Raw genomic sequence first — 72,089 nt, 5'->3', positions numbered from 1 at the left:
CAAATACATGACCAGGCATGCTTTGTGTCATGGTCAACCATGCCCTTCGATACCATAAAGTCAATGCCTGCTCATCAGAAAATGTGGTTCACACTACCGATGGCTAATAAAAGGTTGGCTTACATTTTGGTTGTTTAATACATAATATCGGTAAATCAGTATAAATATACAATTTGCTAATGCTTCTATGGTGTTTTAACAGTCACTGTCTTTCATTCATTGTTAATGTTTAGATTTTGTATAATTAACCTCGTGTTAAGCTGTGTTGTATGTCCAGTATTAGTATCAGTTGCAGTCACCTATACTGACAGCAAAAGAAACGCAACTGTGGCGTTTATGTCAAGTTTTTAAATCGAAGACATAAACATGAACGCTTACTTTTATGAAATCTTATTTTTCGAAACTTGCTTTTCTTTTACTGTTCAGTATATGATTGTAAAAGTAACTGATCAGACAGACAGATTTGTTACAGCATAAGGCCTCAAGCCCAAAATACAGTATTGCAATCGATTGATAGTGTACATCGCAAGTCACAATGTTACACGACGTAGGTTGAACACTTTGTACAGGAACATAGCTGTAGCTTGGATTGTTTTTACGTCACTGGATTGCACGAGATGAGAAAATTTATGCAAAGTTGGATTTCGCAAAGAAATATTGGTTGCTTTATGTTTTTGGTAGACGATAGTACTTGGGACAACACAGGACAACATGGTATTCATATTCGGTGGACTTTGCATTATTAGTTGTGCACATTTCACATAATCTTTGACTGCTGGGTACATTTTTATGACGACCAGATTCTATCAATAGGCCGAAGTTGTTGCAACGGAATTCAGCTATATACTTGATAAGGTAAGGTTGGATGTCACTTATAAGGTACTTTTCAACATCGAGGAGAGATTTAAACAACTTGTAGTTGCAACATTTTGAGGGGTGAATGCCAATCCTGAATCAGATTATCTCTCAGTCGTTGCTAAAATTCCATTTCTTCGTATGAGATGCATAACAACGTAGTGCTTTAGTCCATGAAAGTTTAGACGTGAATACAATTCGAAGATATCTATAATGCTTTATAACTTTTACTTCTTTCCCTTTAAATGACATTTTCAAAGTTCACCACTTACTCCTCCATTTCGAAACACTACTATTCTTGTTTTGTCTAGTTTTCATTCCAGTTTTGTAACAAATTCTTCAAGAACATCGATTTTCTTTTATAGTTGCAGAGTAGTATCTGCTGTCACTAATACGTCGTCGGCGAATAGTAGTGCATATACATTTGGAATTTCAGTTGATATAACAGTACCACGACCGCCATTTACTTCCAGCATGGTGAACAGCTGATTGATAGTGAACAATTTTGGACTTAGTATACATCCTTGACGAGTTCCCATGGTACATTTGAAATATTCCGAGAGTCCTGTTCCAGTTTTCACAGAAGCTGATAATGTACCGCACATGTCACGAAGTATCTTGAGGATTGTACCACCTATACCCACAGATTTCAGTTGATTTAGTAAAACATGATGAACGCAATCAAACGCTTTCGAAAAATCGATGAATAAACAATAGAACCTTCCATTTCTTCTGATAGATACTTTTGAGTGATTGACTGTAAAACAAACATCTGGCCCACCGTAGAATATCCTGGTCGAAAAACAGCTTGAGTTTCGTGTTATTATCGTCACACCAGATCTGGGGTCGTGAGTTCAGCACGGAGGTGAACACCTTACACACGGAGTTGATGAGTGAGAAGCCTCGGTAATTTCCGGGAATGTGTCTTTCACTTACTTTATGAAGCGGACATATAATGCTTTTCCCCTACTAAGAAGGAACCATTCCCGTATCAAAGAGTTTATTAATTTAAACAATGTTGTTAAAAGAGGGGTTAGATAATGTGTAGTTGATTGTAGAAATTCACAGGATACGTGTTTCTCTTCAGCTTACTTCAACTATTAAAAACTTCTGTAAATGTTTTGTTTACGTTTTCTAATAAAGGGAGATCATCGGTGCTTAAAGACACGACGGTACCAGCGATAGATATACAAACTTTGAAAGAGCACTGAAATGAGCGAACCATTGGTTTGCAGGAATATGGTTGCTGTTAGAAGATGTGTCCCTGAATCCTTTTATAGTTTTCCAGAAGGGTTTCGGACTGTTTCTACATTCTATGAGTTGACGTTGTTTTTATTTGAAATAGTGATGTTTCTTTTCATTAAATGTCTTTTTGATTATAGACAGTGTAAAGTTCGGAATCCAGAATATCCTCTCCAAAATCCCTATGTCGCCGAAGAGCTCTGTATTTGTCTTTCTTAATCCTCTCGAGACCCGAATCATGTCAGTTATAATTAGTTACGGATTTGATAATGTTGACATGTGAGTGAGAGCCTGGTTAATGTAGGACTTGACTGACAGATTGAGCCGTTACAAGCATTTACTTTACGTATCATACATTATAATCTGATGTACAATGAAATATGTAAAAGTACACTCATGGTGTATCAGGATTATTTTGCTAACGGAAACAATGTAAATATTTGGGGAAGTATTTGGAAACATTGTGTATGTGTTGTCCAAACAGCGGACACATGTTTTACAGTATTGTGCATAGGATATCATGACTGTTGAATCGATTGAGTGGTACACCTGTTAAAAGCACAATCCAAAATGTCAAAATTAACAGAAAACGAAAACGAGAAGCTGAAATGCTGCATACTGGGACTTCGGGCATCTATAATGTCAGAACGTTCGGAACAAAACCACCATCATGCTGATGAGACACGTCAGCCAGTCTGGTCTGATGACAGCCAGTAAAGAACAGGAAGATAATGTTTGAGAATTTGTTTTAAAAAATAAAAAAAAACCCCAAAACAAAACAAAGAAACAAAGAAACAAACAAATAAAAAACTCAAACCAACCAAACAAACAACAAACAAACCACAAAAAAACTTAAAATAACTATCTGCTGAAAGCAGAGTCTATTGCACAATTTAAAAACCCAAACACTTACAAATATTACAGATATTTCGAGCTAATTCTGTGAAACATTTAATGCTTCGAGTTTATTAGGGACAGATGAACATATACTGCAAAAATCTGCGACCAATTGCCATTCCTGCTATTGGACACCAGGTGTCACAAAACATGATAAGGCGCGTTGTTATTTGAGTCGTTGTACACTTAAATAACCAGTCGGGATAATGGGTTGCAGTGTCCCCATTCGTAACTACTCGTGCCACTGTATGTCACGGAAAGAGACGAGTAGTTACGAATGGATTGTCACTTATGTGGCACAGACTGATCCTGTCCAGAAATGTCGGCTAGGGCATATCCACTGCCCACGCATTTGTTACTGTGCCTGGCGTTTAATAATTTGTTTTTAAGTTGTTGTGTTTAATAAGTTGTTGTGTAAACATTATTCAACAATATCCCTGCTATATTGCGGTAGTCTGAATGTTATCGAGTCAGGACCAGAAAACCCAGTGCTCAGCAGCATGAGCATCGATCTGCGCAGTTGTACGTATGCACTACAGGAACCCGATATCGCACTGTTGGTTAGACATAAACCATAGATATATTAATTGAGTAAAGGAGCAGCAGCTGCCATATTGGATTGTCGTGCAGACATCGACTCGTTCCGATTTCAAGCTGAAATGTACGCTAAGAATTCGGTGACATTCGAAACTATGCACACGTACCTCTCAATTATACATGTCCCCACACATCCTGCCTGATTTCCGCGACATAACACCCATTTTGTTAACTTTAATACGTCCTCAAACTCGAAAATCAAACCAAAACACCTCTGGGGTGAACGTTATCCAGCACCCGCAGCCTCTCGCTTGATCGCTGAACCGAAGTATTTATAGTATCGGTAAACAAGACCACATGGTTTGAGAGCGAAAAGTTTTGGATGAGCTTTGAATTTGACACCCGATCAGGTTGCAACAAAAAAAACGATTTTTAAATTTCGCGCGAACGTAATGAACTTGTACTGGAAAAATTACTTACGTTCAGCGGACCAACGGGATCGCTCGAAAGGCTGCGAGTGCGGGATAACGTTCACCCCAGAGGTGTTTTGGTTTGATTTTCGAGTTTGAGAACGTATTAAAGTTAATAAAAGGGTGTTATGTCGTGGAAATCAGGCAGGATGTGTGGGGACGTGTATAATTGAGAGGTATAATTAAGAGGCATCGGTAATGATGAGATGACACACGCGTCTCGCGTCTGGTTTGAAATGTCATATCAAGATCTTGAGGCAAACCGGCACGTTAAAATTATACGTAAATATAACAAAAGGGGTTAGGGTGCGATATGGCGTGGGAACGGATAGATGGGGAGCGGATGGAGTGAAGTCCCGTGATTCATACACAACACAAACCAGATATCAGATCTGGAGTAGGTCAAAGGACGTAAGATAATAGCAAGCCGAGAAGAAATCTAACCTAGACACACAAGAGTAAGGTAAGGGATCGGTTTAGCTCTGAGTCTGGTCGAGCGACCTTCGACAGACACTGTGCTGTGTGTATCTGTGCTATGCAATCATTCATAATGTAACGAGATATGTGGTCCGATGAAGAGCCACCACCTTCGTGTAGTTCTACACCTCTCCATTTTTAAATAGGCAGTCTTGAATAGCTGCAAGATGAAGAGTTCATCTTCGTCACTGAATCGACTGTCACTATGAGTGGATTTAGTTTAACGTCCCTTTGAGGGGCGGATCCAGTGGGGTAGTGTGTGTGTGTGCGTGAGAGAGAGAGAGAGAGAGAGAGAGAGAGAGAGTGTGTGTGTATGTGTGCGAGCGAGTGAGTGAGAGAGTGTGTGAGCGCGCGGGGACAAATGTCCCTGAGGATCAGTTCCCCCTAATCTGTACACTTCATGATTTATGTGCTTCCTTCCTTCTCCAATATTCCGGGTCCGCCCTGGCTTTGACCTGTATTTGCACATGTGGGAGGACAACATAAAGCAATTCAGGTCTCTCTCGTTCACACTTTGGCGAAACCCACGAGCACAAACCAGAAAAAAATCGGAGCAAACCGAGATTCGAACCCAGGATTCATTCACTGATTTTAATGAGGTACATGAGTACACACCCCATTCTTCAGACCTCAATAACGGGGTTTCCGGGTGTGCAATAGACCCCTAGCAACATACCTGTACATAGACTTGTCAGACGTGACCACGTGGATCGGATGGTCAGGGTCAATGTATCATTTTACCATTTTTACGGAGATCGATGCTCCTGCTATTGACCACAGGATTGATTGTCTGGTCCAAACTCGATTGTTTACAGATCGCCGCCATATAAATATTGCTGAGTGCGGCGTTAAACAACAACCAATGTCTTTCCAGACTGGTTCAGACCGACGTGTGATAAAATGTAATTTGGGGCGTCAAACACACTAGCAAGCTATCATATGTCTTTGTTCATATAAAGAATGCAAGCCTAAACATGCAAACCAGATTATTCTCTGTTCACGTGGTTCCACAGATGTCCGTTGTTGAAATCCCCGACGAAGGAGGAGATGTTATCGCGGCTGTTGACTACAACGGCGTCATCTTTCCCAACTTCGACCCTGACGTCATCCGCAACATCAGTTCCATCGACATTCGTGATGGCGACATCATCCTGTGTGCTTACCCCAAGTCAGGTACCTCATGTGTGTGATGAACTTTAAAGCGGAGTATGTTATCTCCGGTTATAACATGGATGTTAAGGAAGTTTATAACAAGTGTCAGTGTCAATTAGCGTTTGACTTCAGCCACCAGTGCTTGCCGTAAGAGGCGACTAACGGGATCAGATGGTCAGACTCGCCGACTTGGTTGACACATGTCATCGTATCCCAACTGCGTAGTCAGTTGTATCACAGCCATATCACCCTGGTCTATAACACGTGTAGTCAGACATCTTTATCAGAAGCTCATCACCCTGGTCTGTAACATGTGTAGTCAGACATCTGTATCACAACCATATCAGCCTGGTCTGTGGCACGTGTAGCCAGACATCTGTACCACAGCCATATCACCCTGGTCTATAACACGTGTAGCCAGACATCTGTACCACAACCATATCACCCTGGTCTGTAGAATGTGTAGTCAGACATCTGTACCACAACCATATCACCCTGATCTGTAGCATGTGTAGCCAGACATCTGTACCACAACCATATCACCCTGATCTGTAACATGTGTAGTCGGTCATCTGTATCACAACCATATCACCCTGATCTGTAACATGTGTAGTCAGACATCTGTATCACAACCATATCAGCATGGTCTGTGGCACGTGTAGCCAGACATCTGTACCACAACCATATCACACTGATCTGTAACATGTGTAGTCAGACATCTGTATCACAACCATATCACCCTGATCTGTAGCATGTGTAGCCAGACATCTGTACCACAACCATATCACTCTGGTCTGTAACATGTGTAGTCGGTCATCTGTATCACAACCATATCACCCTGATCTGTAACATGTGTAGTCAGACATCTGTATCACAACCATATCAGCCTGGTCTATAGAATGTATAGAAAGACATCTGTACCAGAACCATATCACCCTGGTCTATAGCACGTGTAGCCAGACATCTGTATCACAACCTTATCACCCTGGTCTGTAACATGTGTAGTCAGACATCTGTATCACAACCATATCACCCTGGTCTATAGCACGTGTAGCCAGACATCTGTATCACAACCATATCACTCTGGTCTGTACCATGTGTAGTCAGACATCTGTATCACAACCATATCACTCTGGTCTGTAACATGTGTAGTCGGTCATCTGTATCACAACCATATCACCCTGGTCTGTAGAATGTGTACTCAAACATCTGTATCACAACCATATCAGCCTGGTCTATAGAATGTGTACTCAAACATCTGTATCACAACCATATCACCCTGGTCTGTAGAATGTGTACTCAAACATCTGTATCACAACCATATCACTCTGGTATATAACGAGTAGCCAGACATCTGTATCACAACCATATCACCCCGGTCGGTAAAATGTATAGTCAGACATCTGTACCACAACCGTATCACCCTGATCTGTAACATGTGTAGTCAGACATCTGTATCACAACCATATCACTCTGGTCTGCACCATGTGTAGTCAGACATCTGTATCACAACCATATCACCCTGGTCGGTAAAATGTATAGTCAGACATCTGTACCACAACCGTATCACTCTGATCTGTAACATGTGTAGTTGGTCATCTGTATCACAACCATATCACTCTGGTCTGCACCATGAGTAGCCAGACATCTGTATCACAACCATATCACCCCGGTCGGTAAAATGTATAGTCAGACATCTGTACCACAACCGTATCACCCTGATCTGTAACATGTGTAGTCGGTCATCTGTATCACAACCATATCACTCTGGTCTGCACCATGTGTAGTCAGACATCTGTATCACAACCATATCACCCTGGTCGGTAAAATGTATAGTCAGACATCTGTACCACAACCGTATCACTCTGATCTGTAACATGTGTAGTCGGTCATCTGTATCACAACCATATCACTCTGGTCTGCACCATGTGTAGTCAGACATCTGTATCACAACCATATCACCCCGGTCGGTAAAATGTATAGTCAGACATCTGTACCACAACCGTATCACTCTGATCTGTAACATGTGTAGTCGGTCATCTGTATCACAACCATATCACTCTGGTCTGCAGCATGAGTAGCCAGACATCTGTATCACAACCATATCACCCCGGTCGGTAAAATGTATAGTCAGACATCTGTACCACAACCGTATCACTCTGATCTGTAACATGTGTAGTCGGTCATCTGTATCACAACCATATCACTCTGGTCTGCACCATGAGTAGCCAGACATCTGTATCACAACCATATCACCCCGGTCTGTAAAATGTATAGTCAGACATCTGTACCACAACCGTATCACCCTGATCTGTAACATGTGTAGTCGGTCATCTGTATCACAACCATATCACTCTGGTCTGCACCATGTGTAGTCAGACATCTGTATCACAACCATATCACTCTGGTCTGCACCATGTGTAGTCAGACATCTGTATCACAACCGTATCACCCTGATCTGTAACATGTGTAGTCGGTCATCTGTATCACAACCATATCACTCTGGTCGGTAAAATGTATAGTCAGACATCTGTATCACAACCATATCACCCCGGTCGGTAAAATGTATAGTCAGACATCTGTACCACAACCGTATCACCCTGATCTGTAACATGTGTAGTCGGTCATCTGTATCACAACCATATCACTCTGGTCTGCACCATGTGTAGTCAGACATCTGTGTCACAACCATATCACTCTGGTCTGCACCATGTGTAGTCAGACATCTGTATCACAACCGTATCACCCTGATCTGTAACATGTGTAGTCGGTCATCTGTATCACAACCATATCACTCTGGTCGGTAAAATGTATAGTCAGACATCTGTATCACAACCATATCACCCCGGTCGGTAAAATGTATAGTCAGACATCTGTACCACAACCGTATCACTCTGATCTGTAACATGTGTAGTCGGTCATCTGTATCACAACCATATCACTCTGGTCTGCACCATGAGTAGCCAGACATCTGTATCACAACCATATCACCCCGGTCGGTAAAATGTATAGTCAGACATCTGTACCACAACCGTATCACCCTGATCTGTAACATGTGTAGTCGGTCATCTGTATCACAACCATATCACTCTGGTCTGCACCATGTGTAGTCAGACATCTGTATCACAACCATATCACTCTGGTCTGCACCATGTGTAGTCAGACATCTGTATCACAACCATATCACCATATCACTAAGTTTGTTACAAGACATAGTCTGATCATGAAGTTATCTCCCTTTGTATATCTGTCAATGTGACCAAAGTATCTTCAGTTGCGGTTCCGGACTAACTCGATGTCACTGTACACTATTTTCCTGTTCTGACAGGTAGCCATTGGATGTGGGAGGTCACTCGACTTGTACTGGCCGGTAGACTGGACGATGAGGACCGAGACAAGATGCTCACAATGCTGGAAAGGTCGCCAGAATCCGGGTATATCAACCTTCCATCTCCTCGACTCTTGAACACTCATGTGGGAATCAAACATTTACCGTCTGGTGTCTTCAACAAAAAGGTCAAGATCGTCTATATACTAAGGAACCCGAAGGACGTCGCAGTTTCGTATTATAATTTTAACAAGTCAGCGCGAGTGCCTTACAAAGGGGATTGGGTGAACTACATCCGTCCATTTGCTGAGGGCAAATGTGAGTACTCATGACTTGTCTTTAGACAAGGAGGTACCAAATCAGGGATTCTTAGAATAAATACAATCACAAAAGAACTGCGAACGATTTTTGGGACGTTTGGTTTGAGTTAACATGCATACATAAGTAAAGAGACTATTATATATACTCGGCGTATGCGTGTGTAATTAGACAAGAACTAGGTACTCCCATGGGCACCGATTGTGCTCATCCCCTTGGGCATTTGTTTCTTTGTGAAAATGAAAATCCAAATATATTTTTTGGCCAAGAACTTTAACTCCAGGGATTAATAACAATCAAATAGCTAGTTCCTTTCCTCTAATTTTATTACACAACCTTGAAAAATAGGAGACTGCTTTCTGTGTGATGAATTGAAGGTGCGGTGAACCTTCCCTTAATGTCAAGCACTATTGCAACAGCTCAAGATATCATTTATGACAGTAGCGTCTATCATTGTCTCGCCAGGATGATGTACATGTACGTAGTATTTCACATGCAATCTAACTTTTCAGTCCAGTATGGGTCATGGTTCGATTCTGTCCTGGAATGGGAGGAGGTGAAAACGAGGTACCCAGACCTTCAGATACACACCCTGTTTTATGAAGACGTCAAAGAGGTAACGTGGTCATACACTGGCTGGCCTAAATCATCCCAGTAGTGTCCCTTTTTGTGTAGCAGGATCTGGTGTCATCGCTTGTGCCTGCTTTTATCATCACAGGATTCTAAAGAAATAAATGGCGTCCATTAGCCCTTTTCCCTACTTTATGATGCCAGGCTTTGGGGAATCAGAGAAAAAATGTTTAAAGGAGCGTCAAACCAAGAATCTAAACCCCTTTCCCACAAAGCACACTTCGTAGGCCTAGATATTCAACAGCAGTCAGGAATTGATGTGTCATTGATTTACTCACAGAGGTACATGTATATTGAATTACCGATGAGGTGACGGTCGTGTCGGAATGGGACTGGGCGCACACAAAATGAGGAAAGTAATACAAATTCTTTGTCGACAGTTTATGCTTCAGATAGCACGTTTTGCTACGTTTCGCAATGCTAGTTTCATTTCACGCATGTCAGATTCGAACAGGACAGAATCGTAGTGAATGAGGGTTTCCTCCTGAGTACTTCTATCCACTTGTCTATGTTCACAGGGGACCCGTGAAGGTCCCGGGGTAGAATAGGCCTTCAGCAACCCATGCTTGCCATAAAAGGCGACTGTGCTTGTCGTAAGAGGCGACAAACGGGATCGGGTGGTTAGGCTTGCTGACTTGGTTGACACCTGTCATCGGTTCCCAATTGCGCCGATCGATGCTCATGTTGTTGATCACTGGATTGTTTGGTCCAGACTCGATTATTTACAGACCACCGCCATATAGCTGGAATATTGCTGAGTACAACGTAAAACTAAACTCACTCATGGGGCGTGTCTCGTTTAGAAACAAGGCATATATATACACTTATATGCATTTCCAACGCTGTTTCTAAGCGAGACACGCCCCTTTAAAAAATAGATAGTGGCAATATTGTGTGAAGGGTCATAAAATCCCTGCATTATCTGCAGAACGCTGAAAAAAAAGAATGAACCGTAGTTGGACATAGTGAAACGAACATAAATGCCACGAAGATGCTGTCTTATAATGAAAACTAAAATATCAGACAATGTCGTACGAATAAATGTATATAGTTGACTTTACCCAGAATCCAGTGCGGGAGGCGAAAAGGCTGGCAGAGTTCCTTGGCGTGGAAAGGAGCGAGGAGTTCCTGGAGCAGGTGTGTCGCACGTGCAGCTTTGACAATATGAAGGCCAACGCTGCATCCACACATGCTGCCAAATCCTACAGGAAAGGTATATTTTCACTTTAATTAATCAAGAATAAAGTAACTTGTGATCGTGAGGCGTTCCATGGAACTGATAGAATATGTTGGTCATTGAAATGTACTGGTTCCCGACTATCGAGACGGTGGTCTGGCTGTTTTGTAGTGATGATTGGTCATAGCATGACATCTACGTCGATCGATGCTCACGATGTCAACCACTAGTTTGTGTGGTTAAGGCTCGATTATTTACAGACCGCTGTCATATATCTGGAATGTTGCTGAGTGCAGTATTAAACAAATATACAAATCAGATCACTTTGCGGGCAAAAAGCCTTGTAAGTCACACAGTCAGTTTACTTTAGGTGTAGATCTGGCTTAGGATTTCTAATTTTCGTCAGGGTACATTATATGTTTTTACAAAAATAACTGGTTCCAGAAAAAGCTAGAAACTATACCATATCCTCAACTTTAACCCCTAAACGTGTTTCGTGAAATCATTGTCTTGCTCCTTCTCACAGAAAGCCACTCCTCTTGCATCTGTGTTGCACATTGCAGGCGAAGTTGGTGACTGGAAGAACTGGTTCACTGTGGCCCAGAACGAGTGGTTTGATCAGCTGTACCAGGAGAAGATGGCCGACTGCAAGCTGCACTTCCGTTATTCGTTGGACACATCCGAATGAGGACGAGCAAATTTACCCCCATTCGTAAACCATGATCATAAATTCATCTTACTACTGATATTTGTGTAACGACATAAGAAAGTTACTTAAAATGATTTTCGAGTTGTATTTTAAATTAACTGGCGTTTTCTGGCAGTAACAATGTTTGGAAATAAGAGTTATCTTTCCTTGTCAGTTTTAGCTTAGACAAGGCCCAGTCATGAACATAGCCATGAGATCGGTACAAGTTGCCATCCGGCTTACTGGAATGACACGAGCAGTCGAGAATCGTGGCAATCAATCAAATCGCGCGATTATCGATTTTCATTATTATTTCCTTAATAATAAAATCAATTTTGAACAGATATTTGTTAAAGCCATAAGAAAGTGACTTTCTTGTATTATGAATTAATTGGCGTTTGTTTGGAAATTCAGAATTATCTTTCCTTCCCATCTCCTTGTTCGTTTTAACTTAGACAGTTAGTGAGTGAGTTTTACGCCGCACTCAGTCAGTATTCCAGCTATATGGTGGCGGTCTGTAAATAATCGAGTCTGGACCAAACAATCCAGTTACAATCCAATGGAGGCTGTTAGCGAGTCTGCAAGTGAGTCAATCTGTCCGTGGGTGGGTGGCGCAGTTTTCCAGTAACAGAGACAGGTAGTCAGAAGTATATACAGAATACCTGATTTCCTTCATTTCTATCGGTTGCGAAATCAATCTACGTGGTAGCTTAATACAATCTTAAGTATAAAACCTGTCGAAATTTTCCAGAGCAATGGAATGACTGTGAATTCGTGTCCGTGCAGTCCAGTGCAGACATTGGCATACAACTTACGACACGATACATCACGATTCTAATATTTTGTCACAACGACATTTCCGAAGTATTGTGCCGTGAAGCTACGATACGACACGAACCCTTATACGAGAGTGTCAATACGCTAATTATCGCGATACAAGGGTTGGAGATACGATACCAGATACAAGGGTGGAGGTGCGATACTTAAGATTGCTAAACACTAACTATAAAACACCTTAAGATGAAATCAAAATCATTTCAAAGTATTTTTGAAAGTTTTTCAGTGTTTATTCGGAAATGAGACGTCGGGCCAAAAATGAATGCTATCTGGGATTACGTTTATACACTTCGTGAATGGTAATACAATGTGTGTTTGACACAGTTCCTGACGTAAGCATTTCCAAGAAACTTATGAAGGGAAACTATATGCATATATTTTACTCAAACAAAATGTTTTTCTTGGCAGATATAGCGATTCGGAAATATTCAAAGTAAAACATGCGTCATGGCCCATCAGGCTTACAGGGTGTTCAGCTCACAGGCAAACTGTAGAGCAAGTGCGGTTGCGTAGCGTAGGCGAGCGAAGCGAGCAAAGGTTGGCAACACACTTCCCTCGCTTCGGATCAAACAGTATTTTTCGTGTCAAAATAAAACATCGCCACCACTCACTAGGTTGTGCTCTCCGATTTCCAACCCCATATTTAATAATTACTCACGTGAAATATATCTTATTCAACATTTTAAGCGCAACTCGTGGTATTCATTCGTTCTTCGCCTCCATTACCCCTGCCAGCTTCCGGCTCAACGGAGTGAAAGATCAAGAAAAAGCAGATGTTATAAAGATATACCATATTGCCTAATTTTATCATGATTCTGTTGGAATGTATTTGTCTTAAGTATCGGCGTTGTTGTTAGATCTTTTGTAACATTTATTCTACAATAAATACTTCTGGCGTAGTGGACGTATGAAGCATGGGAGGTAACTCTTTATGTATTCCATACGGAATAATAACTTCACTGCTTTGAACCGGAAGCTGGCAGGGGTAATGGAGGCGAAGAACGGTCTGATGCACCACGAGTGGCGCTTAAAATGTTGACTAAAACATATTTCACGTGAGTAATTGTTAAATATGGCGTTGGGAATCTGAGATCACAACCTAGTCTGGAATTTGGAGTGTACCTTTGATGGTGGCGATATTTTATTTTGACTCGTAAAATACTTTTTGTTCCGAAGCGAGGGAAGTGTGTTGCCAACCTTTGCTCGCTTCGCTCGCATTATGAAGACTGGTCATATTCTCTACGCTACGCAACCGCACTTGCGCTACAGTTTGCCTGTGTTCAGCTTGACCTGAGCTACTCTACATATGCAAGACCCCGGTGGTCAAATGGTTCAAACTTCATTAAATACGGGAGCTCTGTGCCTAAAAGCCCAACTAGGAAACTACCATCTGTAGTTTCTTGTTTAAAGAAAGTTAGGACACTGCTGACTATTTCTTGACACTGAGATGTCAAACGCTGACCGTGTCTCGGCTGTTCGGACATGTTGACATCAGTTAAGGCGCAACCCTTCACAATATTAAAACCAAGTAGTTGTGACACTTTCAAAGCACAAGTATTCTGTTGATCAGGTCAAGCTAAACAACTTGCACGTATCGTTTCGGGATATACGACAATGTAAAACTTTGCATCGATTCACTGTATCGGCGGCCCATTGGTTGATGCGTATCGATGAATCGTCACACCACCATAAAAAGCCGAATGGACAAAAGTTATTGTTGTCAAATCCTGTACTAGGGCATCCTATGTGCCTGTACATCATCCTGGAGTATAATGTTAGACGCTAATGTCTTATTGGACTGAAACTTTAGACTGCTTGTGAAATACTATACTGGACAACATTAGTTAAGGACATTTGTAAATTTTGAAATTATGAATAATGATGTATTTATTGACATACTGGGAAAGTATCAGTCATACAAATACCAATATCCCTAACTTATTTTGTCCAGTATACGTACGTGTACATCATACTGTCAATACAATGTTAGACGCTAATGTTTTAAAGGGTATCTGGAGGTGTTGCAATATGTCTTGACATTAAGTGAAGGTTCATCGTACTTTGATGAATTTGCAATTCATCACTCAAAAAGAGGTGTCCTATGTTTCAATATGTTTGGATTTTGCCACGCCTGGTTGAAATTCCAACTCATATTTACAAAGAAACAGATGCCCAAGGATGTGGGCACAGTCAGTGCCCCTGGAAGTGCCTAGCTCTTGGCTGAACGCATGCGCATGAGCCGAGAATATAGAAATATTCTGTTTCCACTTGTATGTATGTTACTTCACAACAAACGTCCCCAAATCGTTCACCGTTCTTTCATGAGCGTATGTATTGTTTGAGAACTTTCTTTGGTACTCCCCTATCTAATGAGTGAGTCAGTGGGTGAGTTTGGTTTTACCCCGCACCCAGCAATATTCCACCTATATGGCGGTGGTCTGTAAATAATCGAGTCTGGACCACACTATCCAGTAATCAACAACAGGAGCATCGATCTGCGCAATTGGGAACCGATGACATGTGTCAACCAAGTCAGCGAGCCTGACCACCCGATCCCGTTAGTCGCCTCTTACGACAAGCACAGTCATCTTTCATGGCAAGCATGGGTTGCTGAAGGCCTATTCTACCCTGGGACCTTCACGGGAAACACTCCCCTATCAAGAGACAAGCAATGTGGACTCACATTTGCCCTCAGCAAATGGACGGATGTAGTTCACCCAATCTCCTTTGTAAGGCATTCTCGTTGACTTGTTAAAATTATAATACGAAACTGCGGCATCTTTCGGGCTCCTCAGTATATAGACGATCTTGACCTTTTTGTTGAAGAGACCAGGCGAGAGACCAACGTGAGTGTTCAGGGTCGAGGAGATGGAAGGTTAATGTACCACGATTCCGGCGACCTCTCGAACATTGTGAGCATCTTGCCTCGGTCCTGAACATTCAATCTACCGGCCAATACAAGTCGAGTAACTTCCCACATCCCGTGGGTACCTAAAGGGACAGTGACAAACATGCAAGGGAAGATAACTCCATGATCAGAATACGTCTCCTAACAAACGTGTTTTACCAGAAACGCTACAGTCCTATCTGGTCTGAGGCTTCTCTCTACAAAGGTTCTACGTCATATGTTGAGGGATTAAATCATTCAACGTTTCTGGTGTTAATTTGAAAGGGTAATTTGAGTACATTTGGTTTGTCTTGCTCAAAGGTTGTACTGACTAAGTCCATATAATGTAATGCTATCCTTATGACAATCAAGTCTGCAAAACCGGATGATCTCTTGAGGGCGGTCTGTAAATAATCGTGTCTGGACCAGACAATCCAGTGATGTGGCTGTAGTACAGCTGAGTGTACATGCTACGTGAAATGGCTGTGATACAGATGTCTGACTACACATGCTACAGGCCAGGGTGATATGGTTGTGATACAAATGTCTGACTACACATACTGCAGGCCAGGGTGATACGGTTGTGATACAAATGTCTGACTACTCGTTATATACCAGGGTGATATGGTTGTGATACAGATGTTTGACTACACATTCTACAGACCAGGGTGATATGGTTGTCATACAGATGCCTGACTACACGTGTTATAGACCAGGCTGATACGGTTGCGGTACAGATGTCTGACTACAGATGTTACAGACCAGAGTGGTATGGCTGTGATACGCAGTTGGGATACGATGACATATGTCAACCAAATCGGCGAGTCTGACCATCTGATCCCGTTAGTCGCCTCTATCGACAAACATTGGTGGCTGAAGTCCAACTCTAACCTCAGAGGAAACAAGCATGGTTTGCTGAAGATTCAAGAGCCAACAACAGCATCAACCCCGCAACACCCAACAAGAGCAGGACCCCAAGTCTAGTTCTCTTCAACGACCGACTGTGTCACACCCCAACAAGACCAGGCAAGAGACAACTCAAGATCAATGTGCTAGAACTATTTTCCTGTGAACTATTCAGATATTCTGTTCCACATCCCTTGGGGTAAGCATTTTTGTCACTGCTTACTTTATCAGTGTTACATATGTTATATAAGACCAGTCTATTTGTTAAAATGTCATTGTTATATATTCAACGTTTCGTGCACGAGGGAATCCTACTTACACCTCAGTCAAATACATGTTAACTGCCCGAAACCCACCACCATCAGATTATCTTTAGAAACAACTACAAACCTACCACATTCTTCTATACTGCCGACAAATTAAGACCAGGTTGACAACAGTGGCATGTAGTTAGAAAGAGGGGTGATTTAGGAGTTAACAGAAAGAAACGGCCTGATAATAATAATTCCAGAGTGACTTTGAAAATCTGAGATTGATTTGCTGTTAAGCTTGCCAATTTATACATGGATTTCGAAGCCTGATTCTACGACGTTTACAAAGATTTTGCGAATTCATTATTATTCTGAAAATGCATCGCAAGATAGGTATCAGTCATTGCAGTTGAAAGTAATATTTGTAGTTTTTTATGCATTACTGCCAAATTATCGCTTAGTCCTACCAGTACTTAGGACAAGTATCCATCTGGTGCAATATAACAAAGTACTTCAGACATATTTTTAATATAAAATCCTGTTTTGGAAAGCAATAGAAGAACTAACCGCAGCCACTTTAGGATTGATTTACTCCAAATCTCAGTAATATCTGCTATCCATACTGTAATGAAATGCACGTAATCATGTTATCATACCTGCCACACAGTCGATAAATTATCCGCTCTGTTATGTCAAGTCTTTGCCCAAACGACGATACGGTCAGTCGTAACCACCAGTGCCCCATCAAATATCGACCCCCACTCATAAACCTCGTGAACCTGTCCTGTCGTCATCACACCATGGTTTAGACACGTCACCATGCACGGGTGTTTCCAAACGAATAATTGTAAGGGTTGTAGGTATTTTCCCTCCTTCACCAACATCCTTGTCATTACTGTTGCTCACAAATGAGTTCTCTTTATCGTCTTTAATTCACGGGTACCCTCCCTATTCCCGGTTGTTTGGCAAGGAACCCCCAATTAATGGTCAAGCCGTCACTGTCACTCAGGTTAGTATGGAGAGGCTAAATGATAATAAATGACTAAGAAAACAAACGGAAGCCCCCCACCATGTGAGTGACTAACGCCCAAATGTACGTAATGAAACACACTGCTGTATATATATTGGATATCAAGTATTATGTGCCATATACATATTGAGTGGTTAGTCATGGGACAGACTTTTGTTCATATGTTTGTTACATACCCAAATGCGTACTACACATTTCACCGTGCTATAGCTGTCATTCTATATCATTTCAGTAATGTTACTCAGTGTAATTATGCATGCATTCTATCTTCATATCTAAAGTGTCAAAAAGAAATCCACAGGACACAAGTTAAAAAATAATCCCATAAAGGTGAGTGAGTGAGTGAGTGAGTTTAGTTTTACGCCACACCTAGCAATATTCCAGCCATATGGCGGCGGTCTGTAAATAATCGAGTCTGGACCACACAATCCAGTGATCAACAACATGAGCATCGATCTGCGCAGTTGGGAACCGATGACATGTGTCAACCACGTCAGCGAGCCTGACCACCCGATCCCGTTAGTCGCCTCTTGCGACAAGCATAGTCACCGTTTATTGCAAGCATGGGCTGCTGAAGGCCTATTCTTCTATTCTAAGAGACAATCCCTATCCCAATCCGTTTTGAACAGAGTCATGAGTAAACCGACAGTGGCCAATACGACTTCGTCATAAAATGACCTCATTAAAGTCTTAACTTGAAGTCAACCCAAGGAGGTATAACCACTGTATACTTCAGTTCATAAAGATTATTTCCTCCTACCTGGCTATCGCACCTTATTTATTTATTTATTTATGTTTTTCATTGATGATGGATTTGGAATCAGTGTTTGGGATCAGAGGTGAAGACATGGACTTGTCAAGAGCTGCATTTTTTTTTGCTGTACCATCGGCCTTTGTGTTATCTCCTATGCCAACGTAGCCTGGCAACCAGCAGAGAGCGATGTCACACTGACCAATAGAAAGATAGTTGCATAGTTCTAAAATGTCCAGGATGACAGGGTGATTAGAAGGCACATTTTGAAGTGCCTCAATCTGACAGTGAATCTGGAAAATCGATGAAGTTTTTGGAATGCTTCTGTTGTTTGAAAGCCGCAAATACAGCTGTATTTGTTTAAACTGAATCATTGTCGGCAATTCTAGATGACGTCTTGGACCAAATGGTCGTGGCACTGGCAACTCTGTCATCATCCTTGGATCGGTCTGTGAATGGATCATTGGGTGTCGGGCTAGAGAAACAAACGATGAAGGTGGTGGCTTTATCGGACAAAATGTCTTGTTACAATATGAATGATCGCACAGAACATATACACTTGCCACTAAAATCTCGGACGATTAGGGTGTGACAGTCTAAGTTCTCTCGACCAGATTCAGGGCTAAACTGACTTCCTACTTTACGCACATTTCCTCTTCGCGTGCTGTTATCTTTTACCTATCCAAAATCTGACACCTGGTTTGTTTATGCGGTGTATGAATCACGGAACTTCATTTCATTTCACTCCGTCTCAACCGCTTCCGTGCAACATCTCCAGGCCATTTCGCGACTTAATCCACGACAAAGCCCCTTTCTTGGATTTAGGTGTAATTTTAATGTGTCGGTTTGTCTCTAAATTTTCTCGCCGACTTATCCAGTCAGTGCCGAGATTATGCTGAGCAGTGATTGCTGCCAGGGGTGGCCATACAAAGTATTGACTCTGACGCCACCTTGTGGACAAGTAACGGAAACACAAGAAAAAAGGTTGTTGTGTTTCCTAACTTCTTTGTCTACAGACGTGTAAATTCACACTTTTTACCATGAAATTACATGAAATAAATTCACTTAAAGTAATGAAATACATTATTGAAAAAAATAACATATGCGTTTCTTTTTATGAAGAGTGTATATTGTTTTCTCCCATTCTGATACTAAAGAGTGCATAACTCCATACCTTAACTACATGTGAAACCAACCAACAACCAAGAATGTGTTTTTATAACTTTTTTTTCTCTAAGAATGTCTAAGTTCCAAAATACTATGGCAGTACGAAATCACGTGCACAAATGCAAAGGTAATATAAAACAACAGCAGTGGCTATAGCCATAAAGACGTGTTATTGTTCATGGCAATCATGGGAAACCCACTTGCAGACAGGACTAGGCAAGGTATGACCACGTGAGCTGTAATTTGAGAGGCAACATCCACCTCCCTATATACATGTATACACAAGAATAACATACCAGAAAACGCTCAAGCATTCTTTCTAAAAGGTCAGAACACAGTGGAAGCCTCTAGAACTATATGTCCTATTCGGACATTTACAGGCTTGAATAGGCTGAATACAGCTTTAAATACCATTCACCCACTCATTCTGAGAGTAGACAGATTTATCTCGTAGAGTGACCATGAGGTCAAAAGTACAGTGACATTTTTACATAATTTTCTTTACAGCGCTGGCATGAAAACACATTGGTTTGTCTCAACTTCATAAAATGTTGTGGATTTTGTTCACAAACATGGCTAGGCATAAAACGACATTTATAACATCATAAAATGTTATATATCTCCTAAGTAAATCAGAGTAAACAGAACACAACTGGCAAAACTGACATCATCTTTGGATCCTCTGTAGGTTTGAACATTCAAACAAAGAATATGCATACAAATACTTGGAGCTTGCAGAATCGAGTGATCATTCTTGGAAATATACAGTGGAGGCTGTCAAAACCGGCATCTGTCCATTCCGATAAGCTGTCAACACCGGCATAAAATCTCAGTCCCATTTCTGGCTTTTACATTTATTTACAGCGTAGTTGGAATAGCTCTAAGAACATTAGAATCTTCAAGTGTTTGGTGGATCCATACATATGCAAAACCGTATTGAAATAACAATGTTCTAACTGAAGAGATCCAATTTGTATTTCCATTGTCATCACGACTTTTCATCATATTGCAGCAACGTTTAGAATGTCTCGCGAGTGGCTCATTGAATAGTCGTAATCAGTATGAAATAACTGTAATAATATACTTGATACGAAGTGAACGTCGTTCCACAATGCCAGTTGACTTTCAATGTTATGACGATACATCGCTCTCCAAATTTCTGAGCCACAGAGCAGGATTGGCTGAATGTTGCCATAAAAAATCTTAAGGAATGCATCTGGGGAAAGATATTTAGATCGGCATATAATTTTTGATAGGACATGACGCTTTCTTGGCTTGTGTACATAGAACCTCACAAACTCTTGGGTCCGGCATGAAAACATTATTCCGAGATATTCGGAATTGGAATCACATTCCAGTCTTTGAGCGCTAACATACAATTTTTCATCTTTTTTTTCAAGACAACAACCGTTTTAAACACAACAATCTTACTCTTCTTGGTATTAATCGACAATCCCAACATTTGGAAATGTATCAAGAACATCTACATTCTTCTGCAAGTTTATGACACTGTCTCCCAAAATGACGACGTCGTCGGCAGATAATAAGACAGATAATGCATATACTGATTTATCAATGAACGCACATCTATATTCGCTATTCGTAATAACGTTCCTCCATATGTAAAATAAATATAACGGGAGACATTATATATCCATGGTGATTTAGATACAGCGGAAGCTGTCAACACCGGCATCTGTCCAATCCAGCAAGTTGTCAACACCGCCGTAAAATCTCAGTCCCGTCCGTGGCTTGTACATTTATCTTCAGCTCTACAATCCGGCATGTTGTCTAAAGTGGATTATTTCTACAATCCTGATGAGTGCCGGTTAAGACTGCTTCCACTGTAAATCAGTCATAGTCCACTTACTGGTTCTCACAGCTGCTCTTACAAGTTCTGCTTTACACGTAGATGAGTCACGACCTGACAAATGACCTCAATTTGCATATATGGGAACGCCCTCCAGAACATTCCATTTGAAACAAGAGGGAAACATGTTGTCGTCTAAATATTGAAAAGTTCCATTTCCTCGTGCAAATCGTGATTTGATTGTGATATCATACCAATGGACACGTGTTAAACACAAGCGGCTTTGAGTTCACGCCACGGTCAGCGTGTATTGCACGTGTTTAATTCCCGATCTACCTTATGTACCTGTAGATACCAAGTGTATTCGTCTACATTCCCTGCCCAGCCTTCTTGTCACAAACGTGTTTACTGCACAGGCTCATCTAGTACGCGTCAAGCAGTAACACATGTTGCGAAGCGTAGAGGTTATTTAGTGAGACTTGTATTAGTCTTTTAGTATATATTCAAATGATGAATATTATTTGGGATTGGGGAACGCGAGGAACTCTTACCATCAGGGGGTATATTACAACTACGTTTCGATTCGCCGTGTTTCTTAGTGGATCTCCTTAAGTCTTTACTACTGCTCTTTGCTGCATCTAAAGTTTCATTTTCAATATCTTTATCAAACAGCGCTTTTTGTGGTCGCATAGTTTCTTAAAATTTCTTTTTCCATCGATATACTCGGTACAAAGCATCGGATTGTTTGTCACTCTGAATCTATCGTGGAGTGAGTTTTGAAATTTCGCATTCTTTGTCAAACCAGTTGGGTTGTGTTTGTTCATGCTTTGGTCTGTGTGCGTCACGTGTATGGGAGTGCCGAGTATCAGTCAGAGAAAACAGAGTCCGAACAGGTCAGGCAACAGGTTATGGTTTTATTAATGCCATTATGAATATTGTCATCCAAATTTTGTGTGAAAGTGTCAACAGAACTGGATATAATATCAACAAACTCATCGCGCTGCTCCGGTCTGCACGCGTACCTATCGAACGCATGTGACTCTGTCTGCACGTGCGGGGTCTGCAGGAGGGTCACGTGACAACAGCAAACGTACTGTAATCGGTAGGTGGACAAACTCTGTTCTCTTGATTATTTCAAAATCTTTGTAATAGTCATATAAATCCGTTGACACAATACAATACGTTGTTGAAGAGGGGGTTGCTTGGGATGAAGGCGGAAGTGCTTGAAACTGCATGTGTTTTATCTGAATGGGATGAACTTTTGTTTACGAGGTGGAAATGGAGATCGTATAGTTAAGGCAGGTGCTTCTTCAAACTTCTTGGTTCACAAAAGAAACAACTCATAACAGTTAGTATACTCGGGAGAGTTTCCATAACAATATTCGGTTTGCTGAAACAACATTCTGTTCAGGTCGTTTCAGTGGATGACAATGATGAGAACTCTCCCCGTTGCCCAGTGAGACTGCCAAACGTGACTGAGTGAGAATGATTTTACACCGCTTCTTTATGGCATTATATAATGCAGGATTACCAGAAATGGACATGATACATTGTGCCACCGTGTGTTTTAGGCCTACGCGTAACGAGCACACGCTTTAACCATTAGACAACCCCCTTTACCAAAAGTGCATTGAAGTGTAATTGTGTAAGTACTCTCACTGTAATTGCTTAAAATCATGACGACTGAATTTGAAATTGATAACTTCAGCAACTGCTACATCACCCCAACTTCACGTCTCCCACACAGCTGACCTTTAGACAGCCAGTGTTCAGATGCTGCATCTGTGCACATCACTGTCGACAGCGACGGTGTGAGAGTGATACTTCACATGCAATAATTGGATAAAAACTTTGTGGTTTTTTTCACTGTATTTCTGAGTGAGTGAGTAAGTGAGTTTAGGTTTACTCCGCACTCAGCAATATTCCACCTATATGGCAGTGGTCTGTAAATAATCGCGTCTGGACCAGACAATCCAGTGGTCAACAACATGAGCATCAATCTGCGCAATTGGGAACTGATGACATGTGTCAACCAAGTCAGCGAGCCTGACCACCCGATCCCGTTAGTCACCTCTTACGACAAGCACAGTCGCCTGTCAAGGCAAGCATGGGTTGCTGAAGGCCTATTCTACCCCGGGATCTCCACGGGTCTCACTGTATTTCAGTGATAGGGGTATTACTGTTTGGATTCAGAGTTAGGACCTGGCTGGCTGTTCTCGAAGACATCGTAGCCATGCGAAATTCATTAGCCCATATTGGCTTCGATCAAAGTTAAGAATTGTTATGGTTAAGAACGTTTGAAAAACAGGCCCAGTGGTCTCTTTCAGAGCGCCATATTCGCCAAGTAGTAGTACACGATACGAGCCTGCCAGCAGTGGAAAGTAGGTCTCCAATAAACTGAAAAAACGTGTTGTCTGTTCAAACGGATTGGAAGGGTATGCTCAGCCTGGTTCCCTGGGTCTGTTGAGCGTTTCTACAAAAAAAAAAAAAAGCTTCTCATCACACATTGGTTTCCAATATCGATAATTAGTTTGTTTGTTCAGTTTCCAGTGGACCCCGGAAATTATTTATGTTCTAAATGGGGGGCCATTTTAGGACTAAGGGTGAAATTATTATTCTGCCGATGAGTTATTGGATAATTTCAACTGAACCGCTTGGAATCAGCCAGTTTCGAAAAAGCAAGTTTGTGGAAAGTAGTTTATTGTAAGACCAGCTGTTGTTATTTACCAACGTAACATCTCATTAGTCTGTTTTAAAAGGTAATAGACAAACCTTTACGGCAGCTCATTATATCAAAGTCATAACCAATGACCGACATTTATGCAGGCAAACGTACAACTCATTTACATAGGTATTTTTGTAACTCATCCTGCATGTCTCTGCATTTCCTTAAATCGGCTTACACAAAAGCGGTAGGTTAGTGCTATCCTTAACTTTTCGTTTTTCGAATAGTAAGAATAAAAAGAAACTTATTTGCTGTAACGTTTAACCTAAAGTACAGGTAATTCGGTTTTCCCACATGGTTCAGATTTGTGATTTAACAACATTGTGCTGAGTGGCTTTCTTGGCCCGGTTCATTGGTGCTATAGAAAGTATATACTTTGATATTGTTTCATAATATGCATTCCTTTAATATGGGATCATTTATCAATTTTACGAATATCTATACATCCATGTAAATTAAAACATTCAGAAAATAAACTTTAAAACTCAACTTGAAAAATAATGATGCGATTGTAATACAGTTACGAGGTAACGATATATACAGTGAAAGCTCGTTAAACCGGATGGTCGTGTTTTTCAGCAAATTCGTCCGGATTGAGCACACAGTTAGAAAACACTTCCGTGTTCCCAATGACTATGACGCTGTTACGGTTTGTGAACATGATTTACAGTGTCTGGACTGTTAAGCAATTTACTGTTTGTTTTACTGATTGGTTACAGCTGTTTAGCGTCCGGTTCCGGAAACCGAATTTCCGGATTATCGAGATAAATTAGGCATTGATTGGTAGCAAGCTGTAATCGTCCGGGAGCCGAGACATCCGGATTATCGGCGTCCAGACTAACGAGGTTTCTATGTACTGAGCAAAAATGAAAAGTTGACACTGGTAAATTTATGAAGTTTTATGTTTCTGTTCATTGGAATATTTCAAACTGTATCACTAGTAAAAGTAAACATTGTGAATCCTTTAATCTCATGAAATTGTCTCGTGCATTCCTTGACTTTGTAGCCTAGGAGAATGAAAAAAACCTGGGAATGCACGTGCAAACACAAAATCATTACGTCAAGTGGTGCATGTCTGCCTAAACTACATAAGCACAGTGAAGTTGAAGTAGAAAAACAAACTGAATTTTTCATCTTGATGCCTTTTTGGAAATGCCGCGTCTTACAAATGAAGAACGCCAAGGTGCTATTGGGAGGCTCAATGCTGGTGAGTCTGTGGTCGCTGTTGAAAGAGCGCGCATTTTCGTAGGTATAGAGTTCTTGTTCTATTTCACAAAAAATCCAGTTGAAACAAATGTCAATTCCTCTAATTTATTCTTCATAAATTCTGAAGTCTGAAGATTGACATTTTGTTTGACCTCCACATCCATCCAATCTAGTGTGAGACACTCTCACAGCCCAACTCTCTCAACCATGTGCCTCCAAGTCACCCATGTGCTTCCCAGACCTCATCAAGAGTTACCCGACTTATCTTAGCCAAGGTAACTGAATCACCTCATAAATCCCTCTCTCTATCACCTCATAAATCAATCAATTAATCAATCTCTCTGTGATATTGTCACATGGCTATAACCAAACATTCTCATTCTTACTTTATAACTCCTATGCACATTTTTGTACATACATTAACTCACACTTTAATAATTTGATACTAACACTCAAAAACCTACACACTTCGCATACAAACTTAGTACACATATCATTTGCACTCAATACACTCCCTCATGCTACCTAAATGCAACCACTCTAGACATTCATACCAACTTAAATACAAACAAAATTAACCTGTTACCTGCACACTACAGTAGGTCTGAAAAGTGAACGTGAACGTTGTGAGGGAATTGCGCTCGCATGGTTCTGGACCTGTGTAGTGCTATAAAATTACACAGAAATGTAGAATATTAAATTTCCTATCTGTTGGTATAAATATAACTGCAGCTACCTCGGGCGGTTGAGAAATAGACACTGCTAAATGTTGTCCAAAACTTTCGTGTGCGTTAAAAAACAGAAAATTCGTTACACTCCACAAATGAGTCTAACAAACCCCAGTCGAAGGTCGCGTCACTTAGCGTTAAAGCGACCTGTGACCGTCCAATCAAACGCGAGACGGTTAAATAGATTTAACCAATCAGACAACGGCTACTACTTAGGGATCGGAGGGACTTACAAAATATTCAGGTCACTCACACAGATCTCTCCACAAACAAAATGCGCATATAACACAGTTAATTGACCTGCAGTATATACGCTTTGGGGTGTCTGTTCACATGGTTACCATTAGCTAATATGTCCGCAAGATGACATTCTTGAATATTGCCCAATACACTATTTTCAGCGACTGTTTACTCACCGTTGTCATGGTTGTAACGTGTGCCGCGTGCATCACCCGGGAGCGAGCGTATGCTGAACAGCATTCGGAATCGTTCGGGTTCGAACCTTTTCGAGATAAAAAGTTCAAAGGGTTATGTGAGAATGTACCCTTTCGCGATTTGGTAAGCTGTGTTCTGATTGATCAATCTCAAAGGTTACCTGACGCGACCTCCCATAAGGTTTTGTGAGACTCAGTAGTGGAGTGTAACGAAAAGAACTGAGGATAAGTTTACTTAGACTGGGGCCACAAGACACATAAGTTTTACTCAAAGACAGTGGAATTCGATTGTCTTCAGAGACGAATCTCGATTCAACTTGAGATTTGCCAACGGCAGGGCCCGTGTGTACCGCAGACGAGGTGAACGTCACACTCAAGTCTGCGTCCGTGAAGCTGATCGATTTGGTGGCGAAAGCGTCATGGTTTGGGAATTGTTTTGCGCAAACGAACGTTCTTGTTGTTCAATTCAAGGGACTTAACTGCTGTCCAGTACAGGGATCAGATTTTGCATCCTTTTATGCAGAGATACGCCCCTGGACTAACGTTCCAGCAAGACAACGCTAGGCCTCACACAGCAGTTCTAACGCAGAAATGCTGGTGTTCAAGTCCTGGATTGGCCATCGCGTAGCCCCGACCTCGATCCGATAGGACACATATGGGACGAACTGGGTCGACGTGTTCGTCAGCTACTCAATCCACCACAGACGTTGTAAAATCTTCAACGTGTCCTTGTTGAGCAATGGCGACGTCTTCCTCGGGTTGTGTTCACTAACGTTCCGTGACCACGAGGAGACGTTGTGTGGCTGTGCGAGACACTAGATTTGGAAACAATCGTTACTGAACACCTCAGTTCCATTGTTCTCCATTCTGTGAACTTCATTTTGGAGGGTAGTCAGACATCATAAATGTTATCAACGTTAAGGACAAACGGGGAGACTTGTTTCTGTTTTCTGTTGAGGTCCAGGTGTTTTGTGCACAGCACACACCGAAAATAATTGCCTTAAAATAAACATTAAAATTATGGTCCCCAATGTACTGAGTGTCAAGTTTTCTGTTTTGTACATTCATAACCCGCGAAATTTCGTTTGTAAGGTTACAGTTTGTTAAGTTTTTATCTTTAGCAAGTTAGGTAATTCAAACGCTTGGCAAAATCCACAGTAACCTTTTATCGCTATGTGTGTTAAACATAGACCATAGATCTACAAACACGTCATATATATAAACAGAGTATTTATATACATGACGTGTGTGTAGATCTACGGCTGCTATGTTTAACCTACATAGCGATAATTGGTGTCTGTGTCGAAATCTACAATGCCGCTTTTAGCAATATCCTAGCCACATCACATTGGGGGGCCACCAGAAATGGCCTTCGCACATTGTTCCCATATGGGGGATAGAACACTGGCCTTGGGCGTAACGAGCGAACGCTTTAATCACTAGCCTACCCTACCGCCCATCAATTGGTCAAGCTGGGTACCGACTTTACATAAAAACCAACGCAATATAGCGGTGTTAAACAACAAACAAGCAAAACATCTACTGCAGGCCTGTCAGGTGTGGGATGATGGTAGGTTCGTGGTTAAAGCGTTTATTCACCACTCCTAAATCCCGGGTTCGCGTCCCCAAATGGGTACAATGTGTGAAACCCATTTCTGACGAGGTCCGCCATGGTATTGCGGGAATTCTGCCAAAAAACATTAACACTAAACTCACTCCCTCACACTTCTCTCTCGTGGCGGCTTTTCTGTGCTTTCTGATGAATATCGTTTGATGGAACCATAAAATCAATATGTTGATTGCATTGAAATGACACATTATAAAATAACCGGGGAAAGTACGAAGGTAAGACACGGCCCCATTGTCTTTTCTATATATTTAATTGTTTATTCTGTTTATGTTAGCGAAAGTATCACGTGATGGTCATGTGACGTTTTGACAGCCGGTATCAACACCAAGCAGACGACCTGTCGACACAGGTTGTTTACACCACTAAAGGTTGCCAATATCAACTTTTTATTGAGGTGAGTTATATCTTTGTTATCTCTGTTTAAAATGAATATATTTGTCCATTTTCATAAAAATGTAAGGTTCCACGCTTAATTCTGAGTAGCATCACTGAAACAGCATCGAACTCGTTGAAAAACGAACTGTCGGTAACATATCATCTTGTAAAATGTCAGGAAAACACGGCCGCTTCAAAATGGCCGAGCGGATACATCTGTCGAGAGAAAAAATGTAACAGGACGATGCAAATTTAAATCCATATCTGCATTTTAAGCATTTTTTCATTTTCTTTACTGTTTGCACCATATAGAAAGTGATCAACCGATTTGTATTTCAAGATAAATCTTCACGTAAACGAGTCTGTGAATTAACTGTGCACTCCCCACACTACACTTTTCAATATCTCACTGCTGTCTCATCTCCAGAAAATGAACGTAGTCCGGATCGTTGACGATGGTGGAGACGGGGCGTCGTTCCTGGAGGCAGATGGAGAGGTGCTGCCCAATGGCGACATCAACGCCTTCCGCCACCTCACTGGTGTCAATGTCCGCAGCGACGACATCTTGGTATCAGCGTACCCAAAGTCAGGTGAGCAACGCAATGGGGCTTATCCATGGATGAGTGAGTGAGTTAAAATTTAAAGTCACCTTGGCAATATATCAGCCACATCGTGACTGAAAGAGTAAATACTTATGATATTATATAAAATTCAGTCAGACGTTAAAACGGACATTTACGTATACTTACAATTATGTACTATCTAGGACATTACAACAATGGGTTATAAATCGCCTCTAAATGAAGGTGGATCACCATACTATGGACTCAGCGATCAAAACATACGTCGAAATAGACCCGAAACTGACTGAAAACCGCTCGTAGTACACCAGAAGTAGGTTGTACCCCTGTGGGGAATGGAACCCAGGTCGAGCGTACGTTTGAACCACTGAGCTACCCTTCCAAGGAGGCAATCTGTAGCCCACATGTTGAAAAACTGAGCTACCAAAGGCTAAAGAAAGGTGTAATCACACTATGTCGCACTCTCACTGCCCAGGAAGCCATTGGCTGATGGAGATAATCCACTTCCTGTTGGCCGGAAGTCTAGAAGTCAATGACCTCCAAAAGATGGCCACCATGATAGACAGTTCGCCCGAGACATCATACAGAGACCTTCCTTCGCCCAGACTCCTAAACACGCACTTGCGCCTTGAACAACTTCCGGCGGATGTGTTAAAGAAAAAGGTGAAGCTGATCTGTGTGCTCCGGAATCCCATGGACGTCGCAGTGTCTTACTACAACTTCTTGCGCGTCCTCGCCTTCACCGACTACAACGGCAAATGGGGCAACTTCTTTAGACCATATTTCAACGGGAAATGTATGTATAGTCGTAATATAGTATACGGGCCGCATAGTTCACTGAGCAAAGTTGCGTCCCTTGGAAATACAAGGAGCTTGTGATTCTCGGTAGCAGTTTTGATTTCCCGATTATGTTTGTTAGGACTATTCCATCCCTATCCATGGTAAACGTCTGAGACACACATCAACCAGAACTTTGTAGTAAGGCAGATGGCATGTTCACGGAAAACACAATGTATGTATTTTCTAAACAATTCATTTATTTCATTATAGAGATCAGTCTCAGATTTGTCCCAATTTCGAATATTCGGCAGCTTCTCACAGGAATCGGAGTTGTGGTAGTGCAGTTGTATGGAAAAACGTATGGTCTTCAGGTACAGTGACTTGGTTGATTGTCAGCAGTTAACTGTGTCGTTGGGCGTTCATCATAAGATAAATCACTGGAATTAGTGGTCCCATTTATAATACGTTGTTCTCTGGGTGAGGTGAACATGGGTTGATGTACCTTCGATGATTGCTTATGTTCCCCGTTCCCGAAGGGCGAGTGTAACATAAAAAAACATCGCGGGTACACCAACCCATGTTTCCTGAGGAACCAGTGAACAACGTATTTATCTTACCGAAAATCTCAATGGTAATTGTGAATTGTATGATGCACGTGTACATAGTCTTTGTAGCCATCGCTAGATTTTGCAGACAAAAAAAAAGAACTGATTTAGAGTTATCCGCCTTCCATCGATTTGCATTCGCAAAACATCGTTAAATTCCGTACATCACACTTGATACAATGTTATTCGAGATGAAGAATTACTGCCACGAAGTACCAAATGAGTTTGGCATTCCCAGCGTTGTACAGTGAAATGTTACTCTCTTGTAAGCAGGGTACATTGAGAATAATAGAAGAGCGCTCAGCCAATCAGAAAGCGACAATTATGTGTGAGGTAAGATTAAAATTAATGGCTGCCTTCCTGAAGCTGGAATATAGTTCACTCTGGTGTATAAAAGGAAGGAAACATATGTTTATATTTTTGTTACAGTTTGACCCGAATGCATGCGCGAAATGTTCAGATAAAGATCAACAGCTTTTGGTAATCATTGCAAGTGTGTATTATTCCAGTTTGTTATGGGTCGTGGTTCGACCACACCCGGCACTGGGAAGAAGTCAAGAGGGACAACCCTGACCACCCAATTCTTACCCTATTCTACGAGGACTTTAAAGAGGTACCGTTGACAAATAATTTTCTCTTGTGATGGGAAGGGATGTAAACTAGAACATTTCACTTCACTAACTTTGTGTGAGGCTACATACCATATGTATTCTGCTAATTCGTCTCACACCTCCACCCCCTCAAAATCCAACCCTACTCCTACCACCCTTACAGTCCAATCTTACACCACCCCTTCACAGTACAACCCTTCCCTACAGCCTCACGGTCCAATCCTACCCCACCCATTCACAGTTTAACCCTACCCTACCCCACCCCCTTAGAGTCCAACCCTACCCCACCCATTCACAGTCCAACCCTACCCCATCCACTTCACAGTCCAACCCTGCCCCACCACCTCAAAGGCTAACCCTAGCCCACCCCATCACAGTCCAACCCTTCCCCATCCCTTCACAGTTCAACACTACCTCCCCACCCACCAACCCCCACCCCTCATAGTCCAACCCTACCCATCCCACACCCATGACAGGTCAACGGTACCCTCCCACCCCCACCCCCGCACACACGTACCACAGTCTAAACATACCTCCATCCTACTCCCCCTAAAAGTCCAGCCTTATTCCAAACCCTATAGTCGAACTTCATCCCGCCCCACCCCATCCCCTCATCCTATCACAAATATTGACTGTACATCTGTACCTGTTTTAAGCGGGCCTCTAGTATTGAAACGTCTCTTCCGTAGAATCCCATGAGAGAGGCAATAAAACTGCGGCATTTCCTTGGTGTGGACAGATCTGATGACTTCGTGAAGCAGATCTGCGAGTATTGTGACTTCAAGTCAATGCGAAAACGAAAAGCAACAACGGAAATGGGGAAGTACTCCTTCCGGAAAGGTCAGTTACTGTTTCACTTACACGTTAACATTGAATCGTGACCGAACTTCGTGCAGGAGCCACCGACACACCATACAATTTCTGAGATTGATAATAATACATGGTTCACATGTTGGTCTGTTTGTTTGCTGTTTAACGCTGCACTCAGCAACGTTCCAGCTATATGGCGACGGTCTGTATTTAACTGGACCAGACAATCCAGGGATCAACACCGTGAGCATGGATCTACCCCACTGCAAGTTTGCTTGGCAGTGTTGTGGGGCAAGAGAGTTATCCCCCTTCCCTTGCTCTCGCGGGTTGTTGCGCGAATGAACGCGTGTTTTGTTGAGTACGAATAAAGCTGTAACGAAGAGTTCTGTCATCTCATGTCGAGTCTTCACCTAAACTGGCGCCAGGCATATGGGATGCGATGACAAGTCAGCGAGCCTGACCACCATATCCCCTTAGCCACCTCTTACGTCAAACATGGGTTACTGATGACCAATTCTATTCCGTATTTTCACGAGCTGGTCGAAGTGGGATGAATATTACACGAATGTGAACCAAACTGAATAACAATTTTACATTAAATGAAATCTGAAGAAGTTCTTCAGTTTGGCCTGTAACATACGATCCAGTATTTTCACAAAACATTTGACATTCGGTTGCACACATTGCTCAGAATATTCACCTGCCATGTGAGCGTCGTACCTTCAGGTGAGCTAATGTGACGTGGCACAATCTTGTCTGGGATAGAGAGCTGCCATATAGCTGGAATATTGCAGTGTGTAGCGTAAAACTAAACTCACTCACCTGTCTTGATATTTTCCAGGTGAAGTGGGCGACTGGAAGAACTGGTTCACTGTGGCACAGAAAGAATGGTTTGATCAGCTCTACCAGGAGAAGATGGCGGATCTCCCCATAAAATTCAGATACACCCTAAACGACTGAAGTACCAATCATCAGATTAATTTTAGTTTAGGCTCGATTCGGATTCGATAGGTGTTTCTTGGACTCATCTGTTTATGAATGGTCCTGAATTCAAATTAATGAGTAATTTGCATTAATTTGAATAATTACTGCATATTTTCATTTTCAATACGAGTCACCTAGCATAGACAGAAAGAGTGTCCACCATCATTTCACAAACCGAGGCAATTCTAGCTGGCACTAACCAACAACTGTTCAGACGCTTCAGTCTATTGTTGTTGCAGACTCTAAACAGATCTTGGTATATTTCTAGACCCCTGCCTGTCTGATAAATTTATTACTACCTCCCTTGCTGGCTTTTTATCCAGGTGTATGCGCTGGGAAGTTCCGTGAACCAATCACGACTCGCATTCGCTTTTTAAATTATCTAACCGATTAAACTTGACAACACAAACCATGTAAATGTTCACTGAAAGAGGTAGGAGTTCTTAAATATATTTGTTTTTTGTTTGTTTGTTTTTGTAATTTTTGGACCTATCAATGTGTCTGTAATGATTTCTGAGTTGCATTGCGAACAAACCTTCGCAGCTGCGACCGCTATCCTTGTTGACAAAAGGCAAGTTCAGTTGTAACGGTGGCTTAACTGATTGGCTACTGTGAGAAGGCTCAACCAGTAAAGGGAGGTAATATCCTTTTCGGGCCGAGCCGTAGATGCATCCAGACTAGATAAATAACTTTTGCAGGAAATGTTTTTTCTCCTAGGAGTGATCGGCGCTATCTGTCCTCTTTCCACCACATACCACACAACATCAGACTCTACTGACAGTACCACAATACAAGCTGAAGTCTTTTGGTAACAGACTATTTTCTCACATTTTCCGTACTGTGAAACTCTTTAACTCTTGAGCTAAATGTCTCAGAAAGTCTGGATAAGTAAAACTCCAAGCTCAAGACTCCCTTCTTTACTCCGCACCTCTTATAAATTTACCGCCATGAGGCTCCTCCATAACGTGGATTTGTGCACTTCGTGTACTTTTTAATCAACAATTGTTCCTTCTTTGCATGACTACAATTATCTATGAATATATTCATTTCTGTTGCTGACACATTAAAAGTGGCCTCCCGGCATCGCCGCTCAATTAGTTTTTGCATGTCGCCAACAGTGCATGAAATATGATATCATTTGCACACACTAAAAATATAGTTGCATAACGTATGGATGTGGGTGAATAGCGTTTTTGCAGCTTTTATTCAGTTAATTAATTTATTGAAATGAAAACTCAGTAGGACATCCTTGTCGCTCACATTCAATGTGCATTCAGTCATATCATGCATAACACACGTTTTACTATTAACACGTAACTAAGGTGATAACTCACGGTGTAATTTCAACATTTATGGACAATCTTCCACCTTTCTGGTTGATATAGCGCTGTATCAGAGATTGGTATAATGTTGAATATCTACCATGAATTGAATCATTTTTTAAACATAGATACATATGAGGCCTTTTAACCACCATATGTCTATATTCCCATACTTAAAGGCCACAGGCCAATAGGACATTCCAAAATCGAATCGTTAACACTTAGTAAATTTCAGTAAACTATACTAACAACAAACACCTGACCATAAACACAAACATTTTTTGGCTTAGAAGTTGGCTGAGGTGTAGGTAGGTATGTGACTTCTTTGGCATTTTAGAAGTTGGGTAGACGAAGACTTGTTTGACAATGACATTAGACTCTTTGTCGAAACGTCGCACATACAGAATAAAGAAGTTGCATAGGCGTAAAAATACTCTTCATACTTCGGGTAGGTAGGTTGGTGTGTAGGTAGGTAGGTAGGTAGGTAGGTAGGTGGGTGGGTAGGTAGGTAGGTTGGTAGGTAGGTAGGTAGGTAGGTAGATAAGTAGTTAGGTTGGTACTGTTTGGGGTGACTTTGGGCTTTGGAATGTGTATATGCGCGCAACCCTTAACAGAATGTTTATTTATGGTCAGTTAAATTATGTAATACTTCCCCGTTTTAACTAGGAAGTCTTACACAGTTCTTTATATGCAACCATACATTAAATTGTCGCCAAGTATAGTGTTCATTGTAAACCTGTTTTTGGTTTTTTAGGCACAGTTTCTTTAAGCGCCTGACGTTCCTTGCAGCGTTGCTAATGCCCTTGATTTTCTTCCCCTTGACTCGTTCTTCACGGTACTGGTTCAACGACACTAAATCAGAATCATATGCTCCCTGAGCGAGTATTGTTTGTAAACATCTGAAAACACGGAGACGTGACAGTTGGAATTAGATGAAATAGTGTAAGCTTTTTTTATTTTTTTTTAAAAGCACATCCATCCAGTAATTAAAACTGACCACAATTTTACGAATTTGCTGCCACCATTTTTATCATTATTATACTTATGCTTATTGTGTGGTCAGATATTTTCCAGTAGGTGACATTTGGTGCGGAACTGGTGTTGTTCAGCTTCCTGTGCGTGGAACATTGGCCGGATCATTTAGTTTTTATAATAAATTTATGTTTTTACTGCAGTTTACATGCCAGACTATACACATGTGTACACGGAATGAGTGTTGACAACTTGGGTGGCTTTTAAGAAAAGATAACTTTACTATATAAGTCTATGAGAGAACATTTGGTATTTTGTCACCAGTAATGTGCCACTGTTACAATGATAGAAGAGTTGCTTCCCTTAGATTACATTTATCATGCTTGCACCAACAAGGTTGTAACCAAGTAACATAGTCAATCAATGTGAATGTCGAAGATAGTGAGTGAGTGAGTGAGTCTGGTTTTACGTCGCTCTCAGCAATATTCCAGCTATACGGCGGCTATCTGTAAATAATCGAGTCTGGACCAAACAATCCAGTGATCAACAACATGAGCATCGATCTGCGCAATTTGGAACCGATGATATGTGTCAAACAAGTCAGCGAGCCTGACCACCCGATCCCGTTAGCCGCCTCTTACAAGCATAGTCGTCGAAGATATTGTTTCAAATAGCTGTAACAACCACAAATAACAATTGGAGTAAGAATTGCGTAAGTGGAAGCACTCTGGCCTGTTAAGTCATCCCACTTTAATTCGCTCAGTTAATGATGATACGAGTATTTCCATATAATACGACAGAACGTTGTTCATGAAACCCTGGTAACATGAACTGTACGTTTGTTTCGTGAAGACTTCAAAGAAATAGACTGTTTTCGTCTCTTGGCTTTTTTCTTGAAAAACGCATGTTCTCTTTAACTATGTCCCGAGCATCTTTAGAGGGCATGTTGTGGACGCCCGAACACTAGCGGTGACGTCACTAACACTCCCATGAAAAATGCTCGTGGATGTATGTACATAACATGTTGACACACGTTGCAACATTGTCCATTGCTATTCCAGTACTTGCCAGTATTCCCTTGTGAAAATGTTGTTATCACGTTATGTGATAATTTCTTATGTAAAATCTTTAATAGTTGACATAATTAAGGTTTTGAAATTCAGCACCCAATTAGGTCGTCAGATATCACCATTAACTTGGGGGAATTAAATTTGGATACCTTTTGATGGTTAAACTTAACTTGAAAAAAGCTATGTTCCAAAACGTAGGTTGACGGATTGTAGTGGTTGCGATCGGACAAATACTGACTCAGTCTGACAAACAGAGCACCAAATTTATGAACATAAATGTGGATGCTTGTCAAATTCTTCATTTACTGCCACGTTGACCAAATCTGTCGAACCTTAGACACGTGTGTGAAATAGCCCACTAGCCTGTGGTTGGACCAGTAAATCCCCAAAGTCACTAGCCCGACTGGTCAGTGAATGTTCCTGAACATCTCCTGTAAATATATAACTCTCTCTGGTTTATTAAGGTATGATACACATTTACATCATGCAAGATCATGGCCGGATTAAAAAGTTCATCATATCAGCAACTTCATGATGAAACCCGTGTCCTGCCAACAATATCTTTCGGGGCAAGACATGTACCCTTTGTAATCTTTTCCGTTGTTTCTACATTCAGATTTCAGGCTAGTGAAATCGTTTGTGGGCTAGTAACTTTCAGGCATAGCTAGCCTTGCTAGCGCCATTTGGAAACTTAATCGCACACTGCTTACGCAGAAACCAAGTGGTGCAGAGAGCACGGCGTCTTTAAGAAGATGTTATACTAAATGAATTATGCATCTCGTTGACGGGCACAGCACTTCAATCGACAACGCACGTGGTATGCATCCGTTTTATTGCTGAGTAGATCTCGGGTCGGTAGATCTGAGTAGATCTTGAACTTACCGAGGCAGGCTTCCAACACAGACCAAGTCTAATTTCACAGCAGCAAACGTCAAAAGTGACATTTTCTTTGATGCTAAATAATGAGTCATGTTCGATTAATCGTGAGTGAGTACGGTTTCACGCGGCGGAGGACTTCAGAGATAGGCTTCACACACTGTACCTATGACGGGAATGGAACCCGGGTCTTCGTACGTACATACATACATATATACATACATACATACATACATACATACATACATACATACATACATACATACATACATACATACATACATACATTCTGTTTTCAACTAACTGTGAAACGCATGTGAAAAGGTTTCAAAATTAAGATCACACAGTAATAGTCTTTCAATATTGTGGGGGTATAGATCCAGTAGCGTTACTTCAAAATGGCGGTTGAATAATTATTACAGTCGCAAAAGAAGCTGACCTGGCGTTTGCATGGAGTGTGCCCGAGTAAGAAAACCTTCTTTGTATCACATCATGACGTACGGAGGGGGAAATTATGATAATAAAGATTTATGTTGTCTGATTATCTCGCTCTTTAATACTCGCTCTTTGATCTTTTACCGTAGCTGATCTCCACTGATATCATTACGCTGGCATAGCAGACTGTGATGATAATCTTTGGCACTGACCTGCACCGTGACGGTTTTTTTCAGTAAAGTTGGAAATCATTGAATGCTTTGAGTGTTGCAGCGAGTGTGTTTTATTCAAACAGATGGTGTTTGAAACAACTGATGAGGTTTGCTATAACAGAAGATGACAGATAGAGCTAGTGAGGTTTCTTGGTGGGGTTATATGGGGAGAGGGAGGGACTTTATCAGTAACTCCGAACTTCATGTCACTGTTGCATTCCATCACTGCATAGCGTCTGGCATGTGGACAACATGCACCATCCGAGCGGTGGGATAGCCTAGTGGTCAAGCCGTTTGCTCGCCACGCCGATGACCCGGGTTCGATTCCTAATGCATGGGTACAGTGTGTAAAGTTATGTCTGCTGTCGTGGAGTACTGCTAAATGCGACTAGAACTAAACTCATTCATTCACAGTCTCAAGTACCAGCGAGACTATAAAATCAAACCACAAACCATCTCGCTGTCACGGACAGTTATGTCTGGCGACATGGACGCAGGAGAACCATGGGGACGGTTAGCATTGGCGTATATACATTACTTAAAGTGAATCTGGGCTAAAACAACCGTTCACCGTCTGTTTGGGCCAAAATGATACGGATGAATCACAATCTAACTCAAAATTGATCCATGGCCAGACATTCATTTCAACGCAGAATGTAATGAAAACATCAGACCAATTCTAGAAAAAATTCTTAATGTTTGTCTCCAAAATGAAAAAAAAAGGTTTCACAATAAACTATCATCATTTTGTTTTGTGAATTTTTTTTGAAGTTTTACAAAGTTAACGAAACAGAATTACAACTGCAGGAACAGCCATAAGAGGAGGTAGCAAGTGCAGCTTAGCATGTCAGTGTTGGGGGTTGCATCAAAACTCTCCCGGACTGGAACCTGATGAAATCCTCATTCACTTCAAAACAAAATCATGATACTTTGTCATGTAACTTTTCCAATTTTGGGACTGTGTTTTCATACATTCTGCGTTGAAATGAAAGTTTGTTCATGCAACCATTTGGATTTAGATTGTGATTCGTGTAAGTTTTGGATAGATTCATTTATATCACAAGCCACTGGTGTAATCGGAGACCTGGGTTGGTTGCTGTGTGCATGAAGGGCAAGATGACCTGATGACTTGGCTACATGCATAGTAAAGCCAACGACGAAATTGGTCAATTTATGATTAATCAAATTTAGCAGAAAATGACCAGGTTAGCGTCAAATGAGTCTCACACATTATGCATGGCATGACAATTAAGGAAGAACAATTAACCGTAAATCACCATCAGCGCCCTTAGTAAACTTTACCTTGTTTACTCCCACACAGTGTTTGTATTAACTGTGTAGTGACCTGTCTATGGAACCCTGGAAGGAACACTGTTCTATTGTCGTCATAACCGTAGCTGACAAGAGCTTCTGAAATCCAGAAATTCGTTTATCCGGAAAATATTAAAAAAACAAACAAATAAAAACAAAACATGAGTCCATATAAGCGAGGCTCAAATTATTCTTAACACATGGGTTGGCAGAATAGCATAGTGATTAAACCTTGTTTTCGTCACGCTGAAGACCCAGGTTCGATTCCCCATGTGGATACAGTGTGTGAAACCCATTTCTGGTGTCCCCAGCTGTGACATTGTTGGGATATTGCGAAAAGCGGCGTAAAGCTAAATTCACGCACACAACTCACTCACTTTATGCAGTGTTTTTAAAATAAAACTACGTTTTCCTGTGACTAAGGTTTTTTTTCTCATAAATTAATATTTAAAATAGGCTGGACACACACGCGCACGCACGCACACACACACACACACACACAAACACTTAAGTTGGGCACAAGCATGGCTTTGCCAAACTTAAAGGGAGGAACAACACACACAGAATGGCACACTAAGTGCAATATTGTGGAATGCAAGTGCTGCACTACCGTACGATAAAGTCATCACAGTGACAGCGCCGGTGATGTTGCATTACATTTATTAAATGAATCCATTTTGAACAAATATACTTTTCAATTTGTTCTTTTTCTTTTCTGCACACCTCTTTTAATAGTGATGTATAGATACAAAAACTGGGTTTCAAACAGGTTATGTTTATTACAATTATATTTGGCAAATACAATTATGTGACCGAGTAAGTGGTTGTTACTGCAGCAAAATAATATGTCTATAGTAGGAAGATCCTGATATGTTGAAGAGTCTATTAACGAGGTTGATGAATCCTTTCCAAAGCAGCCTATTCAATAGTTCAATAGTTGGATATTCAATATAGATGGTTTCACTTATGTCATAGACTAAATCATTTCAATAAGTTTCCTTAAAACTTCATTTATTCAAACAATCTATTTGTTTCAATATAAGTCCAAAGTGCACCGAAATTCTATCCCCTTTGTCTATGTAATGTATTCGGCAAACATTCGGTGTATCCCCTCTTATCATAAACCCCCCTCCGGGCAGGACCCTTAATTCTCAAACGCTATCAATACATGTCAGTTAACACCTCCCTACGTCGGCGAATCTTACGTATGTACATGTGTATGGGCCAGTGACCTTGCACAATGTGGCGTAATGGCCCTGTGTATAAAAACCTGACCGATATGGTCAGTCGACAGACCAACCGGCGGGACCATCCAGCGAGACCAACCAGCGAGACCAACCATGGAGACTAGATCATCGACAGAAGTGGACGGATTGTGCGTCTAGTCGGGGTGTCGGCCAAGGCCGTCGCCCCACCTACGACTACGTCGACGATGAAGAATCGCCGTCGGACTTCTGAATGTGTGTAAGTGACAGAGCGGGTCTCCACATCGGGATCATTGGCCATTCAGTCCTGATGTGCGTTCTGTCACATGTTTACCACTGTATTTACCATTTTGACCATCCTTCGACCAAACAGTAATAAAATATGGCTGCTGCTGTCTTCATCTCTAACACCGACTCATGTCCACCCTGTCTCTTGTCCACCATCCTAAACTACCACCCGAGAGCGACCACGACAGACGCTCTTGGACAGATGGTGGAGAAATATCCGGGTAGCGTGAGTTTGCTGTGACTCACGCACGATTCCCCTACCCTAACTCGCAGCAAAGCAACCGGTAGTTTAGAGATGGTGGTTGACAAGAGCAGCGTCAACGTCGGGCGCTATCTTGGCGGAAGAACGAAGACATCAGACAGTCAGCCGACCTTTCATCGACGAGAGTGCAGCCCATAACCAGCAACCTTCTCTAAATCATCGAAAGCAGCAAGACGCAGCAAGCCCATGTGTGAGTACAACAAATATCAACGTCATCCGTCAAGATCAAGTCAGCGAGTTTCAAGTATCTGCAGCAAGTACTCCATAATATGTGTGTGACAATACATGTGAACGTTTGTTCGAACTATCTCAGAGTTTTATAGTGACTGTATATGTTTCCCTCGGACATTCTTGTACATGTCAGGTATGTCAATCTTCTCCAGCCATTGTTTCATATGTATTTATATGTGTCATATTTTTCATCTACTGAGTACTTATTGCTATCTGTATGTGATGTTATGAGGCGTACATCTTTATTAGATTAAGTTTTTGAAGTCGGTTAGGCTCTTACTTTACTACATATCCTTGCATATACACATTTAATGCAGATCAACGCTATCTGCGGGTTCCGAGTCGTCCCACTCAAATCAGACTCCCGGTTTCAAGGATTTTTCTAGCAATTTGTTCCTCTATAACTATTACTATGGACAATAGCTTATAACGAGCTATGCAATACTGTAATTACTCTTCGTGAAAACGTCTAAATCTTTTTATGTGGTAAAAGCAGTCGTAGAAGTATAATAAGCTATGTCTCTCCAAGCTTATTTGATGGAGACTGTTTATCCAGTCTACATCCTACTTCTTCGTTTTGCCAACGTGTTTGTGCTTAGTTATGATACCGGCGAAAATTTAGTATCCATGTGCATAATACTTTCTATGGTAACTGGCACACAATATACAATTCGCTGAAATATCTACGAGCCAATTGCACTTGAATTAATTTTTCATCAACTTTCGGTTTAGACTTTTGAAGTTGGTTAGGTTTATTTTTTTTCTCATGCCAATTCTACTTTTAGTGCAGATCACATCTACATCTGCTAGCCTTGTCGAGTCTAGGCTCACCAATATAAGACTCCCAATTTCAAAGATCTTACTGTTGTCATGAAAATATTACATTCAAATGCAAACGACGACGCATTACCCACATTCTGTTTTTGTTCCTGTAAGTCATACGTGTACTTATCAGTCAGGTATTCCGACTGTATGGGCGACCGCGAGCAAGAGTTTGCCGCTCGGTGGAAACGTCCAATGTTTTATTTGTACGAGCTGGATAGCCGCTCACCTGTGTTGTTGTACGAGCTGGATAGCCGCTCACCTGTATTTTGTGTGTACACGTCCGATATTGTTATTGTTTTGTTTCGCCTGACCATTGTTGACAATTCGATTCATGTATTACCTTTGACGTTCCCGTATATGCCATTACGATTATGTGACTTATGATCGATGCCTGTACTAGATATTGTCAACGCGTCAACGTAATATATGAATCGAATCATTATTTTCAAAAGGTGCTTTTGAGGACAAAAGCTCCACGACGTTCAGGGGTGTTGTCATAGACTAAATCATTTCAATAAGTTTCCTTAAAACTTCATTTATTCAAACAATCTATTTGTTTCAATATAAGTCCAAAGTGCACCGAAATTCTATCCCCTTTGTCTATGTAATGTATTCGGCAAACATTCGGTGTATCCCCTCTTATCATAAACCCCCCTCCGGGCAGGACCCTTAATTCTCAAACGCTATCAATACATGTCAGTTAACACCTCCCTACGTCGGCGAATCTTACGTATGTACATGTGTATGGGCCAGTGACCTTGCACAATGTGGCGTAATGGCCCTGTGTATAAAAACCTGACCGATATGGTCAGTCGACAGACCAACCGGCGGGACCATCCAGCGAGACCAACCAGCGAGACCAACCATGGAGACTAGATCATCGACAGAAGTGGACGGATTGTGCGTCTAGTCGGGGTGTCGGCCAAGGCCGTCGCCCCACCTACGACTACGTCGACGATGAAGAATCGCCGTCGGACTTCTGAATGTGTGTAAGTGACAGAGCGGGTCTCCACATCGGGATCATTGGCCATTCAGTCCTGATGTGCGTTCTGTCACATGTTTACCACTGTATTTACCATTTTGACCATCCTTCGACCAAACAGTAATAAAATATGGCTGCTGCTGTCTTCATCTCTAACACCGACTCATGTCCTCCCTGTCTCTTGTCCACCATCCTAAACTACCACCCGAGAGCGACCACGACGACCGCTCTTGGACACTTACTTGAACCACCTAAAGAACATCATTCATATATCGACCAGTTTTGATTTAAGCAACTCCCTTTTTGTATAAATGGTTTTATATATGACAACTTGTATATGACAACAATATTTGATTACTTACGACTGTATTTAAATTGACAAAATGAATGTGAGGAACATAGCCATCGTAGTAAGTGGGATCGGAATGAAAATATTATGGTTAGGCGACTGTGAGACTGATCTAGGCTTGTAATACGCTGCTGGATATCGATAGCACATGCCATAGTAGAGTAAGGTCTGGTCTCTGAATATATTCAGTTCGACAGAAATAAACAACCCCGTGTAATTTGGAAACGAGCGCCTGTAAGATGGGATACTCTGAATCTAAGGCAATCTGATTAGCGTTGCAAAGAGGGCTAGGCAGAAGGGGAAATACATGTAGTTCAGAGACTGAAGCTACAAGGTTGAGGTGGGAGTTTTTATGGCTCAAGGATCCTAGACTGACCGTGAAATAGACCCACTGACCGGAGGTCACACTGTACCCTCTAGTCCGTCCAACAGACCCTGAACCTTGCTATTTCCCTTCTGTCAAACCCATAATGCACTGTCAAATTCCCCAATGAAGCAAGTCTGAAACTCCCATTTTTCTTGGACGCCTTTTCAGTTTGAAATGAATTGTTTGTTTCCATCAGAATTATAAACCGGCAAAACCGGCATCTGCCCATTCCGGTAAGCTGTCAACACTATCTGAGTCCCAATTGTGGCATTTACATTTATCATTAGCACTCCAATCCGGCACGTTGTCTAAAATGGCTTATTTCTTCAGTCCTTATGAGTGCCGGTTTCGACAGCTTCCACTGTATATTGAGAGAATAAACGTTAGACTATTCACGTTCATGTGGCCCGACCATATGATTTCCTGGGTTGGGATGGGGTGAGGTGGGGTAGGACGAGGTGTTGCTGCTTTAGCAGCCTATTACTATGTCTTTGTGTGCGTGCGTGCGTGCGTGCGTGCGTGCGTGCGTGCGTGTGTCTGCTTGTGACTGTGTGGGTGTGCGCACGCGCGCGCGTTCATCAGTCCCTATATGTGATCACTTTATATGAGGGCTGGTCAAAAAATTTAAGCCTACATAACTTCTAGACTAGTGACACCAACTGGTCTTAGAAGTGTTGTTGGACAGTGGTCATCATCGGCGCTTTCAGTTACTTTACTCAGATAGATCAACTAGTTCGAAAGCAACAGGGCCTTGAAGCATGCTGGGGTACAACACTCCTAAGATTAGTTGGTGTCACTGGTTATTTAGGCTTATAACTTTGTGACCAGCCGTCGTGTGATTCCAGATATTTTTTTCCAGATATTTGCTTCATCTCCTTTACATCTGCACACGATCTTTCGCCGTTCAACAGCTCTTCGGGTGTAAAACGAAAAAACTAAGTGTCGTTATCATGCGTCAACAATATTGTCACTAACTGTAACGTCATACACATGATGACGAAAACTTGGCAAGTAATTGTTACGTGATAAACATGATGACGAAAACTTGTCACTAACCGTAACGTCATACGCAAGATGACGAAACTTCATTTTCATTGTGCACTCATCTATATTGTGCGCGTGTGTATGAAATATGCAGTGCTAGAAATCATTTTAGACACAGTCAGCTAATTCTGGTGCATTCTAATCTGTTGATTGTGATGAGATGGTATGTATGCATGCCGCCTGAATGAATCACTGACAACGTCAGCTATAGCTGTCCATGCGAAGCGATGAGATGTGTGCACGCAACAGTCAGTGTATTGATGGCGGTCAAGATCGTTCCGACACACACCCGACAGTGGCGAGCTGAGGGAGATTGATTCCACAGCAGTCACGATTCCCGTTGACTGAGTCTCGTCCCACTGGGCAGCTTAGTCCAATAACCAGTCCAGAATATAGTAAGACTAATTCATTTAACTAGATGCATAAATATTAATCAGCATTACTTAATACATCTAAGCACTTGTATATTGCAACACTACCCTCCTTCAGCGTGCTCTGTCGTACAGCGAGCTCTGACAAACGGAAACCTACAAATCGTGAAAATCTCAAAACGAGGCTCTACCGGTGGAAATGTTTGGTGGTCTGATCCGCAATTGATATTATATCGATCAAATTGTGCGTTACAGAACTACAAAGAATATACGCAAATAAACAAAAAGAAAAAAACCCCGATGTAACCGGTGACCTAGATGCATTGTGAATCATTTTTCGACCTCATCAAACAGGAACAGTCTGTGACGTCTTAGTGAAGGTCATGCTACCTACACCTCGCCATAAAACATAGAAACACGATGTTGTTAAAGTTTATAATTAAAATTCATTTGCAAAGACCTTTTTCATTTGAAACAAAGAATTGGAATTCAGTGTAACCAGAGCTGTTTGTGATGTCCATTTTCACCTTCGCGTGAGAAAATTCTGATCGGTTGAAAAGTAGGTCATTATCTGAATAGGTAAATGAAACAACGTTTCAGCTTGTGAGACAATGTTTCGTTTAAATATACGCATAAATATCAAACAGACTCTATAAATTTACTTCCGTTATTTACAGGCCGCCATTTTGTTGCTAGGGTAGTGTTGATTGCAATCTAAACTGGTAAAGATGTTCAGAAATGAAAGGCTAATGGAGACAGACACAACAGCTTTCAAACATTTACTCTTCTTGTTTACATAACTGTATTGATATGATGTTGATGGTGACATTTTGTTTGGTGTTTAAAGTTGCACTCAGTAACATTCCAGTTATATGGCGCGTCCGTGTTAAAATTGATCTTCGCTAAATCCATGTTTGTCGTAAGAGGTGTCATACAGATCAACGTGCATAATAAACCAATAAATTCCACTCTATTTTCACTCCATTTTCACAGTTAGCAGGCCATTCCCATCCTCATTCTCACCTCTAGCAGTCCATACAGGACCGTTACTCAGTCACCATACACAACATTTTGTTAGGTACAGTATATAAGGAGTGGTTTTGTATGTACGACTTCTGATATTTGCCACACACTATAATTAGTTATGACGAGCGTATACCCATCCCCATTCCCATCTTTAGCAGCCTACACCCATCCCCATTCCCATCTTTAGCAGCCTACACCCATCCCCATTCCCAGCTTTAGCAGCCTAAATCCATCTCCATTGTCAGCTGTAGCAGCCTAAACACCATCCCCATTCCCATCTTTAGCAGCCTACACCCATCTCCATTCCCATCTTTAGCAGCCTACATCCATCTCCATTTCCATCTTTAGCAACCTACACCCATCCCCATTCTCAGCTTCAGCAGCCTACACCCATCCCCATTCCCATCTTTAGCAGCCTACACCCATCCCCATTCTCAGCTGTAGCAGCCTACATCCATCCCCATTCCCATCTTTAGCAGCCTACACCCATCCCCATTCCCAGCTTACCAGCCTAAATCCATCTCCATTGTCAGCTGTAGCAGCCTAAACACCATCCCCATTCCCATCTTTAGCAGCCTACACCCATCTACATTCCCATCTTTAGCAGCCTACACCCATCCCCATTCCCAGCTTTAGCAGCCTAAATCCATCTCCATTGTCAGCTGTAGCAGCCTAAACACCATCCCCATTCCCATCTTTAGCAGCCTACACCCATCTCCATTCCCATCTTTAGCAGCCTACACCCATTCCCATTCCCAGCTTTAGCAGCCTACACCCATCCCCATTCCCAGCTTTAGCAGCCTAAATCCATCTCCATTGTCAGCTGTAGCAGCCTAAACACCATCCCCATTCCCATCTTTAGCAGCCTACACCCATCTCCATTCCCATCTTTAGCAGCCTACACCCATCCCCATTCCCAGCTTTAGCAGCCTAAATCCATCTCCATTGTCAGCTGTAGCAGCCTAAACACCATCCCCATTCCCATCTTTAGCAGCCTACACCCATCTCCATTCCCATCTTTAGCAGCCTACACCCATTCCCATTCCCAGCTTTAGCAGCCTACACCCATCCCCATTCCCATCTTTAGCAGCCTACACCCATCCCCATTCCCAGCTTTAGCAGCCTACACCCATCCCCATTCTCAGCAGTAGCAGTCTATACCGATCCCATTCCCATCTTTAGCAGCCTACACCCATCCCCATTCTCAGCAGTAGCAGTCTACACCCATCCCCATTTTCAGCAGTAGCAGTCTATACCCATCCCCATTCTCAGCAGTAGCAGCCTACACCCATCCCCATTCCCATCTTTAGCAGCCTACACCCATCCCCATTCCCATCTTTAGCAGCCTACACCCATCCCCATTCTCAGCTGTAGCAGCCTACATCCATCCCCATTCCCATCTTTAGCAGCCTACACCCATCCCCATTCCCAGCTTACCAGCCTAAATCCATCTCCATTGTCAGCTGTAGCAGCCTAAACACCATCCCCATTCCCATCTTTAGCAGCCTACACCCATCTACATTCCCATCTTTAGCAGCCTACACCCATCCCCATTCCCAGCTTTAGCAGCCTAAATCCATCTCCATTGTCAGCTGTAGCAGCCTAAACACCATCCCCATTCCCATCTTTAGCAGCCTACACCCATCTCCATTCCCATCTTTAGCAGCCTACACCCATTCCCATTCCCAGCTTTAGCAGCCTACACCCATCCCCATTCCCAGCTTTAGCAGCCTAAATCCATCTCCATTGTCAGCTGTAGCAGCCTAAACACCATCCCCATTCCCATCTTTAGCAGCCTACACCCATCTCCATTCCCATCTTTAGCAGCCTACACCCATCCCCATTCCCAGCTTTAGCAGCCTAAATCCATCTCCATTGTCAGCTGTAGCAGCCTAAACACCATCCCCATTCCCATCTTTAGCAGCCTACACCCATCTCCATTCCCATCTTTAGCAGCCTACACCCATTCCCATTCCCAGCTTTAGCAGCCTACACCCATCCCCATTCCCATCTTTAGCAGCCTACACCCATCCCCATTCCCAGCTTTAGCAGCCTAAATCCATCTCCATTGTCAGCTGTAGCAGCCTAAACACCATCCCCATTCCCATCTTTAGCAGCCTACACCCATCTCCATTTCCATCTTTAGCAGCCTACACCCATTCCCATTCCCAGCTTTAGCAGCCTACATCCATCCCTATTCCCATCTTTAGCAGCCTACACCCATCCCCATTCCCATCTTTAGCAGCCTACACCCATCCCCATTCCCAGCTTTAGCAGCCTAAATCCATCTCCATTGTCAGCTGTAGCAGCCTAAACACCATCCCCATTCCCATCTTTAGCAGCCTACACCCATCTCCATTCCCATCTTTAGCAGCCAACATCCATCCCCATTCCCATCTTTAGCAGCCTACACCCATCCCCATTCCCATCTTTAGCAGCCTACACCCATCCCCATTCCCAGCTTTAGCAGCCTAAATCCATCTCCATTGTCAGCTGTAGCAGCCTAAACACCATCCCCATTCCCATCTTTAGCAGCCTACACCCATCTCCATTCCCATCTTTAGCAGCCTACACCCATCCCCATTCTCAGCTTTAGCAGCCTACACCCATCCCCATTCCCATCTTTAGCAGCCTACACCCATCCCCATTCTCAGCTGTAGCAGCCTACATCCATCCCCATTCTCAGCTTTAGCAGCCTACACCCATCCCCATTCCCAGCTTTAGCAGCCTACACCCATCCCCATTCTCAGCAGTAGCAGTCTATACCCATCCCATTCCCATCTTTAGCAGCCTACACCCATCCCCATTCTCAGCAGTAGCAGTCTACACCCATCCCCATTCTCAGCAGTAGCAGTCTATACCCATCCCATTCTCAGCTTTAGCAGCCTACACCCATCCCCATTCTCAGCAGTAGCAGTCTACACCCATCCCCATTCTCAGCAGTAGCAGTCTATACCCATCCCATTCTCAGCTTTAGCAGCCTACACCCATCCCCATTGTCAGCAGTGGCAGTCTATACCCATCCCATTCCCATCTTTAGCAGTCTACACCCATCCCCATTCTCAGCAGTAGCAGTCTACACCCATCCCCATTCTCAGCAGTAGCAGTCTATACCCATCCCCATTCTCAGCTTTAGCAGCGTACACCAATCCCCATTCTCAGCTTTTGCAACCTACACCCATCCCCATTCTCAGCAGTAGCAGTCTATACCGATCCCATTCCCATCTTTAGCAGCCTACACCCATCCCCATTCTCAGCAGTAGCAGTCTACACCCATCCCCATTTTCAGCAGTAGCAGTCTATACCCATCCCCATTCTCAGCAGTAGCAGCCTACACCCATCCCCATTCCCATCTTTAGCAGCCTACACCCATCCCCATTCCCATCTTTAGCAGCCTACACCCATCCCCATTCTCAGCTGTAGCAGCCTACACCCATCCCCATTCCCATCTTTAGCAGTCTATACCCATCCCCATTCCCATCTTTAGCAGCCTACATCCATCCCCATTCCCATCTTTAGCAGCCTACACCCATCCCCATTCTCAGCTGTCGGAGCCTAAACACCATCCCCATTCCCATCTTTAGCAGCCTACACCCATCTCCATTCCCATCTTTAGCAGCCTACACCCATCTCCATTCCCATCTTTAGCAGCCTACACCCATTCCCATTCCCATCTTTAGCAGCCTACACCCATCCCCATTCCCATCTTTAGCAGCCTACACCCATCCCCATTCTCAGCTTTAGTAGCCTACACCCATCCCCATTCCCATCTTTAGCAGCCTACACCCATCCCCATTCCCATCTTTAGCAGCCTACACCCATCCCCATTCTCAGCTGTAGCAGCCTACACCCATCCCCATTCCCATCCTTAGCAGCCTACACCCATCCCCATTCCCATCTTTAGCAGCCTACACCCATCCCCATTCTCAGCTGTAGCAGCCTACACCCATCCCCATTCTCAGCTTTAGCAGCCTACACCCATCCCCATTCCCATCTTTAGCAGCCTACACCCATCCCCATTCTCAGCAGTATCAGTCTATACCCATCCCATTCCCATCTTTAGCAGCCTGCACCCATCCCCATTCTCAGCTGTAGCAGTCTACACCCATCCCCATTCTCAGCAGTAGCAGTCTATACCCATCCCATTCTCAGCTTTAGCAGCCTACACCCATCCCCATTCTCAGCAGTAGCAGTCTATACCCATCCCCATTCCCATCTTTAGCAGCCTACACCCATCCCCATTCTCAGCAGTAGCAGTCTATACCCATCCCATTCCCATCTTTTGCAACCTACACCCATCCCCATTCTCAGCAGTAGCAGTCTATACCCATCCCATTCCCATCTTTAGCAGCCTACACCCATCCCCATTCTCAGCAGTAGCAGTCTACACCCATCCCCATTTTCAGCAGTAGCAGTCTATACCCATCCCCATTCTCAGCTTTAGCAGCCTACACCCATCCCCATTCCCATCTTTAGCAGCCTACACCCATCCCCATTCTCAGCAGTAGCAGCCTACACCCATCCCCATTCCCAGCAGTAGCAGTCTATACCCATCCCCATTCTCAGCTTTAGCAGCCTACACCCATCCGCATTCCAATCTTTAGCAGCCTACACCCATCCCCATTCCCATCTTTAGCAGCCTACACCCATCCCCATTCCAATCTTTAGCAGTCTATACCCATCTCCATTCCCATCTTTAGCAGCCTACATCCATCCCCATTCCCAGCAGTAGCAGTCTATACCGATCCCCATTCTCAGCAGTAGCAGTCTATACCCATCCCCATTCTCAGCAGTAGCAGTCTATACCCATCCCATTCCCATCTTTAGCAGCCTACACCCATCCCCATTCTCAGCAGTAGCAGTCTACACCCATCCCATTCCCATCTTTAGCAGCCTACACCCATCCCCATTCTCAGCAGTAGCAGTCTACACCCATCCTCATTGTCAGCAGTAGCAGTCTATACCCATCCCCATTCTCAGCTTTAGCAGCCTACACCCATCCCCATTCTCAGCAGTAGCAGTCTACACCCATCCCCATTCTCAGCAGTAGCAGTCTACACCCATCCCCATTCTCAGCTTTAGCAGCCTACACTCATCCCCATTCTCAGCAGTAGCAGCCTACACCCATCCCCATTCTCAGCAGTAGCAGTCTATACCCATCCCATTCCCATCTTTAGCAGCCTACACCCATCCCCATTCTCAGCTGTAGCAGTCTATACTAAAGACTGCTAAAGACTGCATAACCATCCCCATTCCCATCTTTAGCAGCCTACACCCATCCCCATTCTTAGCAGTAGCAGCCTACACCCATCCCCATTCCCATCTTTAGCAGCCTACACCCATCCCCATTCTCAGCTGTAGCAGCCTACACCCATCCCCATTCTCAGCTTTAGCAGTCTATACCCATCTCTATTCCCATCTTTAGCAGCCTACATCCATCCCCATTCCCAGCAGTAGCAGTCTATACCCATCCCCATTCTCAGCAGTAGCAGTCTACACCCATCCCCATTCTCAGCAGTAGCAGTCTATACCCATCCCCATTCTCAGCAGTAGCAGTCTATACCCATCCCCATTCTCAGCAGTAGCAGTCTACACCCATCCCCATTCTCAGCAGTAGCAGTCTATACCCATCCCCATTCTCAGCAGTAGCAGTCTACACCCATCCCCATTCTCAGCTGTAGCAGCCTACACCCATCCCCATTCCCATCTTTAGCAGTCTATACCCATCTCCATTCCCATCTTTAGCAGCCTACATCCATCCCCATTCCCAGCAGTAGCAGTCTATACCCATCCCCATTCTCAGCAGTAGCAGTCTATACCCATCCCATTCCCATCTTTTGCAACCTACACCCATCCCCATTCTCAGCAGTAGCAGTCTATACCCATCCCATTCCCATCTTTAGCAGCCTACACCCATCCCCATTCTCAGCAGTAGCAGTCTACACCCATCCCCATTTTCAGCAGTAGCAGTCTATACCCATCCCCATTCTCAGCTTTAGCAGCCTACACCCATCCCCATTCCCATCTTTAGCAGCCTACACCCATCCCCATTCTCAGCAGTAGCAGCCTACATCCATCCCCATTCCCAGCAGTAGCAGTCTATACCGATCCCCATTCTCAGCAGTAGCAGTCTATACCCATCCCCATTCTCAGCAGTAGCAGTCTATACCCATCCCATTCCCATCTTTAGCAGCCTACACCCATCCCCATTCTCAGCAGTAGCAGTCTACACCCATCCCATTCCCATCTTTAGCAGCCTACACCCATCCCCATTCTCAGCAGTAGCAGTCTACACCCATCCTCATTGTCAGCAGTAGCAGTCTATACCCATCCCCATTCTCAGCTTTAGCAGCCTACACCCATCCCCATTCTCAGCAGTAGCAGTCTACACCCATCCCCATTCTCAGCAGTAGCAGTCTACACCCATCCCCATTCTCAGCTTTAGCAGCCTACACTCATCCCCATTCTCAGCAGTAGCAGCCTACACCCATCCCCATTCTCAGCAGTAGCAGTCTATACCCATCCCATTCCCATCTTTAGCAGCCTACACCCATCCCCATTCTCAGCTGTAGCAGTCTATACTAAAGACTGCTAAAGACTGCATAACCATCCCCATTCCCATCTTTAGCAGCCTACACCCATCCCCATTCTTAGCAGTAGCAGCCTACACCCATCCCCATTCCCATCTTTAGCAGCCTACACCCATCCCCATTCTCAGCTGTAGCAGCCTACACCCATCCCCATTCTCAGCTTTAGCAGTCTATACCCATCTCTATTCCCATCTTTAGCAGCCTACATCCATCCCCATTCCCAGCAGTAGCAGTCTATACCCATCCCCATTCTCAGCAGTAGCAGTCTACACCCATCCCCATTCTCAGCAGTAGCAGTCTATACCCATCCCCATTCTCAGCAGTAGCAGTCTATACCCATCCCCATTCTCAGCAGTAGCAGTCTACACCCATCCCCATTCTCAGCAGTAGCAGTCTATACCCATCCCCATTCTCAGCAGTAGCAGTCTACACCCATCCCCATTTTCAGCTGTAGCAGCCTACACCCATCCCCATTCCCATCTTTAGCAGTCTATACCCATCTCCATTCCCATCTTTAGCAGCCTACATCCATCCCCATTCCCAGCAGTAGCAGTCTATACCCATCCCCATTCTCAGCAGTAGCAGTCTATACCCATCCCATTCCCATCTTTTGCAACCTACACCCATCCCCATTCTCAGCAGTAGCAGTCTATACCCATCCCATTCCCATCTTTAGCAGCCTACACCCATCCCCATTCTCAGCAGTAGCAGTCTACACCCATCCCCATTTTCAGCAGTAGCAGTCTATACCCATCCCCATTCTCAGCTTTAGCAGCCTACACCCATCCCCATTCCCATCTTTAGCAGCCTACACCCATCCCCATTCTCAGCAGTAGCAGCCTACACCCATCCCCATTCCCAGCAGTAGCAGTCTATACCCATCCCCATTCTCAGCTTTAGCAGCCTACACCCATCCGCATTCCAATCTTTAGCAGCCTACACCCATCCCCATTCCCATCTTTAGCAGCCTACACCCATCCCCATTCCAATCTTTAGCAGTCTATACCCATCTCCATTCCCATCTTTAGCAGCCTACATCCATCCCCATTCCCAGCAGTAGCAGTCTATACCGATCCCCATTCTCAGCAGTAGCAGTCTATACCCATCCCCATTCTCAGCAGTAGCAGTCTATATCCATCCCATTCCCATCTTTAGCAGCCTACACCCATCCCCATTCTCAGCAGTAGCAGTCTACACCCATCCCATTCCCATCTTTAGCAGCCTACACCCATCCCCATTCTCAGCAGTAGCAGTCTACACCCATCCTCATTGTCAGCAGTAGCAGTCTATACCCATCCCCATTCTCAGCTTTAGCAGCCTACACCCATCCCCATTCTCAGCAGTAGCAGTCTACACCCATCCCCATTCTCAGCAGTAGCAGTCTACACCCATCCCCATTCTCAGCTTTAGCAGCCTACACTCATCCCCATTCTCAGCAGTAGCAGCCTACACCCATCCCCATTCTCAGCAGTAGCAGTCTATACCCATCCCATTCCCATCTTTAGCAGCCTACACCCATCCCCATTCTCAGCTGTAGCAGTCTATACTAAAGACTGCTAAAGACTGCATAACCATCCCCATTCCCATCTTTAGCAGCCTACACCCATCCCCATTCTTAGCAGTAGCAGCCTACACCCATCCCCATTCCCATCTTTAGCAGCCTACACCCATCCCCATTCTCAGCTGTAGCAGCCTACACCCATCCCCATTCTCAGCTTTAGCAGTCTATACCCATCTCTATTCCCATCTTTAGCAGCCTACATCCATCCCCATTCCCAGCAGTAGCAGTCTATACCCATCCCCATTCTCAGCAGTAGCAGTCTACACCCATCCCCATTCTCAGCAGTAGCAGTCTATACCCATCCCCATTCTCAGCAGTAGCAGTCTATACCCATCCCCATTCTCAGCAGTAGCAGTCTACACCCATCCCCATTCTCAGCAGTAGCAGTCTATACCCATCCCCATTCTCAGCAGTAGCAGTCTACACCCATCCCCATTCTCAGCTGTAGCAGCCTACACCCATCCCCATTCCCATCTTTAGCAGTCTATACCCATCTCCATTCCCATCTTTAGCAGCCTACATCCATCCCCATTCCCAGCAGTAGCAGTCTATACCCATCCCCATTCTCAGCAGTAGCAGTCTATACCCATCCCCATTCTCAGCAGTAGCAGTCTACACCCATCCCCATTCTCAGCAGTAGCAGTCTACACCCATCCCCATTCTCAGCAGTAGCAGTCTACACCCATCCCCATTCTCAGCAGTAGCAGTCTACACCCATCCCCATTCTCAGCAGTAGCAGTCTACACCCATCCCCATTCTCAGCAGTAGCAGCCTACACCCATCCCCATTCTCAGCAGTAGCAGTCTATACCCATCCCCATTCTCAGCAGTAGCAGCCTACACCCATCCCCATTCTCAGCAGTAGCAGCCTACACCCATCCCCATTCTCAGCAGTAGCAGTCTATACCCATCCCCATTCTCAGCTGTAGCAGCCTACACCCATCCCATTCTCAGCAGTAGCAGCCTATACCCATCCCATTGTCAGCAGTAGCAGCCTATACCCATCCCATTCTCAGCAGTAGCAGCCTATACCCATCCCCATTCTCAGCAGTAGCAGCCTATACCCATCCCCATTCTCAGCAGTAGCAGCCTATACCCATCCCATTCTCAGCAGTAGCAGCCTATACCCATCCCATTCTCAGCAGTAGCAGCCTATACCCATCCCATTCTCAGCTCTAGCAGTCCATACAGAACCCCTACTCAGTCACCATACACAACATTCTGTCGGGTACAGTATGTAAGGTGTGGTTTTGTATGTACGACTTCTGATATTTGCCACACTGTTTAATTAGTTATGACGAGCGTAGGTGGTGATTTCTTGCCGTTTCAGTGTGTGACTACAATATATATTTTAGACCCTGATGTTGAGGATCTAGATTTCAGCTATGACGTAGGGTAGTGTGATGTCATGAAACCGGAAGTTCATCGTGAAGGTCCTGTTGCCAAAGTAACGAAACACGGCTGCGGAAAGGTACCAATCACCCCGAAGGCATTGTAAGAACCCTATACTATCTATTAATTGGATGTAGCCTCTGAAGTTAGATTTAACATAACAGGGGGCTGTTAGCAATATTAGAATGTTCACACAAAAAAGTGTATGAACGAATACACTCCGATGTTAATTGGAACCAGTGGAGCATCTGTTACCTGTGTCATATTGCAATAATTTCGCTTGCTTTTTGCAATTTAGCATCGATGAATAGAATGTGAAAACACGTATATTGCATATCTCCACGAATCTTAAACGGATCGCACCCCGTTTATACAGGTTAAAGTTTACACCCGATTGTCATTTTACTTCAATTATAAGAAACTTATATTAATCCTTGAAGGAACACGTTAGTGTTCAGTGGCAATAATGAAATAGGAATGAATGCACCGATGTTAATTTGTTAACTGGAAGTAACCCTACATCTGTTACCTTTGTCATTCTGTGGCAGTTTCACATGCTTTTTGCAATTAGGTTTCGATGAATGGTATCTGAAAACATGACTATTGTATTTGTCCACGAAGCTGAAAAGAATCGTACTTCCCATCAGAAGGTCGTGAGTACACGTGATTGTCATTTGATTTCAGGTATTAAAAATATTATATTAATCCTTGAAGGCTATCAAGTAGTTGGTATGTTCGGCAATCTCGTAGGGGTTCAGAGTTCGATTATTTGTGTTCCAGATACTGCGAAAATTGCTCTAGAACCTAAAGCGTTAGTTGAGTGGTAAATGCCGTCGTTAGCCAGTCGTAAAGTCCGAGTTTGACTCCCCATCGAGTCTACACAATTGATGGATGTGTGTTATTTTTACATGAATAAATATCTTCTGCTACTTATGATCAGTAGATTTAATTTATGTCTGGCTAATCTGTGTGGTATTTATGTTATCTGATAGTCTCGCTCAGATAGTGTTATCTCGTTCATCTCAAATGCCATCATCGAACCTTCTTTTCAAATAGCGAGCTTCTTAATCATTCAAAAACAACCCTTCAATCATTCATCACGTGCTTAGTAGAACGCGTGTACAACATCCGAGGAAGCGTTCAGCTGCATCTTTTGTGGTCCCCGCGAGCAGACGCCATAATGCGTGAACGTCAGCAGAGGTCACGTGACATGCATCCTACCATATAGGAGTTTGCAGCAGACGACAGTTTGTACACTCGGTAGACGCACAATTAACTAGTTCTGTCGGGTTGTATCAGTGCAATGTCGGCGCTAGTTGGGACATGGAATTTTCATTCCCAGGAAAACCTGGACGGGTACATGAAAGCCATAGGTGAGTGCATGGGTCTATGTGTGTGACTACTGATAAGTGTGGTAGCGATCTGGCGCTGCCGGAATTGAACGTTGTTGGCAGTTTCTGTCAAAGGTCATATTTAACTATGCTCGGAGTATCAAACTGACGATCTTTGCGTACATGATACTACATGATTTCATATTGCTGGTGTACGTTTAGGACGACTGTAGTGAGTGAATGATTATGGCCACAGAGTGTTCGATAACATTCCTCTTTATCCCTGGTGGGCACTCTTTCAAGGGCCATCACACGTTGTGCCATTTGAAACATCATGCTCGAGTTAAAACTTTGAACAAGCGCATGTCTCCTTACTCAATCAGATGAGAACCTGTGAAGATCAAGGTTCTAATTGTTTTTTCAGCAACCCATGTTTGTCGTAAAAGGCGATTATGCGGATCGTGTGGTTAGGTTCGCTGGTGTGGTTGGTTGTCACATGTCAGCGTATCCCATTTGCGTAGATCGATGTTCATGTTGTTGATCACTGAAGTGTCTGGTCTTCAGTAGCCCATGTTTGTTCCCGTGAAGATCCTGGTTAGAATTGGTCTTCAGCAACTCATGTTTGTCATAACAAGCGACTAATGGGATCAGGTTGTAAATCTCTCTGACTTGACTGAGATATGTCATCGTATGATGCTCATGTTTTTGAAGACCGGAATGTCTTGTCCAAACTCTCTTACTTGCAAATTGACGCCATGCCGGTGAGCGTGGCGTTACACAACAAACAAACTAAACGAACTGAAAGCTATTTCCTATCCAGAGTAATGCGTGATGTCCAGTGTGCGAAATACCCACTGGCCCGCTCACCCGTGGCTAGTAAAAATCCAGTCCGGTGAGTAAATCTCATCAGTCACTAGCCCGACTGGATAGTGAATTTTCAAGGGGTCATTTTCTAAATACACCACTTTCTCCGACTTATTAAGCTATGATATACTTTTAAATTATGTAAAATTATGGCCTGATGAAAATGTTCACCATATTAGCAGCTTAATGGTGAAACCTATGTCATTCAGACAATATGCTATTTTCATCTGCTTTTAGGTAATCTTTTGCTTTCTTTCTACATCTACATTTAAGGCTAATGAAATAATTTGTGGGTTAGTAACTTTCAGGCATAGCTAATGCGACTGGCTAGCAAAGTCTAGATAGAATTTCGCACGCCAGTGATACAAACACTGTTATAGTAAAACCGTGATGCTTGACGTTTACACCAACGGTTACACAACAAACAGTTCTCATTGAACCGGAAGGGTGAGTTTTGTGAGTGTAGTTTTACGCCGCTCTCCGGCTACATGACCTGAACCGGAAGGGTCTGAATTGGGATCTTAAATTGCTCTGGAACAATATCTAATGTAGTCTGGTAACAAACAAAGCATTCACATACAAGCACAACAGGAAGAGAAAGTCCTCGCTGAGTCAGACCCGATGAATGTGTGACGTGGATGTAGATATCGACATTCCTCCCAGTGTGTACGCATACACCGAACATCGTTGAGATAACGTTAACGTTGTTCCATGAGTTCATCGGTGTTGATAACGCGTTGTCTGACTAGACTAGCGCTTAGTCTCTGAATATATAAACACATACTGAACAGAAAAAGAAACGGAAGTTTCGAAAAAATGAAATGTAAAAGTAAGCGTCTTCTACATAAAACTTGACAAGTGCCACGTTTCTTTTGCCGTTCATTATTTTTCGGCAGAAACAACCAGTTCCTTTTAAATTGAAAAGACGACCCTGTGAGACCTGATATTCTGAACCCGAGGAAGTCTAGATTTGTGTCATGTGACCTTTAGCATAGAAAGGGCTATAGGTTGAAGGGAAATGATTTGGTTCAGGGACTATAAGACAAATTAATTGTCAGACTTGTGAAATGCTACTATGGTGTCGTCAGTTCCGTTTGAAAACCGTTATCTCTCATGGAAGAAGAGTTAGTACGTGTAATTTGTATAACCCTACATGTGAGGGGCCACGTGTGTAGCTTTTATAACACTTTTATTCAGGTGCGCCCCGCACGGTTCTAAATAACATTGGACACAGGTGCATTTCAGATGTAAGGTTAAAACATTTTGCTCGGGCGCATCCCAGATATATTTTTTATAATATTGCTCACATCCAACCCTTAATTTCATTACAGTGATTACAAGACCATCGCACGCCTAGTTTCTCAACACTGAGGACAGGCGAACCCACATATTAAATTAAGACACAGTGCACAGGTGGAATCGCACAAGCGTACCCTACGTGTAACGTTACAACACTGGCGAACCACACAGGAAACTTTATTCCATGCAAATACAGTCGAACGTTGTTGTATCGAACTCTGATAGCTCGATATCTCGGTTGTCTCGATATAACATTTCGATGCCGGCAAAATCCTTCATAAGCTACCATTTTTCAAGCGAGTTTAACTCAATGCGGATATGTCGATATTTCGGATATCTCGACATAATTTCATTGTCCCAACGAGCAAAATTACCATTTAAGCTCGATATTTGCAAAGTATCCCTCTGAACTGAGGGAAAGTGAGTCATGAATCTTCGGAAACTCGACATTTTTTATTTGCAGTATCGATCCCCAGTCTTCAGCGTGACGAGCGAACGCTTTATGCACTCAGCTATCTAGACCAACACTTAATCTCCAATATGTAATTTTGATAGTTTGAAATAAACCCATTTAAATTTAAATTGAGCCCCAGTCAAATCATCCTCGATATATCCATGGCATACCTTCCGATAAGCCTTCACCATACCCAGGATGCGTCTACGGCTCCGTCCGATAAATTTATTACCTCCCTTGGAAGGCTTTTTAGCCAATCAGGTGTCTACACTGGGAAGTTGAGCGAGCCAATCATAACTCACTTTCAAACTTGGCAACACACACCATGCAGAGGTTCTCCGAAAGAGGTAGAAGGAGTTCTTGAATATATTTTTTAAAGGTTAGGACCTGTCAGTTTGTCTGTATGATGTCCCCCAATTCTGAGTCGCACTGCGAACAAACCTTCGCAGCTGTGACCGCCATCTTTGTTGAAACTGGCAAGCTTTTTTGTAATGGCGGCTAAACTGATTGGTTGCTGTGAGAATGCAGAGCCAGCAAAGGGAGGTAATAAAATTATGGGGCCGACCAGTAGCTGCATCCAGGGTATAGTGGAGATTTGCCTGAACGTATACCCTGGAGATATCGAGGAAGCAGTCAGATAGGAAATTAAGAACCTAGGAAAGTCTCGAGTGTTTTATTAAGAGCTGTAGCTCTGCAGCGATGACAAGTCAGTAGGAGGATAATGTGGTTCAGGGACTGTGAAACAGACTGTTGGCCATCCAAAAGTACCCTTAATATCTGAAATCAAACGACACGCTACGAGCGTTAATCTTCAAAGGAGATTCTCTGCATGCACTTTCTGTGTGCTCGAAAACAGATATCGCTGTTAATGGTGCTGTGGAACAGCTCCACAGCAGGGGATTCCTGCAAGTGAGAGGCGTCGGTCGTTACTGAACAGAAATATATGATATCCAGTTCATCAACGACGTTTCATGTCAAGGCCTCACGTGCTCGAAGTTAAATCTGTACATACCCATAACGTTGTGTCCTAATAGGCATATTCAGGACTTTGTTAATCTTGGTCGGTGAAAGTCACTCTGCTGTCTGTAACTTGTTACAAGCAAATTCTTCGAATAAGCATCGGGATGTGTTGTCCTTCTTGAACGGCGCCAGTCACTCTTTTGTCAATCGATCACTGTTTTGTCCGGTCCAGACGCGATTTTTTACGAGATTCGTCACATGGTTTGATTACTGTTATATGGGGTGTTAGTTTGCGATACTGCTTTCAAACAGGGACGCTATCGTAAGGGGCGACACACGGATGGAGTGGGTTAATCAAACAGGCTGATTCGGTTGATGCAAGTAGGGATACTCTACAACTCTATATAGGCTCCCTGATGCAAGTCACCGTATACCAGCATTCGTAACTACTCGGGTCATTCCGGAAAGCCGGATGGCGTTCTTCTTGCCGGTTACGGAAAGAGGCGAGTAGTTACGAATGCGTATACCAGTTGCGAAGATCTATGTCCATGATGCCATTCGTAACTACTCGTGTCATTCCGGCAAGGTCAGGAAAGAGGCATGAAGTTACGAGAGCTCTGAGCAATATTCAAGCTATATATAGGCCTGAGTTTGACTATCTGAAGACGCAATCCAGGGATCAATCCTATATGTAGAGGCGCGATGACATGCAGGCAACTAGTTCTATCCATCGACCCTGGCATTTCGATATATTTAGACATCTCTTGTTAATCAATAGGCAAAGAAATTGTTTTCAGTTGAAACTAAATTCAAAATTCCTCGGGAGTTGAATAATCCCAGTAATTTCAGGCATTAAAAATATTATTTATCTGGGAAATGTGATCTTTATTAAGACCCATGGTGACTTGGACTAGACAGGTTTCCAGTAATCCATGCGCAAGTGTCAAGTGGTGGGGTCGAGTTGATGTGTACATGTAGATCGATATTCATGATGTCAAAGACAGGATTGTCTGGCCGTGACTCGCTTTTTCACAGATCTCCACCAAAACCGTTGAAATGTTGATGAGTTTGGCGTTAAACAATAAACAATCCGATATTTTACAACACAAGCTTCATCAATTAGATTACAAAACTGCTGCCCGTTTGCGTCCCGTTTTGAATAACATTGTTGCCTGTTGAAATTGTAATTCAGTTGGTCATAAAATAGAACTCAACGATTCCCGTCCTGTCAAAACACGTGCCACTTCAAAGACACACATGGGTACGATGTGTGAAGCCCATTTTCTGGTGTCCCTCGCCGTGATATTGCTGGAATATTGCTAAAAGCGAAGTAAAACTAAATTCACTCGCTCACTCAAAGACGTATATACACGCGGGTGTGATATATAAGCGAAGGACAGAATCACTATGTATTATTCATTATCTCCGTGAGATATGATCTTCAGGAAGGATCAGGGTGCGTTCGGAAGTCGCCATTAACGAGGCACAGGGCATAGGCGCAGGCACGCCATTAAGGGGTCAGCCTGTGCAGTTTTAACATTCCCGTATGTCACGCTGTGTAATATACAACCGAGGGGAAAAGTTACCCTAGTTTTTATAATTAAGAATTGTCACAAACTGTGGCTAAATTTGAAAGTGCACTTTACCTGTACTTACTCCAGCAACAGTTCGTACACTATAGTGTGTGTCTAGGCGGTTCCGTGTGTGCCTGGCCGGTTTGTGTGTCTAGGCGGTTCCGTGTGTGCCTGGCCGGCTTGTCTGTGTCTAGGCGGTTCCGTGTGTGCCTGGCCGGTTTGTGTGTGTCTAAGCGGTTCCGTGAGTGCCTGGCCGGTTTGTGTGTGTCTAAGCGGTTCCGTGTGTGCCTGGCCGGTTTGTGTGTGTCAAGGCGGTGTCGTGTGTGCCTGGCCTGTTTGTCTGTGTCTAAGCGGTTCCGTGAGTGCCTGGCCGGTTTGTCTGTGTCTGAGCGGATCCGTGTGTGCCTGGCCGGTTTGTGTGTGTCTAAGCGGTTCCGTGTGTGGCTGGTCGATTTGTGTGTGTCTAGGCGGTTCCGTGTGTGCCTGGCCTGTTTGTCTGTGTCTAGGCGGTGTCGCATGTGCCTGGCCGGTTTGTCTGTGTCTAGGTGGTGCCGTGTGTGCCTGGCCGGTTTGTCTGTGTCTAGGCGGTTCCGGGCGTGCCTGGCCGGTTTGTCTGTGTCTAGGCGGTTCCGTGTGTGCCTGGCCTGTTTGTCAGTGTCTAGGCGGTGTCGTGTGTGCCTGGCCTGTTTGTCAGTGTCTAGGCGGTGTCGTGTGTGCCTGGCCGGTTTGTCTGTGTCTAGGTGGTGCCGTGCGTGCCTGGCCGGTTTGTCTGTGTCTAGGCGGTTCCGTGTGTGCCTGGCCTGTTTGTCAGTGTCTAGGCGGTGTCGTGTGTGCCAAGACGGTTTCATGCTTGTCTGGTCAGCTTGGTGTGTGCCTAGACGGCTTTGTGTGTGTGTGGTCAGCTTTCTGTGTGTCTAGATGGCTTTGTGTGTGTCTGGTCAGCTTGGTGTGTGCCTAGACGGCTTTGTGTGTGTGTGTGGTCAGTTTGGTGTGTGGCTAGGCGGTTTCGCGTGTGCTGTTTCGGTATTGTGTGTGCCTAGGCGGTTCCATGTTTGCCTAGGCGGTATTGTGTGTTCAAACGCGGTATTGTTTGTGACCAGGCGGTTTTGTGTGTGCCTGGTCAGTGTAGTGTGTGCTTAGGTGGTTTCGTGTATGCTTAGGCTTTATCGTGTGTGCCCATGCGGTATTTGGGTTCAACGAAGACAGGAAGTTGCTCCTATATGATCTTTCTCCCAGGGTCCAAATATATGTTCCCTGAATTTCCTCTACATTTCCTTATAACACCTTGTTTGCAGATGATGTAGGTAAATTCTGTTAAACTGGGAATGCAATACAACTTGCGGATCTTGTCAGCCAAGGAATACAACTCTTATCACAATTCTCTGTGCAGAGTCCCGTTTCTAGACAATGGCCCCCGTTGACTGCGGGCTTGAACTGGCATGGCTTCCCTTTGAACTTGCTCTTTTGCTTCAATATGTTAACGTGAACAGGCAATGTGATTCCCGTTAACAAAACAAAACTTGACAGAACTCCACACAAAATCTTCACCTGTTGTTGAGCGATCTTATCGATATGACATTTGTTAGTATGTGCATAAATGCGACATTCGGAACTCGGCAACTATTCGGTTGCATGTTGGTTTAACACCACATTCAGCAATATTACAGCTATATGGAGGCGGTCTGTGAAAAATCGAAACTGGTCCAACCAATCCAGTGATCAACATCATGAGCACCTCTCCTGCTGGGTTAGGAAATGGTAAAGTCGTACTTATTGCACTGATTAAAGCTGCACCATAGTATTGTAAATACGTAAGTCATGGCTCCATAAAACACTGCTAAAGTATGCAACACGCCGACGATGTGAGCACCCGTGATGATCTAGGGTAGAATTGACCTCCGGTAACTCATGCTTGTCGTAAGAGGCGACTGGCGGAGTCGGTCAGACTTGCCCACTTGGTTGACACATGTTATCGGTTCCCAAATGCGCAGATTGATGCTCATGCTGTTGATCACTCAGTTGTGTGGTCCATACTCGATTATTTACTGAGTGCCGCCATAAAGTTTGAATATTAGTAACGGAGCTACTATATACGACCGTTTTGCAAATATATAAATTGAGATGGAGAGGAAATTAAAGCTGTCAAGGTTATGAAGCGTTTGGGCAGCCTGCCTGTAACGGCTTTTGTGACGATAAATAATTTTGTGGATTTTATATCTTCTATTTATTTATTTATTTATTTATTTATTTATTTATTTATTTATTTGTGGCTGGGGAGGGGGATATCCCAAAACAGCAAGTGTTTACTTTCTTTTGAACATCAGTATATGGGTATATCAAGAGCACTGGCGACATTACTAATTAACGCCATGCCCAGAAGGGCTAATATACAACGAGTCCGATGACTTTGAACTCGATATACTGCTTATACCGGTACCTGGTGGGAATTATGCCCGTTGAAAGGCAATTCAGGTCAAGGTCATCATGATGGCGCTTTCACACGCGAGATGAAAAATCCAAAGAGTTTTTTCCATTAATTACCCTTTGTGTAGCTTGATTAAACACGCCTGTCGGAATTAATTGTGATTGTCGATATAGCATCGAGTGGAAACATACTTTATATCTAATTGAATTGTGAGGAACTAATGAAGTGTGAAACTTTATAGGATGCAAGTCATTTAGCTCACAATACAGATTGCTGATTTTTATACAAATGCCAATAATTGACGACTGACAGTGTACGTTGTTTTATAATTGTTCCTGCAATTTGTGCTCAACGTTAGAATAAAAAGTGACGTAATTCCATCGGTCACGTCAAGGACGTTCGATTTCCTACATGGGTACAATGTGTGAAGGCCACTTCGTGTGTCCCCCGCTGTGATATTGCTGGAATGTTGCTAAACGCGGCGTAAAACCAGACCTACTCACTCACTCCAAGTGGGTGAAAGTATAAATCTACTTACTTTGCGGACATTCAGATTACTGATTTCTGAACGGAACCTGCAGTGGATCATGTAACAGAACCTGTTTCCAGTGTTGATATCAAGCCCACACGAACTCAGAGTATTAAAGTATAATGCAATCATATTCTTGAATTCACTGGGTGATTTGTGTAGGTCTGAGGTCTTCAAGCAAAGAATTCCAAAGTTCAGTATTACTGGCTAAAATGATGTTGTCTTGATCAGTCATGAATATTCTATTAGATGACGTTCATACACATGTATTCTTAGAAAACACCCGTGAATCTCAGGTCAAGGTGACCTCTCATCACGCCATTGTCAAATCAATGTCTTTAAAATGAAAATATAGTGGTGCGAGTTTCATTTAGGCCAGTAGACCTCAAAAGTATCAACAATAACCACTAGTCTTAATCAAACCATACAGTGCGTGGGTTTAGGGTGTTAAAAACCACAAAGAGTAAATTAAAGCATGACCTGATTGTCGCCAAACATTCACCAGGTTAAGAACCAGTACAGGGTACAACACGTGATTGTGAAACGTCAAAGAAAAACAATTCCACTAACACTGATAATATAAATATAATACCAGTAGTATCATTGGTGGTTTGAGATAACATTAGAAAAAAAAAAGAAAAAAAACAGGGAAAAGCTCAAACAATCATGTCATAATCATTCACACCTCAACTTTTGAGGACACAATGGTAGTCAGTGTGAAATTGTATACTTTTCCCGCAGTATATTTGCATTCGAACATATTGGCGTCCTGAACAGCGCATATTTCAATAGCTCGAGGCTTGACGTGCACTGAAATGACTCTCAAACCACAAATTTAAATTCATTTTCATTTATTTTAGGAGTCCTTTGCAAATGTATTTCCTTTTCTAAAACAATAAGTCGTCCTTCCGTCGCCATAGTAACCAGGTGTTCTCGTCAACACAACCTGAGTTAAACTATAACGCCCTTAGGCGATCAAAGCATCCAACTAAATGTTCTTTGAAAATATTGATTAATCCATACCGCGAGGCAGATCGAGATGTCTGGGGTCGGGAAGCGTAGGCAGGGTGCACGTGAATTATACAAGGTGGACACTGAGTCATGTAAAGATAGTATCACTTGGTGGCATGTTGTCACATGATCATGTTCTACCACCAGCAGAGTATGGGTGCACACGTTTGAGAGGGGTCGGGGGGGTATGGTGTGTGTGTGTGTGTGTGTGTGTGTGTGTGTGTGTGTGTGTGAGGGGGGGGGGGTTACCGGAGGGCTTGCACATTTCATTCATTACAGAACTGTCAGCATCTACGCATACACGTCGTACAACGTGCTCTGTCGCACAGCGAGCTCTGACAAACAGTAACCTGGAAATCGTGGAAATCTGAAAACGTTAGAAACGTTTGGCGGTCTGGTACGGAAGTGATATTGACTCAATCTCATTTTGCGTTGCAGAACTACACTGAAATAAGCGCAGAAAGACACCCCAGGTGTAACCAGTGACCCAGATGCATTGTGAATCAGTTTACGACCTCATCAAACAGGGACAGTCTGTCTGAACCTCGACATAAAGTATAGAAATACAGTGTTATTAAAGTTTAAACTTAAAATTAACATAAACATGGGTCAAAATTGCTCTGAATGTTGCAAAGATCCAATGTATTTTCAATATCGCAAGGGTTAGATCTGTTTTGAAAGTCACAAAGGTCTGATCTGTCTGATCTGTCTGATCTAATGTGCCAGTCACAAGGATCCAATCTAGCTGGATGTTGGAAAGGTCATATCTGTTTCCTAAGGGTCGTTTGTTAATTTAAAAGTCTCACGGAACTGATTTATATTAATGTCTCAAGGGTCAAACCTTACTCTCGATTCTGCGCCTAAAAGGCTTAAAGAGGTCCCAGTATATTTTACTTCAGCAACCCATGCTTGTGGTAAGAGCCTGTTAGCTTGGGCCTAGATTTTCGACGTTCTCTAAGCGCTAAGATAGTCGTAGGTGCCATACATTAACATGAATTTACGACTATCTTAGCGCTAAGAGAGTTCGAAAATCTAGTCCCTGATCGATAGTTCAGGTTACTGACTTAGCAAGTCGCTGCACATGATTGTCATATGATTGGATTGTCTGATCCACTTGTGGTTTTTCACACAGACGGCGTTAAATAACAAACTGAGACAAGCGTTTACATGTCACTAGTCTGTGGGGTAACCTAGTTCGATTCCTCACATGGATACAATGTTTGAAGCCCATTTCTGGTGTCTCCTGCCTTTATATTGCTGGAATATAGCTAAACGCGCCACAGAAACACATTCACTTACACATGGTGGATGAAAGTAGAAACAGGAAAACGTATGATTCTACCCAGGACGTATGTTTAGTTTCCGTGCCTCTGTTGCAGGTGTGCCCGAGGAGATGAGGGAGGTCGCGAAGAAAAGTAAACCATTATTAGAAATCACTAAAGATGCCAGCGACCAGTTCATGATTCGCACCACAGTTGGGGACAAAGTGAAGGAATACAAGTTCGTGATCGGCGTGTCATTTGACCATGTTTCCCTCACTGGCCAACCCATGAAGGTACACACACGTTTTGTAGTGAAATTCGAAAGTGTTCTTTTTCCATTTTTTGGAAGCTACATGAAGAAATGGTTGGAGGTGATTGTACCAGAGACATAATTAATGGGTATGAAAGAAGTTTAAGAAAATAGAATATGACACTCAGGTGCGGTCATTATTTGAGTGAGTGAGTGAGGTTGGCGTTATGCCGCTTGTAGCAATATTTCAGCAATCGAACCTGGGTCTTCGGTGTAACGAGCGAACGCTTTAACCGCTAGGCTACCCCGCCGCCCTCACGATTTTAAGTACTGTGAAGGTAAAGGCATGCAAATTGATGTACATGTATATTGTGTCTACATAAGTTGAAATGTTGAAATTTGGAACCAGAACTGGTTCTGTGAATATACTCTTGTCACCGGAAAATCTGGTACTGGACGTAAGCTAGGCCCCGTCTCGCATACCGCGTGGTAGAGACATGACAGAGTATCCAGTTCTTCAGACGGATGCTCATGGTGTCAGTCAATTTCTTCTCTGGACCACACTTGAGTGAGTGAGTGAGGGTTTACCCTGCTTTTAGCAATATCACAACTGGGTACACCGAAAATTGGCTTCATGCATAGTACCCATGTGGGCAATCGAACCCTGGTCTTTAGTGTGACGAACGAGCCCCTCAACCACAAGGCCATCCCACCACCCCAGTAGCTAGAACATCACTCAGTGGAGTATTATACAACAAATAATTTGTCTTTCTGTTTCATGAAGTCAGTGGTGAACCTCGTCGGAGAGAAAATGGTGGAAACTCAGACCCTGGGGGATAGCAACATCGTCATCGAGAGATCTGTGGAGGGAGACCAGCTTCAGTCGGTAGGTATTCGGCAGTCAGACACGTCCCAGTTACAGATCAAAATAATTCTCAGAACTTCTTCGGTTTTCATACATCACGTATCTCCTCGCCGCGGAAATGGAAGCGGTCGTTTTTGTCGCCATTTTATCAAATCAAAGCTTTGGTTACACTCATTCATGACTAACTCTTGTTATTCCATATTTCGTCCACAGGCATTCGTGGTGGATTAAAGGTTAATTCTGTTTTTTAGATGACTCCCGACTCGATATGCTTCACTGTGCAATACATCTATTGTACAATGAAGCATTTCGAGTTGGAGTTCATCTAAAAAATTCTTCTGTTAATCTTTAATCCTCGCAATGACACGAGGGCCTGGGATCCGGGGTAGAATAGATATTCAGCAACCAATTGCGCAGATCGATGCCCATGCTGTTGATCACTGGATTGCCTGGTCCAGACTTGATTATTTACAGACCGCCGCCATATAGCTGGAATATTGCTGAGTGCGGTGTAAAATTAAACTCACTCACCCCGTGGGAGGTCGCTTCGATAAGTACACTATTTCCATTTTATGCTTGCCCACGTCGGGGATAGTAATGGCTTTGATTATGCTCATTCTTAGTCGCTTTGTTGTGACACCTTGGGGTGACTTTGATGTCATGGACGTTAATAGCACCGTCGGGCGCTGCATGTAATCCTGACGAGTTACTTACACGTGCCCTCAAGAATCACATTATCATCGGTTGCCATGGCAATTAACTATGTGTGTTAATTATAAATTCAACATTATGAGACGTTCAGTGTGTTTAGTAAGTCTGCTAGTTTAGGAATGTAAATCAGGAATCTTCCAGACATCAGTAAGTTTTTATCATCATCATCATCATCATCATCATCACTACCGCCACCGCCACCACCACAGTCGTCGTCGTCATCGTCATCATCATGTTGTAAACGATGACAACGACATGTTAATATTTCTTATCAAAAGTCTATTACATTCACATAGAAAAAGAATATTTTTCATCTTATTAATGTTACCATTAACTATAAGCAAAGCAGCAACTAATGAAACCTCGATTACACTCACCACTGGATAAATTGACCCTCCGTGAAACATCAAAGGGAAAATCTAACGCAAAAAGAACGAAAAAAAAGAGGCCATAATGACCCATTTGGTCCTACTGATAACTATGGTCGGGTGACAAGTTTTCAACATTCTGGGTAACTGCCGTAATATCACTCACCCCACTCCTCAATGACTGTATGGGACGTTGAATTTGACCTTGTTGTTGCGTTCCAGTATTGATGGATGGTGACAGTGGGTAGCATAGTGGTTAAAGTGTTCGCTCGCCATGTCGAAGACCCGGTTTCGATCCCCCATATAGGTACAGTGTGTGAAGCCATTTTCTGTTTTTCTCCTCCGTGATATTGCTGGAATACTGAACTCGTTCACTCTTGATGAAGGACTTGTTCCAAGGCATCAGGACCTTGTACCGGAGGATCTCTCTGGCTTATTCTGCGATCCATTATGTCATAATCATACACTGTGGGATTTCGAACTGAGGCTCCTTTCACGAGCCAACCCTTTACAAAGGTTAACCTTAACTCCCATTCTTTAACACGGCAGTGGGGTTACGTTAGCGAATTACGATCACCTTAGTGTTTTGTTAAAGGAGGCCCTGGACTTTAGAGGTCCAAGGCTGAGTTACCTCTGCCTGTTGACGTAATACATCACCAGACTGTAACGGTATGTGGTCCGGCATGGTCGTCCAATGTTCAGCACATGGGCATCGGATTGTGGTACGAGAAGCTAGTCCTTTATGTCAGTGATGTACCGTTGAATCTCATTTTGTCTGATTGTAAAAAAAATAAAGTTTACATAATGAACTCAAATACTGTCACTGAGCCCTCGCCAAACGGTGCTTGCTCCAAGATGGAACGTTTTATATTCAGACATTGGACCAGATGACCCTTTCTCGTGACGTCAAATTAATCACGTTGAGCTTGACACCACGCCAGCCATGCTGGCAAATATTCATCTAGAACTTTATTCTTTATATCATCAAAGTTGGGCCCTCTAAGAAGGCTTCACAATAGGTAAAGGATGCACTTCATCTTCAATTAAATCAAGATCAAGATCATTCTCGTCTCGCTATATATAGTACATAATATACCACTTTCCATTCAACAAGTCATTGTTTAAGGTTAAGCTCGTAACTCGAATAGCTTAATGTGGACTTACCAGAAGTCGTAGCGTTAAGGTTGTTCGTACTAAAGCACCCTGATCTTAAGATCGGTTTGCTCTTGAATTCCATGCTCAGTCAGATGTACTGTTGCTGTGACAAACGTCTTGTGAGTTGCCTTCAAACCAGCCATGCAGAACACAGACATGTCGGTAATATTCGTCTAAGTAAACTTATCCTCAGTACTTTTCGTTCCATTCCACCACTGAGTCTAACAAAACCTTACGGGAGGTCGCGTCAGGTAACCTTTGAGACTGACCAGTCAGAACACAGCTTACCAAATCGCGAGAGTGGACATTTGCACACACCTTTTGAACTTTTTATCTCGAAGAGGTTTCGTACCCGAACTATTCCGAATGCTATTTAGTGTACGCTCATTTCCGGGTGATGCACACGGCACACGTTACAAGTAAACAGTCGTTGAAAATAGTGTTTTTTGTCAATATTCAAGGATGTCATCTTGCGGAAATTTTAGCTAATGGTAACCATGTCAACAGAAACCCCAAAGTGACCTGAATATTTTGTAAGTCTCTCCGATCCCTAAGTAGAAGTCGTTGTCTGATTGGTTAAATCTGTTTAACCGTCTCGCGTTTGATTGGACGGTCATAAGTCGCTCGAAGGTTACCTGACGCGACCTTCTACTAGGGTTTGTTAGACTCAGTGGTGGAGTGTAACGAATAACACTGAGACTAAGTTTACTTAGACTAACAATATTCATTTATATATTGAATACAAAGCTAACAAGGTAACGATGATTGACAGAACAGATTCCTAGTCCAATGCAAACAGAGCACAAATTTAAAATACTGGTCACAAATCTAAAACAGTAACTATATTATTAACAAGCAGGTTCACAGTCTTACCATATCATCCCACCGGGAACCCATTTACTGCTGAGTGAAGAAGATTTATTTGAAGATTTCATTATTGAAGCTGTTGTATCGTTCCATGATTTTAAAGTCGACATCCTTCCTTTCCCAGAGGATGACCGCCAACGACGTAACGGCGTGCGTGACGTTCAGCAGAGCATGACCGGAAGTACTCCGCCCTCCATCCTTTCGTCCAGTCAACGAGTACCACCGCACGAACGCGCCATCTTAAAATCTGCATGTGGATTTATAACGCGATCACCTCAAACATATACATCACTGTCATACCTGTACTCTTATATGGTAATAAACTCTCTTACAGCTGTTTTCTGTTTTCAGTGAGGTATGTATGTGTGTATGGTTGTGCGCGCGTGTGTGTGTGAGAGAGAGGTGGGGTGGGCGGGTAGGAGATGGTGTTGGTGGAACTATACAGATGGATTGATGGGTGTTTGGATGTACACACAGGTGTTTTTTGAGTCACATTATGAATACTTGATTTTCCGCTCAATTTGTCGCAGTTGCGCAGTAGGTACTTCCTTAGTGGCGATCACGTGACAAAGGACACGCTAGAGGACAAAATGGC

General features: G+C 43.1%; 3 protein-coding genes across 4 annotated transcripts; all 3 read left to right on the top strand.

The window, feature by feature from the left end:
• Nucleotides 1-4,289: 4,289 nt before the first annotated feature.
• Nucleotides 4,290-12,195, top strand: LOC137281230 (sulfotransferase 1A1-like). The gene is made up of 6 exons (XM_067812372.1): nt 4,290-4,464; nt 5,492-5,651; nt 8,959-9,276; nt 9,789-9,892; nt 10,972-11,119; nt 11,647-12,195. Exons 2-6 carry the CDS (start codon nt 5,492-5,494, stop codon nt 11,769-11,771), a joined length of 855 nt encoding a protein of 284 aa, XP_067668473.1. The 5' UTR covers nt 4,290-4,464; the 3' UTR covers nt 11,772-12,195.
• Nucleotides 12,196-16,309: 4,114 nt separating this feature from the next.
• LOC137281237 (sulfotransferase 1A1-like) lies at nt 16,310-33,973 on the top strand. Of its 2 annotated transcripts, none has more exons than XM_067812391.1 (7): nt 16,310-16,600; nt 28,408-28,527; nt 28,936-29,098; nt 29,565-29,885; nt 30,984-31,087; nt 31,775-31,925; nt 32,737-33,341. In XM_067812391.1, exons 3-7 carry the CDS (start codon nt 28,939-28,941, stop codon nt 32,853-32,855), a joined length of 855 nt encoding a protein of 284 aa, XP_067668492.1. In that variant the 5' UTR covers nt 16,310-16,600; nt 28,408-28,527; nt 28,936-28,938; the 3' UTR covers nt 32,856-33,341. The 2 variants fall into 2 exon arrangements, with proteins under 2 accessions (XP_067668492.1, XP_067668485.1); XM_067812384.1 differs by lacking the exon at nt 16,310-16,600 and adding an exon at nt 22,449-22,512 and having other exon boundaries at nt 32,737-33,973.
• A 22,706-nt stretch (nt 33,974-56,679) lies between these two features.
• Nucleotides 56,680-71,831, top strand: LOC137281225 (fatty acid-binding protein, adipocyte-like). Its single transcript, XM_067812358.1, has 4 exons — nt 56,680-56,942; nt 67,396-67,571; nt 68,313-68,414; nt 71,619-71,831. Exons 1-4 carry the CDS (start codon nt 56,873-56,875, stop codon nt 71,667-71,669), a joined length of 399 nt encoding a protein of 132 aa, XP_067668459.1. The 5' UTR covers nt 56,680-56,872; the 3' UTR covers nt 71,670-71,831.
• Nucleotides 71,832-72,089: the final 258 nt, after the last annotated feature.

This window comes from Haliotis asinina, chromosome 1 (assembly GCF_037392515.1).
Source record: "Haliotis asinina isolate JCU_RB_2024 chromosome 1, JCU_Hal_asi_v2, whole genome shotgun sequence".
NCBI lineage: Eukaryota > Metazoa > Mollusca > Gastropoda > Lepetellida > Haliotidae > Haliotis > Haliotis asinina.
The sequence above is the reverse complement of the archived record's forward strand: the minus strand, read 5'-3'. Positions and strand labels throughout refer to the sequence as shown.

Coding starts and splice junctions, on each gene's coding strand:
- LOC137281225 (XM_067812358.1), top strand. CDS start 56,873: ATGTCGGCGCTAGTTGGGACATGGAATTTTCATTCCCAGGAAAACCTG. Junction 56,943..67,395: donor CGGGTACATGAAAGCCATAG/GTGAGTGCATGG, acceptor CCTCTGTTGCAG/GTGTGCCCGAGGAGATGAGG. Junction 68,415..71,618: donor AGGGAGACCAGCTTCAGTCG/GTAGGTATTCGG, acceptor TTCCTTTCCCAG/AGGATGACCGCCAACGACGT.
- LOC137281237 (XM_067812384.1), top strand. CDS start 28,939: ATGAACGTAGTCCGGATCGTTGACGATGGTGGAGACGGGGCGTCGTTC. Junction 31,088..31,774: donor TCTACGAGGACTTTAAAGAG/GTACCGTTGACA, acceptor TCTCTTCCGTAG/AATCCCATGAGAGAGGCAAT. Junction 31,926..32,736: donor GAAGTACTCCTTCCGGAAAG/GTCAGTTACTGT, acceptor GATATTTTCCAG/GTGAAGTGGGCGACTGGAAG.
- LOC137281230 (XM_067812372.1), top strand. CDS start 5,492: ATGTCCGTTGTTGAAATCCCCGACGAAGGAGGAGATGTTATCGCGGCT. Junction 9,277..9,788: donor TCCATTTGCTGAGGGCAAAT/GTGAGTACTCAT, acceptor CTAACTTTTCAG/TCCAGTATGGGTCATGGTTC. Junction 11,120..11,646: donor TGCCAAATCCTACAGGAAAG/GTATATTTTCAC, acceptor TGCACATTGCAG/GCGAAGTTGGTGACTGGAAG.